At 42.1% G+C, this 72089-nt stretch overlaps 2 protein-coding genes and 1 long non-coding RNA gene across 3 annotated transcripts in view; 1 reads left to right on the top strand and 2 right to left on the bottom strand.

The window, feature by feature from the left end:
* LOC100704657 (ABC transporter G family member 23) overlaps positions 1-30363 on the top strand; it is a 106074-nt gene extending 75711 nt beyond the window's left edge. The window contains exons 18-22 of the mRNA XM_019366593.2: positions 2756-2844; positions 5042-5145; positions 16188-16347; positions 22231-22335; positions 28691-30363. Coding sequence (XP_019222138.1) covers positions 2756-2844; positions 5042-5145; positions 16188-16347; positions 22231-22335; positions 28691-28797 — 565 coding nt within the window. The 3' untranslated portion in view covers positions 28798-30363. The remainder of the gene's footprint in view (positions 1-2755; positions 2845-5041; positions 5146-16187; positions 16348-22230; positions 22336-28690) is intronic.
* Positions 30364-45699: 15336 nt separating this feature from the next.
* On the bottom strand, positions 45700-71779 carry LOC109204792 (uncharacterized). The gene is made up of 8 exons (XM_025897739.1): positions 71247-71779; positions 71068-71151; positions 67657-67726; positions 67249-67509; positions 56569-56847; positions 55380-55706; positions 46017-46954; positions 45700-45927 (listed from the first exon to the last, which is right to left on the bottom strand). Exons 3-8 carry the CDS (start codon positions 67703-67705, stop codon positions 45700-45702), a joined length of 2082 nt encoding a protein of 693 aa, XP_025753524.1. The 5' UTR covers positions 67706-67726; positions 71068-71151; positions 71247-71779.
* LOC112842032 (uncharacterized) lies at positions 52176-55368 on the bottom strand. The gene is made up of 3 exons (XR_003213607.1): positions 54107-55368; positions 52556-52573; positions 52176-52419 (listed from the first exon to the last, which is right to left on the bottom strand). It is a non-coding gene; the product is annotated as an uncharacterized LOC112842032 (long non-coding RNA).
* Positions 71780-72089: the final 310 nt, after the last annotated feature.

Raw genomic sequence — 72089 nt, 5'->3', positions numbered from 1 at the left:
ACCAGACAGGTCAGGGATAAAGTTATTGAGAAACCTACCAAGACAAGGCCGTCCACCTAAACTCACAGGCTGAACAAGGAGAGCGCTGATCAGAAATGCAGCCAAGAGGCCCATGGTGACTCTGGACGAGCTGCAGAGATCTACAGCTCAGGTGGGGGAATCTGTCCATAGGACAACTATTAGTCGTGCACGGCACAAAGTTGGCCTTTATGGAAGAGTGGCAAGAAGAAAGCCATTGTTAACAGAAAACCATAAGAAGTCCCATTTGCAGTTTGCCACAAGCCATGTGGGGGACACAGCAAACATGTGGAAGAAGGTGCTCTGGTCAGATGAGACCAAAATGGAACTTTTTGGCCAAAATGCAAAACGCTATGTGTGGCGGAAAACTAACACTGCACATCACTCTGAACACACCATCCCCACTGTCAAATATGGTGGTGGCAGCATCATGCTCTGGGGGTGCTTCTCTTCAGCAGGGACAGGGAAGCTGGTCAGAGTTGTTGGGAAGATGGATGGAGCCAAATACAGGGCAATCTTGGAAGAAAACCTCTTGGAGTCTGCAAAAGACTTGAGACTGGGGCGGAGGTTCACCTTCCAGCAGGACAATGACCCTAAACATAAAGCCAGGGCAACAATGGAATGGTTTAAAACAAAACATATCCATGTGTTAGAATGGCCCAGTCAAAGTCCAGATCTAAATCCAATCGAGAATCTGTGGCAAGATCTGAAAACTGCTGTTCACAAACGCTGTCCATCTAATCTGACTGAGCTGGAGCTGTTTTGCAAAGAAGAATGGGCAAGGATTTCAGTCTGTAGATGTGCAAAGCTGGTAGAGACATACCCTAAAAGACTGGCAGCTGTAATTGCAGCAAAAGGTGGTTCTACAAAGTATTGACTCAGGGGGCTGAATAATTACGCACACCTCACTTTTCAGTTATTTATTTGTAAAAAATGTTTGGAATCATGTATGATTTCCGTTCCATTTCTCACGTCTACGCCACTTTGTATTGGTCTTTCACCTGGAATTCCAATAAAACTGATTCATGTTTGTGGCTGTAATGTGACAAAAAGTGGGAAAGTTCAAGGGAGCCAAATACTTTTGCAAGCCACTGTATAACTGCATGTGGCATTAGGACACTCTAGGGCACAGGTTGATGATCGATTTTGTAATTTTGTAATCATATCATCAGATCTGTGGCCGTATGATCTGGAGAATAAGGTGAAGATGGCTGAGTCACAGAAGAGGCCGCTTTCCCTTCCTGTGACTCAGGAGGGGAAAGCGGTGCTCTACCTGCACCATGTATAGTGAGGGTGGAGCACTGCTGACTTCAAATGAGGACATTGTTGGACGGTGGAAGGAATACTTCCCACTGACCTGTCATTGGTAGACGTAGCAGAGTGTGTTGGAGGTGGTACCTCTGGATTGGCAGACCGAGGTGGTGGTTCCTGTCTTCAGGAAAGGGGACTGGAGGGTGTGCTCCAACTATATGGGAATCACACTCCTCAACCTCCCCAGAAAAGTCTATGCCAGGGTCCTGGAAAGGGCAGTCTGTCCATTAGTTAAAACATAGAATACAAGAGGAACAATCCAGTTTTTGTCCCAGTCGCGGAGCACTGCACCAGCTCTTTATCCTCTCAGGGATACTTGAGGGGGCATGGGAGTTTGTCCGCATAGCCGGCAATAAGTCAGACTCGTTTCCAGTGGGTGGAAGACTCCGCCAAGGCTGCCCTTTGTCACCAATTCTGTTCATACTATTTATGGACAGAATTTCTAGACGTAGCAGGGTGGCATAAGGATTCCACTTGGGTGGTCTCATAATGTTATCTCTGCTTTTTGCAAATGATGTGGTTCTGTTGGTTTCATCAAGTGGCAGCCTCCAGTTTGCACTGGAGTGGTTCGCAGCTGAGTGTGAAGCGGCAAGGCCATGGTAGTCAGTAAAGGGTGGAGTGCCCACTACAGGTCATGGACGAATTCCTGCCCCAAGTGGAGGAATTTAAGTATCACAGGGTCTTGTTCATGAGTGAGGGGAACAGTAGATTGACATACAGATTAGTGCTGCGGCTGCAGTGATGTGGACACTGCACTGGTCCATCGTGTTGAAGAGAGAGCTGAGCATAAAAGCGAAGCTCTCAATTTACTAGTCGATCTACAGCCCTACTCTCACCTGTGGTCATAGGCTTTGGGGAGTGACTGAAAGAACGAGACTGCGGCTATAGCAGAATTGAGTTTTCTCCGAATGGTGGTTGGCCTCTCCCTTAGAGACAGGGGGATGAGTTTGTCCATCCGGGAGGGGCTCAGAGTAAATATTATGATTAAAGACAAGCCTTTATTAGTTTGAAAACATTTTTTAGAGTCACTGTTCCTCATCGAAAGGAGCCAGCTAAGGTGGTTCGGGCATCTGACAAGGATGTCTCCTGGGTGAGGTGTTCTGGCCATGTCCCACCCGGAGAAGGCCCTGAGGCATACCCAGAACACGCTGGGGGGATTATATCTCTCAGCTGGTCTGGGAACACCTTGGTGTTCCCCTGGACAAGCTGGAGGAGGTGGCCGGGGAGGGGGACGACTGGGCTTCTCTGCTTAGGCTGCTGTCCCCACGACCCGGCCCCCGATAAGTGTAAGAAAATGGAATGATGGATGGGTTGTCAGACAGTAACACATAATAACTGAGATTTCTTCTTTTTTTTTTTTAACAACATACTAACCTGCCGTTTCACTCCCCCCTTCTCCTTTTCCTCTTGATCCCTGCTTTATTAGTATTATGTTCTACCAGGCCATTAGTCTGACAACACTCGCCATTGTTCTGGAGAGGAAAGAGGGGCTGATGGACAGATGCTTTGTTTCAGGTGAGGTATCAAAACTCACATTGCTTCCACAGTACCACAAAAATACAACAACTATGTTTGCAGTTTTGAGTATAGAAGTAGGTGAAAAATCTTAATATATACATTTCTATCTTATATTAAAGCACCGCTTGGACTCAATTTATCTACACTCAGGTGCTCCCAGCCCACCCACCTCCTAAAACTTAACAACTGTACACTATTGTGAAACAACTTCGGGAGATCTGATGGAAAAGGAAAGGAATCTAGCTATCTCTTTGTAGACTTATGTTCCTAAAGTCTCCTTCAAATCGGATGATCTTAGTTGCCACTGCCACTTTTTGTCATCAATGCTGTAATTTTATGTCACCTTTAGGAAGCATATTGTTCATTGTTCATTGTTCATTCATTGTTCATTTCATCTTTTCTTGCAGGAAAAGTTCACTTTTAGATGGTTTGGAGTAGAGCTGGGCGATATATCCAGTTTTTTAAAAATATCGATATATTTTTATACGAGATATAAGATGTGACAATATCCTTTATATCGATATAGTCTATGTTACGTTATAATTATAGTTGCGGAGCCGCAAGTTTGCCTCTCTTTCGTCCACTTACCTCTCCTTCACTGAACACAACTCCCCCTCCTCCCCCATCGCTTCACATGCAGGCAGCGACAAGATGGACACGGCAAATCTCCGTTAATGAGTTACTGCGCATCGCCCCGTGCGTGGGGCTGGACGGCGTCAACATGTTAACGAGCTAACCACGCTAATGAGCTAGCCACCCTAACGCCATGCACGGCCTGAAATCCTTTCATTTTCTCACAAGTTGACTGCGCGCCTTTTGTATGAATTCTGGTTGTGCTTGATGACCGCGAACCGATTTTATGTGATACACAGCGCTCAGCAATCTGTCAAAAAATGTTTTAGTTCGACTTTGGTAAGCTACAGAGCTGCACCGCTTGATGGATTGTCAGAGCATTACGGCTACCGAGGAGCCTTGCGGAGTAATACGTACTGTGCTTCAACGTAATATTACCGTATTTTGTGTGTATAAGAACCATAAATGGCACCTGTTCAGAGACATGGTTATGAAGCGGATTTCAAACTCCAGGCTGTCAGTCACGCAGTAGAAGTTGTGCAGAGCAGCTGTGAAATCTGTCTTTGTTATTATGCTCAGCGTCTTTTAGTTTACATTTTGACTGCACAATTTGCTCTTTGTTATGCACAAAACAACATAGTTTTCTTTTATTTATAGAGCATCATTATTTAATAAATGCTCATAATTTATTTTTGAGTAGTTTTTTTCATGTACATCTATGCTGCATGTTAATAAAAATGCCTGTGTGACATTTGGGACACAGCTTTTAAGAACTCTCTTTTTGTTCTTACTTTATGGCTTTAAAAAAATATCGAGATATGAATTTTGGGTCATATTGCCCAGCTCTAGTTTGGAGGATTGGTTTGGATAATTTAGTATAGGAAAACTGTAAAATAAATCTAACCTGTGTTTAGTATTAAAAGTCTAATACCAACAAGAATCTAATACATTTATTTTATGTGTAATTTATGATATGACCAATAGAGGGAGTAACAAAATCACAGCAGCATGTCACAACAACGAAGCTTTAACTTTTTTTTATACTGCTGTTTTTAGCTTTAAAACTGTTAATGCTATGTGAGTGATGTGACAGCGACTGATTGTTATTCTAAAAAATGTACTATATTAATGAGTAGTTAATACATTCATATTTATAATAGTTAATAAGTAATTGCACAAAAGTAAAATGTGTAAACAAGCAGTTTGTCTATCCTATTTCATGCTTAAGGGGATTCATACATTGACTGCAAGACGATATAATTAATTAAATTAATTTCAAATCCTGTATTTAGAGAGGACATGAGAAAAGGAAACCACTTTTTAATTAAAAGTTTAATAATCTAAGCCTTCAGCTTTTATATTTTTATCATATAAACTGCTTTACTGTTTTAAATAACTTTTTTTTTTGTTAGTTATGGATTTAAAATTAAAATCATCATTTGTAATTTACTGCATCTTCAAGTGATAAGGTCAGATTGTCAGATTCATTTTCTATTAAGTGACTAATCCTTGCAGCTCTAAAGGTTAAAGGTTGCAGCACTCTGTGTGAATGTAAAATGTGTAAATATTGTAAAATTTCTTAGTGAATAAAATTTATTTTCTCTCTGTGTGTTTCTACCAGGCATGAGGTCTTTTGAGATGATACTGGCTCATCTCTTCTCTCAGCTGTTCATCATCAGCATTCAGATCATCCTGCTGCTTCTTATGATACTGCTCGTCTTCAAGGTAGAAGCAATAAAATCACAAAACAGTACAGATACGCAAAATACAGATATGGTCAGATATAGCATTGATATGAATTGATTGAAGACTGAGCCTTTGCAGCAGTAAAAAATCAAGTCCACAGGGAAGATGTCACACAGGCGAAAATGGACTCAGGCGCAGACCAGCTGAACTAGAATAGCAGTCGTAAATTTATTTACAAAACACCACGTGAAAGTATATACAGTGTAGAGGGCAGGGATATGCAACGGTCCAGGGGAAAAAGAGGAGAAAGTCCAAAACATGCTCCGCTCATTCGCTCCTTCCCAGTTTGACTTCGGCACTCTTCTGCATCCAAACACTCTCCGCTTACTCGCTCCTCTCGTATTTGTTGTCACACACGTTTGTTTGCACACTCACTCTCACTCCACTCCACACCACGCCACCAGGGAAACAGATCAGGGGTACGGACGAGTCCGAGAACCTAAGCACAAGAGAACTGCCGTTAGAATAAACAGAGTAATCACACGAGAAACAGGGTTTATCGGGACTGTACTGACGAGAGTAATTCAACGATCCAGCGAAGAAGCCTCCTGAGTCCTCAGCTTAAATAGCCCAGGAGTCTAGGTAATCAGGTGAATTCACAGCAGGTGCGTGGGCCAAGGCGGGAGCCCAGCTGAACTCCGCCCAGGCAGACTGGTGAGAGACAGGAGAGGGAGAGAGAGAGAGATAAACTAAAAACAACATGTAGCCTGAAACCTAGGTCCACCAAGGAGACACAGAGACCATGACAGAAGAAAGTATCAGCAGGGGAAATGAATGATATAAGGTCAAAGGTCAAGGTCAAATTTATTTATATAGTACATTTCAGACAGCCGATACTGCACAAAGTGCTTAACAATATAAAAATGGCATTAAAAAGCAACAATGTAATACAATAATAACAATAAAAAAACAATAATAGGACAATAAAAGAATTAAAACAATAACTAAAACTAATTAAAATAAGACCAAAATACTTGGATCATAGTGTGTTAAAAGCCAGGGCATAAAAATGTGTCTTTTGTAATGATTTAAATTGCTCAAGTGTTTATGCAGATCTAATATTTAAGGGGAGACTATTCCAGAGTCTGGGACCTGCCACAGAGAAGGATCTATCACCACGGGATTTGAGATAAGTCCGTGGGATGGACAGCATTAATTTTGAGCTGGACCTCATGGTTTTTCCTGGAGCATAGGCAGAGAGGAGCTCAGACAGGTAAGGAGGGGCTCGGGCATTAAGTGACTTAAAAACAAAAAGTAAAACTTTAAATTGGATCCTGTAGGAGACAGGAAGCCAGTGTAAAGAAGCTAAAACTGGGGTTATATGCTCTCTCCGTTTGGTACCAGTTAGCAGGCGAGCAGCTGCATTTTGAACCATCTGAAGACGATGGATGGTGGCCTGATCTAGACCATAATACAATGAATTGCAGTAGTCTAATCTGCAAGTAAGAAAAAGGTGAATAACACGCTCAAAGACGTTAGCCGGGAGGTATGGCTTTACCTTGGCTAGCTGTCTTAGCTGAAAAAAGCAGGACTGAACTACTGCACTCACCCGCTTATTCAATTTAAAAGAACCATCAATGTAGACACCGAGGTTTTTTACATGTGTTTTACGATACGAGGAAAGGGCGCCCAGAGTGCTGCCGATATGATTAAAGTTGCCAAAAATGACAACCTCAGTTTTATTTTCATTTAGCTTTAAAAAATTTAATGACAACCACTGTTTGACATCGTCAAGACAGCGTAATAAGAGCTGGGGATGGTCTGACCCTGCTTTTAAAGGTAGATAAATCTGCAAATCATCAGCAAAACAGTGAAATGAAATGCTGTACCGCGAGAAGATGGAGCCCAATGGTAACAAATAGAGTGCGAACAGGGCAGGACCCAAAATAGAGCCTTGAGGTACACCGTATTTAAGACGGGCTATTTTGGAGTTGTGGGGGCCCATATTGACATGAAAAGACCTTTCTGACAAATAGGACCGAAACCACTGTAGGGCGGATCCTTTTAGGCCAGCATGAAATTCTAGCCGTGATAACAGGATGTCATGGTCGACCGTGTCAAAAGCTGCTGACAAGTCCAATAATAAAAGGGCAGCAGGGCTGCCAGAGTCCAGAGTTAAAAGAATATCGTTAAAAATCCTTAAAAGTGCCGTCTCAGTGCTATGTAGTGATTTAAAACCAGATTGAAATTTTTCAGAGATCATATTAAGATCAAGGTGGGCCTGCAACTGTAGGTAGACCACTTTCTCCAAGACTTTAGATAGAAAAGGAAGCTTTGAGATAGGCCTGTAGTTGGACAGAACAGTAGGGTCCAGGTTTTGTTTTTTAAGAAGAGGCTGAACTATAGCTTGTTTAAAGCATGATGGGACGCAGCCTGTAGCAAGGGACATGTTAATTAATCTCAGGATAAAAGGCCCAACAGTATTAAAAGTGCTTTTAAGCAAGCTTGGAGGGAGACAATCAGAGGGGCAGTGTGATGATCTTAGGTTACTAACTACCGCAGTCAAGTCATTAAGGGAGACGGGATCAAACTGCTCTAAGACAGCTGAGCACACAGGAGAAAGACTCGGATCTGAAGCAGCAGACGACGAGACAAGAGCCCTAATCGATAGAATCTTGTCATTAAAAAATGCTAAAAATCATCGCACATACTTGGTGAAGAAATGACTCCAGCATTATCACGTGAACTAAGAAAGCGATTAAGGACATTAAAAAGTACCTGAGGCCTGTGACTGTTTACTGACACTAAGTTTGAGACAAACTTTGTCTTTGCAGTTTTTACAGTTTCTTGGTAAGCAGAAAGACGAGTCCTTAAAATCTGTAGGGAAACGTGCAATCTGTCCTTTTTCCATCTCCTTTTGGCGCGTCTGTAGTCATGTCTGAGGGAGCGCGTATGTTCGTTCAACCATGGCTCTAATAAATGTTTAACGCGCACAGTCCTGAGCGGAGCAATAAAGTCCAAGATATCAGTGCAGGTAGAATGAAGAATGTCCGAAAGGTCCTCAACACTTTTACAGTTGGAGTTCATTATTCCAGAATCCATAAAGGCAGCAGAAAAAGCGGGCGCTGTTAGAGCATTAAGCGCTCGCTTTTTGCGCGCTGGAGCGTACGGCTTATCTACCGAGCAGCGCAGCGTTAGAGTGAACAACACAGGAAGATGATCGGAGATGCGCAACTCGGATATTTCCGTGATGCACACATCCAGCCCATGGGAGAGCACCAAGTCCAGTGTGTGACCTTTTTCATGCGTGGGACCGGTAACCCACTGGGTCAAGTTAAAAGAGTCAATAATATTTAAAAAGTCCTTGACCAAAGGTTTAGAGTCACAGCAGACATGGATGTTAAAATCACCAAGGATTAAAAAACTGTCGAAATTAAGAACAATTCCAGCCAAAAAACCTGAAAACTCTTTGATAAAATCCTTATTAAACTTGGGAGGACGGTATAGGAGGGCACACAGCAAAGGCGCAGCAGAGTTTAGGTGTAACTCAAACAGCTGGAGTTCAAAACTAGAAAATGAGTCGTGCTGTAATGTTTGATGGCAATGAAATCGAGCGTTGAACACGGTGGCTAAGCCTCCCCCCCTACCAGAGGGCCGAGGGAGACTGAAGAATGAGAAATTAGGAGGAACCAGTTCCGAAAAAGCTACAGACTCACCGGGTTGAAGCCATGTTTCTGTCAGAAACAGAAAGTCCAACTGTTGTGACTTTAGGAAGTCATTTAATACAAACGTCTTTTTTGCTAATGATCTTACATTTAGTAGAGCCATTTGGAGTGTGTAGATCCTAACATCAGATGTTCCAGCTCGGTTAAGTGTGCGAAGATTTCTGTGGTCCACACCGCATCCACGGGTCCGAGGCCGCTTAGGGAAATAGAAAGCTGAGAGTGGGGGATCAAGTATCGTGGGAGCTCCAGGGACAACAGGCAGGATCCATCTAAAGATGCACTCTGCTGGTCCAGTAGTTCCATGAGAAGCACGGAGAAGAGCTCGGACTTTGATGAGTGTACCAGCCCGCTTTCCTCGTTTCCTCGGGCGCTTCTTCCAAGAAGTGGTGTAGGAGTGTTGGCACAGATAAACTGGAATATAGGGCTCAAAAAGTGGTGGAGGAGGCCCATAATCATCTCCTGTCTCCGTTTGTTTAAGAGCCAGGTCATACGATGCTTTGATTTCTAAGATTAACTGGTGATTGTACACACGCAAAGCGAGGGCATTTTGGGATAAAATAGAAAAGGATAAGGCTAGCGAAAGCCAAAGCAAAGCTAGTAGAGTTGACTGACGTGTTGCCGTGCATACTGCTGGCGCCATCTTCTTTAAATAGAAGCCTAAAGAACGGTTTGGTTATATAAACAAAGCTCACTGTTGTTTTTACCTCATAGTATAACAGATGTTGCCTCACTGTTTGTTTCATTAATTTATTTTTTCTGTTTTTGTTTTCAATCGGTGTGGAGAACAGATGTCTGGTCTTAAATACTGCCTTGTTGATTGTCCTGGATCTCCAGCAGGTGGACTAATGAGGGCTTTGGCATGAGGCACACACACGGGAAAAACATGGAAAACCCGGGTAGCTCACGCTAACCATGAGAGTACCCCACCCCTCAAGGGTCGTCTCCTGGTGACTGATCAGAGGCTGGAATGCACCAGTTTGAGCTGCGACACATGGAACATAGGTTGTATGAGCATGGATGAGGGAAGCTTCAGTTTGACAGCAGAGGGGCTGGTGATCATTTCAGCTTCATAAGGTCCAATGTAGCGTGAAGTGAACTTGCAGAAGAGTGACCTGAGGGGAATGTCATTGGCAGCAAGTCATACCTTCTACTACTGCAGTTGATCTGCTGCTGGTCCATAGCCTTCTCGAGCTTCTCAAGTTTGAGTTCAGATATGGCGGCAGTGTTGCAGGTGATACTAAACTAAAGAAATGGTAAGCTCTTGGTAACCTACTTATGCTTATAATGGGGAAAGACCAGTTGCAGATGAGGTGAGTTAATTGTGCGCATACTCAACCTATGGAAGGTGTGTAAGTCAGGTTGCCGGATTATGTGTGGTGATGCAGCGGAGGGTGGACTCTGGAGCCTGAAAACATGATCTATCAGACGTTTTGCAGTTTCGGATGCCATAGACAGTTTATCCAGTGCAATGAAGTGGGGGACTTGGAGAACCTGTCGATAAGCGACCTGCCAGAGGAAACAGGCAGACCGGTGACAAAGGCTACGTTCACACTGTAGGTCTTAATGCTCAATTCCGATTTTTTGATCAAATCCGATTTTTTTGTCTGCTTGTTCACACTACAAATAAAATGCGACAGCAAACGCGCTCTAGTGTGAACACTCAAAGCGGCCCGCATGCGCAAAAGAAGACGTCACACACAACTCGCTCTGTTTAGACCCAGAGCAAACAATTTTGTTTGACTGATGGCCCTTAATATAAAGACTTTGGACTTTACGTTTCCCAATTTTTGCTTTAAGTTATTTTGTTATTTACATAATAATGTAAATAACCTAATAATTATCCTTATTGCTGTTTTAGAGAGGAGCGGTGCTTCAAAGGATAGTTGCAGATTTCTGTCAGAATCTGCAGATTATAGAGTACAAATAAAATGTTCACGTTGTCTTCCCAACAGTTTCACTGACATCTACACTGGATGGCCAGGAAGCGTTCGCGATGTCTTCTCGGGCGCTTCTCTGGCGCTGATAATTGGCATCTGTCTTGTGTCAGTGACGTAAAAGACAGATTTAATGCGACATGACCGTTCAAACAGCAGTCACTTTCTAAAACATCGGCTATGTATCGGATTCAGTACCACATACGAAAGTGACCCAGCAATATGCGACCGTGGTTGGTGGGGAGTAGCTAGTGGCTGAAGCAGACCCAAGAAATGCTGTTTAATTAAGGAAATGATCCTGCCTGAGCAGTGCAGGTACCTGGCTGTAGTTTCAGATGAAGTGGCAATAAAAGCGGGTGCAGCTGAGAAACCATTGGAGATGTTTGCGTGACAAGGGAGCAGGCCACTCCTTCACTGTTTGGATCTTAGCCCCCCACGCCGAGATGTAACTGAGGAAAGTGGCAGCTGAGACACTTTTCAGTCTTGTATAAACTGTTTTCCACAATGCACTGCAGCACAGAGCAAACATGGATACGATGTTCCTGAAATGACTTGGCGAATATTAGGATATCATCTTTCTTTGCAACAAACAACTTTGCAAGCCGCAAGGGACTCCCGGATATACTTCTCCATGTCCTCCATTTTGGGCTGGGACAGGCTGTATAGCCAGCTGGTAGGTAGCCAAGCTCCGGAGATGAGGTTGATTGCGCAGTCACAGGGCCCGTGGAGTGGTAGTCACAGTGCTTTATGCTTAATGAAGACTTCTTGAAGATCATGATACAACTGAGGAAGTAACGAGAGATCTGGTGGGGACAGCTCAATGGGTGGAGGTTTGGAAGGTCCTGGGGGAAGAGCTGAGGTGAGACAGTTGGCCAGACAGAAGAGGCTCCAGCTACCAATCTTGTGCCTGGATCAGCCTATGATTGGGTTATGCTTTTTTAGCCAAGCGTAGCCAAGAACTAGTAGAGTGTCTGGACATAAATTTAAATGTAAAGAATGTGAGAACCTCTCAGTGGTTGCCGGAATGAAAAGCATGTAGGGAATGAGTGTTCTGGTTTACATTTAGTGACACAGGTAATAATAAGCTGGGTTTAGAATGAGTTAGAGATTTCGAGGACTTACCGGTGGGTGGAGTCTTTTGGTTGATTTGGGCAAACAGTGAGGAAATAGTCAGAATACCTACAATAGAAACATTTGTGGGTGGGAAAATATCGTTCATGTTCCTCCGGAGAGAGCTCAGAGTGGCCAGTTTGCCTTGACGGTGAAACGACTCACTCAGGAGCAGGGAACGGAGCAGACATAGGAATGGTGGGGATCTGGCTAGGCGTGTCACTGATAGACTTGCATTGGTTTAGTAGGAACTGTATCAATTGTTTGTGATTACAGAGTATTCCCTGCTTGGAGATCACCGCCCGGATTGGATCTACTGGGTCCATCTTTCATTTGGCCAGTTTGTACTGTTACGGGGGCCTGAATGCCAGGACGTGGCCCCAAGTGCAGATTCAAATAGGCAAAGACAGCTATAAAGATTCTCACAATGTATGTTTTATTGTAGGGTATACCTTACAATATAAAGCACCTTGAGACAACTGTTGTTGTGATTTGGCTGTATAAATAAAATTGAATTGATTTGAATTGAAATGAACAAGCTTTATTGACAAACACAAGGATATGCAAGGGCATGAGGAAGAAATAACTAGTGAAGTGTCTCTGATGCGAATCTGGAACTGCGGACAGAGGGAAAGAGCGATTAGGAAGGGAGCGGAGGAAAACTGAGCCTGGAAATAGTGATACTGATTGGGTTTGCTTTTAACCTGGCAGGTGGAGTGTGTGAAGCTCAGGGTGGGGAGAGGGACTGGTTGAGTGAGCGTTCTGGAAGGTGGGACGTGAAGAGAGTTCGACCTGTTTTATCCGGAGGGCAGGAGGGCAGGCAGGTGGTGAGGAGTGAATTTGGGAATGTGAAACAGACCGAGTGTCTTAACCTCCTAGGACCTGCCCTCCACATATGTGGACATCACATTTTTGGTTATTTTGACCAAAATACTCAATTTTGCTCTACATGGGCCTGATATCCACTTACGAGGACATTATACTGCTACTGTTCTATCAAATTTTAAATGAATATCCTCATTTGTGGCTCTCATTTCTCTTAAAAATAAAAGTAAGGTAAAAAAAAAAATCTGGAAATTCTTTGTTTTTACATTCATCGGGCCCCAATCAGCCCAAATATCAAAGAAAAATTAAAAATGCATGTCGTGGAAGAGTTCGGGTCTTAGGAAGTTAATGTGCGACCAGCATCCTGAGAATGCAAGATGCAGGTTAGTGGAATTATGGTTCAGAGAGATGACTAGAGGCACAATGAAAACCAGGTAAGTAAAACACAGAATGAAAAAAACCCAAAAGCGGCTTGTTACTAATGTGAGGTTAGCTGATGAACTTGCGGAGAAGAGATGTTGACACTACTCTTAAATACTGCCTTGTTGATTGGGATTTCTGTCAGGTGAAGTGAGCAAGTGGACTGATGAAAAACACAGGTACCTTATCTGGACCATGACAGTAGAAACCAGGTCACTTTCCACTTTCTTGTAATGCTCCGAATCTGTTCACAATAAAGCTGTGGAAAGAAATAAACTTTTATGACAGAACAGTTCACATATATATTTTTTTTTCAAGTCAGTGTCCTCAGTCCAGGCCCATACTATCCAAAGCCTACCTTGGTACATGAGTGAGAGACATGTAATTGATGCTGGGATGTTGGCTGTATTAACAAGGTCTGAGTCAGGTGTTAAGGAATCAGGACATACTGATGAGAAGTAGGCTACTGGAACAAGAAGGTATAAGTGGAGAAACGGATGTGAATAGGGAACTGCTGGAATGCTACTACCCTAGTGAAAGGGGTTACATGAACTGGATATTTCTTGTTGTTTGACACCCAACATCTAGACTAACATCAAAACTAGTAGCTCAGTGTTCCAACATTTCCAAGAGGCAACTGCTATCACAGGGAGAGGGATAGCACACACACATCAGAGAGGGGCACACGCATAGAATTGCGTGTTTGTGTGTGTGTCAATTAAGGTGCTCAAGTGCAAAGAGCACACCGCTCCATGATTCACTTCCCACTCCAGCCATATCCAAGGATCACTGACCGATCACCACAACAACAGACCTTGATTGCTGTGGCAACAAGTGATCATGTGGTCTCTTGGTGCAGGTTTATTTTTGCACGTTGTCAGGGGACACGGGAAGTGTACACTCCATGGAGGCTGCTGACACACACACACACGGTTTAGCTAAGGAACTTCATCTCCTGAAATCTTTTGAGGAGAGACTGCCAGTCTCTGTTGTGTTGTTTTTATGTGATTTAAAAAAATTTAATATTTCTTTTACAGCCCCAACCAGAGTTACTTATCAGTTATATTTCTTTCCATTTCTTGTGTTATTTTTGGCTGAAGAGAAGTCCAGAACATCAGAGTGCTTTTTTAAAAATTATTATTATTAATATTGTCATGTGGTCCTGTGTGGCAGGCAGGTTTAGGGCCCAAAAGGATTCAGAACACAGGACTTGTGAGTAGAACAGAAGTGAAATAGTAAACAAACAGAAAGAGGAGACAAGACTCAAGTGACACAACTACAAAGACATGGCACAAAGGAATCAGAGAGACACAGGGACGGACTAGAAAAACAGACAGGGAACTAAGAACAATAATCAACATAAATGGAATGAGAGGCCACAGGAAATAACTAAATAGATGGCAGACTGAGTGACAATGATCTATTTTGCCATTTCACTCATCTTCTCGTCTTTTCCTCTGTTACTTAAAAGAGTTTTCCACTGATTCAGAGTCCTCATTGCCCCAGGTGATTTAGAATTGCACTCCTGTAACATTACAGACTTGTGATAGACAGTTAAACTCCTTTCTTCAGTGCCTGATTTTACAAAACACTCTTTAACGCTTAGATTAGACTTAGATTTCGACATATTAACATCACAGGATAATTTAACTGGTATAGAGTCAGGGTGGAAACAATTTTTCCTTGTTATTTATGGAAACTAACATTTAGTTTTACTTGCACCTTTAATGGTGCAGGAATATGTTGTGTTGGAAAGGTTTTCATTGGAAAACATCAATAACAATCCGAGAAAGTTGGTTGTGTTTCTGCTAAAATTCTGTTGAGTTTCGTCACTCATCCAAGTGACTTCTTCAGTCTCAGCTGACTGCAGGTTTTCTTTCTGCATTTGCCCAGGAAGTACTGCTTTATTTTAGCTTTTTGCCACTTTTAGGTCTGCTGCTGCTTTCAATGTGAAAATACCCTCAACTTACTAGGGATGGGTATCGTTTAGGTTTTATCCGATACCGGTGCCAAACCAGTACTTTTGAAATGGTGCCGGTGCTTAAACAGTGCTCGAACCGGTGCTTAAAGAATGGAGAACACAAACTTTATCCAAAAACCTCTTATGTTTTTATTTTTAGCAGTCTCTTTTTTTCTGCACTATGATAACCAAGTTAGCCTTTTCTATTGATACAACATACCTCCTTTGGTTGGAACTAGTGCTTAAACAATGGAAAACACAAACTTTGTCCGAAAACCTCTCATGTTTAGCTGTTTTTTGTAAAAAGATAACAATGTTAGCCTTTTCTGCAGCTATAGGGCATATATGGTCTCACTCTATGAAACAAGAAGACAGCCGACGGTGTTTGCTAGTTCACCTTATGTACATTAATTTAATAACGTGGTTAGCCTACTCAACGTAAATTACACACGAACAACATTAAGCTACTCACGCAGAGAAGAACGGCTGCTGCTGCCATCATCATCCGTCATCATTTCTGCTACACTGGCAGGGCTAGGGGCCAGGACTCTCCTCTTCGGGTTCTTGGGGGATGTTGCTAACTCCGGGTCCGATAACAGGCACCACACCCACAGTAGATTAGCTCGGTGTGAGGTCTTGCAGCAAGCTATCAAATACGGTGCATTTCTCGGCTTTTAACAAAACGCTATGCGTCGCCAGGTGTTTCATCAGATTCGAGGTGTTACCTCCTTTGACAGTATGACAGTATCAGCTTAAAGCACTTGTTGCAGTGCTGCTGAGTTTGCATCTTTTGCTGTGAAGTACAGCCAGACTTTTGACCGCTTCGCCTTGGGCATGTTTAATCTGTAGCTCTGCTCTAAAAGAACGTACGTACCTGGGCCAGCCTACTATCCTTGGAAAGGTAAAATGATTGGCTAGAATCCAAAGTGTATGACATCTCAAGAAAAAAAAAATAGCGCAGAAATAAAGCACCGAAATGTGCGCTGCTTTTCGGTCTGGTTACTACCGTTTATGTCAGAACCACCGGTACCCATCCCTACAACTTACTCAGCCTTGTTATCTTTTCCTCATCCTTGTTCATCACTCTTTCTCCCTCTCTCTCTGCAGATACCTAATGAAGGCTCTTTGGTGCTTATCATAATTCTGATGGTGCTGCAGGGTGTCACAGGCATCTCATTCGGCCTCGTCATTTCATCTGTCGTTGACGACGAGCAGAATGCCTTCCAGGCCGTTGTGGGACTGTTCCAGCCCAATCTTCTACTTGGTGGTAAGCAGTAAGATTGAGTGTTGTGAGTGTAAAATGCCTTCAAAAGCACAGTAAGTCTGAGCATCATTGAATCAGGGAATCTGATTAAATCTTCTTCGATGTTATGAACTGGATATAAGCGTGTTTGTTGATGGTGCAAATGGTGTTTTGTTTTTTTTTAAGTTGAAATATAACCTCAAAACCTTAGATACTATAGGAGGATGCATGTGGAAATAAAGTCTCACACTTCAGTCATCCAGGTCATTGTAATCTAAGGAGCTTGGAAAGAAAATGGACTGGACTTAAGTGTCTTGAAGACATTTCGCCTGTTGTCTGAGAAGATTATTCAGTTCTAAGAACACTTGGTGTAGAATCCCAGATTTTCAAGCCCTATTGGGAGTGTCCCTTAATAAGAGGGTCGTTGATACACTATTGATCATCTGCCTAATCATATGAGCCAAGGTGTGAAAACAGGTGTGCATCACTTTCAGCAGATGTTTCGGTTGAACCCATTGTGAGATTTTGACCCAACCAGTGTGACTCACTGAAATCAAATGAACCAAGCATTATGACCAAGATGTGAGTGGATGTTAAGGCATCCAGGAAGGGATCTCAAAACTGGATTACAGTTGCCAGACAGTTGGTTTTGTAAGCCACCCACTCTGTTCAAAGATATTCGTTCACAGTGGACATAGATGGTTTCTTTCACTCCTCTTTCAAACCGTCTGCCTTCTCTGCCCGAAAATGTGAACATTGGCATTCTCAAAAGAGTGACCTTTGTCCTATAGATGCAGATGGACAGCCAAGTCTTGTCCAGTCGAGGTGGTTCTTCTATGTTGTGCCATGCGTTTATGAAGTGGCTGTTTGGTTTCTCCAGTGTAGAGGTCTGTGCACTCCTCGCTGCACTGTGCAGAATATACTATACTGTTTAGTTTGTGTTTCGGAGTTTTGTCCTTGGGATGAACCAGTTTTGTTTTTGGAGTGTATGGCTGGGTCTGAAGTACACTGGGATGTTGTGCTTGGAGAAGACTCTCCTGAGTTACTGTGATAAACCTGCTGCATAAGGGATGACAGTGTTGTTCCATTTGTTAGTCTGTTTGTCCCTAATTTGATGTTTGACCTTCTTTTCTGTGTGTGGCAGGGTGTGGTTCATGGTGCAGCTATGGGGGAGGCTGATACACCTGAGCTCAATCAGCTCATCATGCCTCCCCAGCATAAAAGGAGTGAACTGGGTCCTGAATGGTTGTTGTTGTTATGTGCAGGATGCTGTTGAAAAGCTGCGCCCATGTGTGTATTAAGACGACAACTGGAATTAAGGAAAATGCTGAAAAGTGTTGAAACATGGTCAGGTCCGTCATGCATCTTCTTCACTGTGCATCTTTGCTGATTTGATGAAACCCCAGTTGAGATAACCACATGTTTTAAGAGCTTTCTTTACATGTGTGTGCTCATTTTCTTTCCCTCTTTCCCTTTCCCTACCTGGTGTTGTAGGATCCTGATAACTCCAAGTTTGTGTTCCAGAGGGTGGCTTCCCTGAAACTTCAGTGTTGAGCTTTTCATGCTCCTTAATGTGCACAGCACAGTAGAGAAGAAGACAGATGGTGTGAAAGAGGAGTAAAAGAAGCCATCTATGTCCACTGTGAAGAATCCTTATGGCCCACTCGCATCTTGGGTCATTTGATCTCACTAAGTCACATGATGGGGCAAGGTCTCATAATGGGTTCACCTGAAACCTTGGCTGATAGTGACCTACACCTGGTTCCACGCCTTGGCTCATGTGATTAGGCAGATGATCAATAATGGGTCAACAACCCTCTTGGGGACACTACCAATAGGGCTTAAAAATCTGGGTCTCTCCACCAATTGCTCTTAGAACTGAAGAAACTTCTCAGATAAGAGGTGAAACGTCTTGAAGAAACTTAAAGAATTCCAGACACTTTTCTTTCCAAGCTCCTTAGATTACAATGACCTGGATGACTGAAAACATTCACAGACAGTCAAGTTAGTCGTCTACCGTGTCAGCCATTTTATCGAATGTCTTTTGTTTATCATCATTGTATTTTCTGTAAATGATGATATGCAAATAACTTACTACAGAGTAAAAGCCACAAAAAGGGAATATACCTCCAACAGAACCAGGCTCAGGGAGGGGCGGACATCTGCCGCGACTGGTTGGGGTGAGAGAAGGAAGACAGGACAAAAGACACGCTGTGGAAGAGAGACAGAGATTAATAACAAGTATGATTCAATGCAGAGAGGTCTATTAACACATGGTGAGTGAGAAAGGTGACTGAAGAAGAAATACTCCATGCATCATGGGAATTGCAGCATAACCAAGGGGGAGGATTTAGGGTCACCTGGTCCAGCCCTAACTATATGCTTTAGCAAAAAGGAAAGTTTTAAGCTTAATCTTAAAATTAGAGATAGTGTCTGTCTCCCAAAACCAAACTGGAAGCTGGTTCCGTAGAAGAGGGGCCTGAAAACGGAAGGGTCTCCCTTCTTTTTACTTTTAAATACTCTAAGAACAACAAGTAAGTCTGCATTGTGAGAGTGAAGTGCTCTAATAGGGTGATATGATACTATAAGGTCATTACGATAACCTTATAATCAGACGGCCTGATTATTCATGACTTTGTATGTTAGGAAAGGAATTTTGAATTCAATTCTGGATTTAACAGGGAGCCAATGAAGGGAAGCCAAAATAGGAGAAATATCCTCTCTCTTTCTAGTCCTTGTCAGTACTCTTGCTGCAGCATTTTGGATTAACTGAAGACTTTTCAGGGAGTTTTTAGGACATCCTGATAACAATGAATTACAGTAGTCCAACTCTGTAACTTTTTTGAAGAAGTAACTATATAATTAATTGCCCAACATTGGTCATTATATACTGTATTTTGCAGACAGTTACAGGACTCTCTCCCAGACCACAGACTCATAATACAAGTCAGAGCTTTATAAAAAATAAATAAAAAAGTTGTGTTTTCAAAATTGGAGTTCAAGTTATTTTTACTTCCAATAGTGTTAACATACTACACAGGTCATGAACAAGATTTTTTAAATTTTCATTGTAAGTGGGCTAAAGCAGTTAATTAAAAGTAGTCTAACATAAATGTAAATGCTGTAATTTGATTATTTTAATAAACCATGTAACTTGGATGGATTCGATGCTGGCGTGACCACAGTGCACACGTCTGCTGTTGCTCACAGTGGTCCAAGGGACCGCTCAGGGAGTTTGTGCGTTCGCTCAGACACATGAAAAATTAGAGGGAACATTGTCCAGGAGATAAGGACAACTGCTGCTAAGCAAAAACCCTTATTGATCCCTTATGTGTCAGGAGTATTGGAACAGTTGAGACGTGTCTCTGTGGCTCAAAAAATCCCCAAAACACGCTGCACCAAAATTTGGTCCACCCCAAGGATCGGATCCCCTGATACAAACAGACTAATGTAGTGTACGCTGTTAAATGCCAGGAGGATTGGTATAAGTTATGCATCGGTAAACCAAACAACCTCTGGCAAAGTGGATGTCACAACACAGAAGAGCTAACTCATCAGGCCAAGACTCCACAGTCTATTTACACCTACACTGGACACTCTTTCAGTGATGAGGATGTACACATCCTGCACAGAGAGGAACACTGGTTTGAGCAGGGAGATACATGAAATAGGAAAGACCCTCTCTGAATTGAGGTGGGGGCCTAAGGGTACATCTTTCACCGTCTTACAATGCTGTGATTGCAGCATTGGCGAGGGGACCAGAGAAAACTACAGAGTCCAACATTGTTTTGGCAAAGTTACACACTGACTCAATATTGATTTTAGTCACCTCCAATTGACGTAACCGGGTGTCATTACTGCTGACGTGAATTATAATTTTACTGAATTTACGTTTACCTTTAGCCAGCAGTTTTAAATTGAGAAAAATGTGAAAATTTCCCTCAATACTGCCTGCTCTGGCCCCTGGAAGACAATAGACTATGGTTGCTGGTGTCTCGAGCTTCACCTGTCTCAGAACAGAATCACCAATTACCAGAGTTTGATCCCCGGCGGGTGTGTCGAGTGGGGAAAAGCAGTTAGACACATGAACAGGTTGGTGGTATACCTTGGGCTTCTGTTTAAGACTATGCTTCCTCCTCACCATCACCCAACCAATCCTGTTTCCTCGGCTGCTCGGGAGAGGCTGCCACGGGACAGCTAGCAGAGCCTGTGCTACCTTCGGCTGCACCGGCTACAGGGCCTGGCTAGCTACGGGTTTTTTAAGGGTGCGAAGCCGATTCTCCAATTCAGTGATCCTGGCCTCCAGAGCTGCAAATAGGCTACATTTATTAACAGTATCATTACTGCTAAAGGAGGCCGAGGATTAAATAAACATCTGACACAATGAGCAGGAAGGTGCAGGACGGACAGGTGAAGAGGTCATGCTGCTGGGAAGTCAGCTATGAGCTAAGCTAAGCTAGGGAACCCCTAAAGAAACACTAAGTGAATACTGTGACTATAAATTAGCGAGTGAATACACAGAGAGTAAGATTACACTATGAAATAAGAAGTTATCTATAAGTTTTTAGATAAATTGCTACACAGATAAGCTACACAAAAACCTCACTGTGTGCTGGAAGTGATACCACAGAGAGAACAAACACCAAGTGACAGTCTTACAACATAATAGCCATTTTGTTTTAACATATAAGACTTCTTTGTAATTCCATAAAGTAGTTGCCAGTCTTCCCAATGGCCATGTAAAACAACCACACGAACCAGTAAAACACATGTACTTCCAAGCAAATTCCAGAAATAGACAATTTAAAGGAAGAAAAAGTAAGTAAAACGGTTGTATATCAGTGTGAGACATGTAACATATAGAGGAAGCAAGAAGAATGAGTTGAGTAAAGTTTTACTTATCTGACTGTCTTGTTTTACTTAATGCGCCTTATAATCCGGTGTGCTTTATGGTCCAAAAAATACAGTAACTTCTACCTTCCTTTAACATGTCCAGAAGTCCAACTTTTTGTACAATGGATAGCATCTTCCTCTGCCTTTGACGTTGCAAAATGTTTTGTCGACATTGTTGTGTTTGTTGGGGAGAAAACTTACAAACATGCAGTACGGCACTTTAGAGTCACACTGCTAGCGATCGCAGATTTATGTAAATCTGACAAGCTGAATGCATTCTGTACTGTACAGGAGACACGGCACGGAGGAGATTGATTGACAGTGGTCTACATCCGATCAGGACGTAGAACACAAAGTATTACTAATTCTGCATATTTGTTAAATGCTTATCTGTGATGTCAGACCACATCGATTAATAAGAAATTCTTCAAAGACTTTCTCTTACTTTGATGCTGTAGCCTAAAAGGATGGAAACAGTGGTGAATAAAATCTCTCCACCGCAGTGTTCATCCTGTTGCTGTTCTGCTCTGGATCTTCCAGCCATATTACAATATTTCCATGAACACTGCTGAATTTCCTTCTTCACTGGTATTAGTTAAGTCTGTTGAGCATTTGACGTGTTGAGGAGTTAAGTGCTAATGGAAAAGGTTTGAGGAGGACTCTAGTGTAGCAGGTGGACGCGGTGGGCTCTCAAGTCTTTTGAGCATTTATCAAACATTAGCTTTTAGTCCCGATTTGCTTAAAAAAGGTGGAATTCTGAACATCTGCAATTCAAAGCAAAATCCGCGTGCTGATGAAGTGATTTCTGCAGGAGAGCTGTTAAATGCACCATGAAGTGAGATTAGTTTTTCAGCTGCTCAGACTGAACTTTGAACCTGATTTGGAATGTGAAAAGAAACAGGAAAAAAATATTTCACAGCCTGCTGTGAATCCAAATACAAAGCATTCCTGCTGGAGGTGTAAATGATATCTTACCTACATCTGACACATTGTCCTCTCTGTCCTGTCATGTAGGTATCATCTGGCCTGTGGAATGTATCCCGTATCCTCTTCGTTACGTTAGCCTGGCCCTTCCTCTGACCTACACCACAGAAGCCCTTCGCTGTATCATGTACAGAGGTAACACTCATGCACAGAACACATCACACACAACTTCAATTCAATTCAATTCAATTTTATTTATATAGCGCCAAATCACAACAAAAGTCGCCTCAAGGCGCTTTATATTGTACAGTAGATAGCACAATAATAAATACAGAGAAAAACCCAACAATCATATGACCCCCTATGAGCAAGCACTTTGGCGACAGTGGGAAGGAAAAACTCCCTTTTAACAGGAAGAAACCTCCGGCAGAACCAGGCTCAGGGAGGGGCGGCCATCTGCTGCGACTGGTTGGGGTGAAAGAAGAAAAACAGGATAAAGACATGCTGTGGAAGAGAGACAGAGATTAATAACAGATATGATTCGATGCAGAGAGGTCTATTAACATATAGTGAGTGAGAAAGGTGACTGGAAGGGAAAAACTCAATGCATCATGGGAATCCCCGGCAGCCTACGTCTATTGCAGCATAACTAAGGGAGGATTCAGGGTCACCTGATCCAGCCCTAACTATATGCTTTAGCAAAAAGGAAAGTTTTAAGCCTAATCTTGAAAGTAGAGATAGTGTCTGTCTCCCGAATCCAAACTGGAAGCTGGTTCCACAGAAGAGGGGCCTGAAAACTGAAGGCTCTGCCTCCCATTCTACTTTTAAATACTCTAGGAACAACAAGTAAGCCTGCAGAGCGAGAGCGAAGTGCTCTAATGGGGTGATATGGTACTACAAGGTCATTAAGATAAGATGGGGCCTGATTATTTAAGACCTTGTATGTGAGGAGCAGTATTTTGAATTCAATTCTGGATTTAACAGGAAGCCAATGAAGGGAAGCCAAAACAGGAGAAATATGCTCTCTCTTTCTAGTCCCTGTCAGTACCCTTGCTGCAGCATTTTGGATCAGCTGAAGGCTTTTCAGTGAGTTTTTAGGACATCCTGATAATAAAGAATTACAGTAGTCCAGCCTGGAAGTAATAAATGCATGAACTAGTTTTTCAGCATCACTCTGAGACAGGATATTTCTAATTTTAGAGATGTTGCTCAAATGGAAGAAAGCAGTCTTACATATTTGTTTAATATGTGCGTTGAAGGACATGTCCTGGTCAAAAATGACTCCAAGGTTCCTCACAGCATTACTGGAGGCCAAGGTAATGCCATCCAGAGTAAGAATCTGCTTAGATACCATATTTCTAAGATTTTCAGGGCCGAGTACAATAACCTCAGTTTTATCTGAATTAAGAAGCAGAAAGTTAGCGGCCATCCAGGTCTTTATGTCTTTAAGACATTCCTGCAGTTTAACTAATTGGTGTGTGTTACCTGGCTTCATGGATAGATAGAGCTGCGTGTCATCTGCATAGCAGTGAAAATTTATGCTATTTCTTCTAATGATGCTGCCTAAAGGAAGCATGTACAATGTAAATAGAATTGGTCCTAGCACTGAACCCTGTGGAACACCATAATTGACCTTAGTGTGTGAAGAGGGACTCTCCATTTACTTGAACAAATTGGAGTCTATTAGATAGATATGATACAAACCACTGCAGTGCAGTACCTGTAATACCTACAGCATGTTCTAATCGCTCTAATAGGATATTATGGTCAACAGTATCGAACGCAGCACTGAGGTCTAGCAGGACAAGCACAGAGATGAGTCCACTGTCAGAGGCCATAAGAAGATCATTTGTAACCTTCACTAAAGCTGTTTCTGTGCTGTGATGAGCTCTGAAACCTGACTGAAACGCTTCAAATAAGCCATTCCTCTGCAGATGATCTGTTAGCTGTTTGACAACTACTCTTTCAAGGATTTTTGATATGAAAGGAAGGTTGGAGATTGGCCTATAATTGGCTAAGACAGCTGGGTCTAGAGATGGCTTTTTAAGTAAAGGTTTAACTACAGCCACCTTGAAGGCCTGTGGTACATAGCCGATTATTAGAGATAGGTTGATCATATTTAAGATCGAAGAATTAATTAATGGCAGGACTTCTTTGAGCAGTTTAGTAGGAATGGGGTCTAAAAGACACGTTGATGGTTTGGAGGAAGTAATTATTGAAGTTAACTCAGAAAGATCAATTGGAGAAAAAGAGTCTAACTTAACATCGATGGTACTAAGAGTAGCTGTAGATGATATTACATCTGTGGGATGATTATTGGTAATTTTTTCTCTAATGATAAAAATTTTATTTGTGAAGAAGTTCATGAAGTCATTACTAGTTAACGTTAAAGGGATTGTTGGCTCAGTAGAGCTCTGACTTTTTGTCAGCCTGGCTACAGTGCTGAAGAGAAACCTGGGGTTGTTCTTATTTTCTTCAATCAGTGATGAATAGTAAGATGTTCTGGCTTTGCGGAGGGCTTTCTTATAAAGTAGCAAACTATTTCTCCAGGCTAAATGATGATCCTCTAAATTTGTGACACGCCATTTCCTCTCCAGCTTACGAGTTATCTGCTTTAGGCTACGTGTTTGAGAATTATACCACGGAGTCAGGTACTTCGGATTTGAGGCCTTAGTTTTCACAGGAGCTACAGTATCCAGAGTCGTACGTAGTGAGGAGGTAAAATTATTAACAAGATAATCGACCTCTGTTGGAGTAGCGTTCAGATAGCTGCTCTGCTCTATGTTGGTACAGGGCATTGAAGATGATAACAGTGGGTGGATTATATTCTTAAACTTAGTTACAGCACTTTCAGAAAGACATCTACTTTGATAAAGTCTACTCTCCGCTGCTGTGTAATCAATTATTGTAAATGTAAATGTTATCAGGAAATGATCAGACAGCAGAGGGTTTTCAGGAAACACTGTTAAATGTTCAGTTTCTATGCCATATGTTAAAACAAGATCTAGAGTGTGATTAAAGTGGTGGGTGGGTTCTTTTACATTTTGAGAGAAGCCAATTGAGTCTAATAACAGATTAAATGCGATGTTGAGGCTGTCATTTTTAGCATCTACATGGATGTTAAAATCACCCACAATAATTATTTTATCTGAGCTGAGCACTAAATCAGATAAAAAGTCTGAGAAATCAGAGAGAAACTCTGTGTAAGGCCCAGGTGGACGATAGATGATAACAAGTAAGACTGGTTTCTGAGTTTTACAGCTGGGGTGGACAAGGCTAAGCATCAGGCTTTCAAATGAATTAAAAGTCTGTCTTGGTCTTTCGTTAATTAATAGACTGGTGTGAAAAATTGCTGCCACACCGCCCCCTCGGCCTGTGCTTTGGGATTTCTGGTAGTTAGAATGACTCGGGGGTGTTGATTCATTTAAACTAACATACTCATCCTGCTGCAACCAGGTTTCTGTAAGGCAGAGTAAATCGATTTGTTGATCAATTATTAAGTCATGTACTAACAGAGACTTGGAGGAGAGAGACCTAATATTTAATAATCCACATTTCACTGTTTTACTCTTTGGTTCAGATGTGGATACTGTATTGTTCTTTCTTTGTGATTTTTTATGTTTAAGTTGTTTATTGCTGGTTTTTAGTTTGTTTTTTGTCTTTTTGGGAGCTGACACAGTCTCAATGGAGATGGGTTTTTGGGGGGGTAGCAGGAGGAGAGAAGCTGCAGAGAGGCGTGTAAGACTGCAACTCTGCTTCCTGGTCCCAACTCTGGATAGTCATATTTTGGGGGGTTTAATAAATTGGTCCATATTTCTAGAAATGAGAGCTGCTCCATCCAAAGTGGGATGGATGCCGTCTCTCCTAACAAGACCAGGTTTCCTCCAGAAGGTTTGCCAATTATCTATGAAGCCCACATCGTTTCTGGGACACCACTCAGACAGCCAGCAATTTAAGGAGAACATGCGGCTAAACATGTCACTCCTGGTCTGATTGGGGAGGGGACCAGAGAAAACTACAGAGTCCAACAACAGTTTAACGTCATGTGTTGCTGCTGCGTACCATATGGTATATTGGCAGCATGTGAAAATTAGCTGCATGTGCACGGCTCAGATGATTACATTGTGCACAACAGAGCCAGTTGTCTAAATCATTAATCAGCTGTAACTCATCTCCCAGTAGGTATAGCAAAATGGCTCTAGAGCACCACCTATGCATTCTTAAATGAAGTCCTATAGTCACATAGTTTGAGCTACATGTATGAAATCTGGCACACATGTGTATCATGCTAAGACAAACAAAAAAGTCAGTGGGCACATCGACGCAAACCAAACAGGAAGTCCGCCATTTTGAAGTGAAGGTGGCATTTTGGCCATGATTTTGCCATTTCCAGACCTTGTACTTTTGAGAACTCCTCCTGGGGATATGATTGCATCAGCTTCATATTTGGTCAGTGTCAACTACACACCTGGGCCATATTAAATTGGGGAGCTTTTGAATTTTCGTAATATGGTGTGGGCGTGGCGCCACAGCGAATGTCGATGATTCGCCATGAAAATCTTATTGCCTCTCATTGCCACATACATTGTCCAATCTGGAGCGAAGTGCACACATTTGATAAGGCCCCACCCCTGAACATATTTCAGCTGCCATATTTGACATCAGTGACAGCGCCACCAAGTGGGAACAGGAAAAGTCATGTTTTACACTTTGGGGTACAGTATACTGGTGGGTGACCCAAGCAGCCTCAAATTTCTCCAGGAAAGCCTTAAGGAGTTGGTCTTGGGTTACAGTGAAAAGTGTGAGTTTTCAGGAAAGGGTGTGACCCCAGCAGCATGGCAAACATAGATGTCTCTCCATGAAGAAAGAAATTAGTATAACTTAAAGAAATCCAGTCTGATCAGTACCAGACTTTACAGGCATGATGACAGACCCGCCCTGAACAGAGCGCCACCTATTGGGAACAGAAAATGTCATGTCTTATACTTTGATATACTGATTTCACAGGTTCATCAGATCCACCTCAAAAGCGGTGAATATTAACATCAGTCCCTCATGATGCTTTAGGGAGAAAATTGTGAATTTAAACTGAACGGCGCACCCTGGTGGCAAGGCAGTTCACCATGAAAGATGAAGTGGCTTTTGAGGGGCTTGGAAAGCTCAAAAACTCTTGAAATTTGGCCCACACCTCCAATGTGATGAAGGCTTTCTCGTTATGTGATAATTTTTATGGAATATTGCAAAATGGCGCCACAGCGCCCCCTACAAAATTTCAAGACATCAGCCCCTGCTCTGTGTTTCATCTATGAGGTTGAAACCTGGTAAGTTTATGTAAGATATCAAGTTGTACAAAAAAGTCTCCTGGAGCAATATCCCAAATCCAACAGGAAGTCAGCCATTTTACAATAAAGTGTAATTTTGGCAACATTTTCCCCTCTTTTCAGGCCTCATACTTTGACGAACTCCTCCAAGGGATTTCATCAGATCGACACGATCTCCGGTGCATGGAATCTAAAGACTTTTGTGATGTTAAATTGTGAAGCTTTTTACGTTTAGGGAAACAGGGTGGTCATGGCAGCACCTGGAGTTTCAAATGCTCGCCAAAAAGCAGTAAACTTCACAGGCATGATGAGAGTCGAGCTCGGAAATGTTTTATATGCCATTTGTCAGTAATGGTTAAAGCGCCACCTAGTGGGACGAGTAAAATCATCATTGAACGAGATGAAATTTTAGCTTGTGGTTCTACACATGAAATCTATCAATGTGACATCAGATCAGACATCACATAGGCCCTGACTTTCAAAGACTGAGAAGGCCGCAAGTGCTAGGGTTGTGAAATGGGACGGTCTAGCCTCCATCACGCAGCTCAGGTTGCCTAGCAACCATGATACTAACCGCTGGAAGTGTTTCATACAGCATTGTTTGATAGAAATGAAGGAGAAAATTTTTTTTGTTCATTTGTTTGTTTTTATATGTTGTTATATGAGCTTTGTTTGATTTGATAACTACCTGAGGCTGAGACCAACAATCGTGTACATTACTCACTTTGGTAATGTAAATATAATATGGCCAATATTAAAGTTATTATTATATTAATCATTATTAGTTATTACAGCAGTGAACTTGAACTCTGTGTCAAATACTGGGCAGTAAAGATTCAAGCTGTCACTCAAAAACACAATGTCCAATCTCTACCAAACTTCACAGGCATGATGAGAGTTGAGCTCGGAAATGTTTTATATGCCATTTGTCAGTAATGGTTAAAGCGCCACCTAGTGGGATGAGTATAATCATCATTGAACGAGATGAAATTTTAGCTTGATAGATTTCATGCGTAGAACCACAATGTGACATCAGATCGGACCTGCTGGGCATAGGTGTTGGGCGTGGCTCGACGCACCGGGGTGTGCGAGAGCCCTCTTAACGCTGCTTGCAGCTTTAATTTTTATTACAATAGAATGAATTGAATGTTGAAATTTCTGTTGCTTCCTTCTCAGTTTCTGTTTGTAATCTAAGTAGTAAATGTAGATATAACTCTACTTCTCATCAGGCTGGAGTTTGTCTCAGATGATGGTATGGCGAGGCTTTGCTGTCACCCTGGGTTGGAACACTTTCTTCGTCATCCTGGCAACAGTCATCCTGAAGCTGCGGATGTGACAGCCTCACCCCACAGAGCCTCCCTCAGAACGCGGGGGTGTATCAAGCGAAGCCCTGAAGTCAACGACTCACCTGGGCCTGTTTAAATTCAAGTGTACATTTAGGATTCTTCACACAGAAATACACAAGCTATAGTATATAGATATGCAGTATGTTATCTAAGGATCATATAGGGTCTTTTAGTTTGTTTCACTTCTATCTGCACCTTCTGTAAAAGTGCAGTCAGATATGTTTTTAAGTGTGTAATAGAAAAAAGAATATTGTACTCATAAATATTATATATTGTATAATGAATATACTAATTTCTGACAAAATGATATATTGTTCTTGATGTTTGGCCTTAGTCTTTAATACTACAGCATTGATTTTTTTTTTTGAAGTAGAGCAGTCCATGTTGGGGGTGGGGGGCTGGTGAATGTACTGAATGTAACAGTGTCTTACATGTAAATGTAAGCCACTGTGTACGCTACGTCGTAGTGTCTACATAGATTCACTGCAGAAGAATAACTTAAGTGTAAACCAGTGAGCTGTCTGCCTTTACTCTGCTTGCTTTGTGTTGGCTTACATTATGGCTTAATGATGAAAATGTGCATACACCATGCTGTGTACTGAGATTTTCTTGCACTGTAAATCTGCTCTTGTTGCTCTGCTGTACATTCATCAGTGTTCCTGTCGCACATTTTAAGGGACACTGTGTTCTTGATTGGTAGGGAGCGTTGACTTATTCGTCTTAATTAAACAGCTTTTTATGATGTTCAGAGGACTTCTCAATTGACTTTACTGTATTTTACCAAACTGTGAGGATATGCTGTAGCTCAGTTCATAATCTTACTTCTGTGCCTTGGTTGACTTTCATCACACGGTAATCTGTCTTTATATAAAATCATGTAAAAGTGGTAGTAAAATTGGTACAAGTCATGTAAAACTGTTGCTGATTCTGTAAAGATGTTTTTGTTTGTTTGGTTTGTTTTTGGAAAACTGATATACTGTTGCCAAAAACTCAGTTTGATTTGTGAAATTTCGGATTTTTGTTCAAAAGTGCTTTGTATCGATTATTAAGTGTGCATATTGGAATTTTTTATGGTTAAATGACTGCATTTGTTGTATTGTTTGTCTGTGTTGCTAAAATCGGTCAGTCGTTCAAGGTCAGATGTATAGAGAGCAGTCACCCATAGAAATACTTTCACAATCACAAAGCACGTTTTCTAAAGCTCAAATTATGTAAACCCAGAGGTTAAGCATATTGTTTCATGGTCGGATGTTTGTTTGGTGCTTTTTACAAAAAAACAAACAAACAAAAATAAAACAATTGTTGTATGTCTCCTGCTGGCAGTGGTCATCACTGGATTCTTCACCTAGAAGAGGAAACGGAATGATGAGGAACAAAATATATGCTGATTTACACATGAGTATACGTGCAAATAAAGCTTATACAAGAATCCCAGAATACTGAAATTAGTGTTTTCTACCATTAAGTTTAAGTTGTTATGTTATATATTAGTTAAGCTGCACTTACAAAGACTTAATGAGCTCAAAACTCTTCCTATTAAAAATATGTAACAATGTCAGTGTGTGTGTTTGCTGCAGGTGTCATTACTTGACAGCAATTTTTTTTCTTTGGGGAGGGGGGAGGGGGGGGATGTGGTTAATGCAGTAAATTACACACGAACAACATTAAGCTACTGACCCAGAGAAGAACGGCTGCTGCTGCCATCATCATCCGTCATCACTTCTGCTACACTGGCAGGGCTAGGGGCCAGGACTCTCCTCTTCAGGTTTTTGGGGGATGTTTCTAACTCCGGGTCCGATAACAGGCACCACACCCACAGTAGATGTGCTCGGTGTGAGGTCTTGCGGCAAGCTATCAAATACGGTGCATTTCTCGGCTTTTAAAAAAACGCTATGCGTCGCCAGGTGTTTCATCAGATTCGAGGTGTTACCTCCTTTGCACAGTATCACCTTAAAGCACTTGTTGCAGGCTGCTGAGTTTGCATCTTTTGCTGTGAAGTAAAGCCAGACTTTTGACCGCTTCGCCTTGGGCATTTTTAATCTGTAGCTCTGAATTGAATCATTACAGACAGTATCGGAGGCCCAGATCTCAGCCTCAGCACTCACTGCGACCTGAGTGGAGCTGGAGCTACATGGTTCAGACACGTCCCCTATTTTCTTCTTCTGGGGGGCACAATTCACTCTTAGAGTTCAGAATATAGACTACATTGCCATTACTGTTCACTTGACCAGGTACACAAAACTCAATTGTGCTTGTTGAGTACATGAGGGAGAACTTCACTCTGAGATTGCTCTGAATTATTCTCCTCTGGTTTACACAATACCTCAATATTACACAATTCATAACTTGTATTAGAGTCACCGGATGAATGATCTAAGGAGCAGTCAACTTTATCATCAGGTACAGGCAGGGTGTCACTACTTAATTTACAAAGCTCATGACCAGAGGTTATATCAGTGTGTGACTATGTGCGTGAATAGGTGGATGACTGGATGTGTAAAGCGCTTTGGGGTCCTTAGGGACTAGTAAAAGCGCTATATAAATACAGGCCATTTACCATTTACCATATCTCCACCCTTTACACCAAACATGAGTTCTTGATCAACATTTTCATCATTTATTAAGTGAATAGAGGTTGTTGCCTCACCACTGGTCTGGAGAAAAACAGGCTTTAGTAAGGAGCTCCAGTACATGTAGAAATTGTTTTTATCTCTGGAGCGTCTACAGACCTTTCAAGACTCTCACATTCCTGAAACTCAGGAAGAATTTGAGGCAAAAGATTGTCACTAACCTCCGGCTGCTGTGTGGCGCTATGACGCTGCAGACGCCGCTTCTTTCTGAAAGTGGTAGAAGGGGGAACTGGTGCCGCTGGAGCGGGGGGTGACGTGGTGGGCTCCTCATCACCTGCCTACATTCTTGCCAAAAACGAGTCAGGTGAAGAAAAGTCTAAGCGAAGCGGTGAGGGTGAGCAGCCGGTCCGAGGAGCTGAGGAGGATGACTCCAGGCGGGCGGGAGGGGAGCCTCAGCGAGCCAACCTAGATCTCATGGCTGCAAGACAGGGGCGGAGTGCATTGTGCCGAGGCGGCGTCAGGAGTCTCTGGACCAGCGCTCGGGCACGAAGCTCCTCCTTCAGTGGTCCCAGCGAATCGAACGCCTCTACGAGGCGGGGAATTTGCCGGAGCCGAGGCTCCCTCAGAAAAACGACGTCCACAGTCGGCAATCCAGTGGAAACCACCCTTGGATTGCCGCACCCATGCGATCCATAATGCAGCGGACCCTCTTCAGCTCCTCCCCTACCTCCTCTGAAATGCCTGCTGGGTCCAACATGGTCGCGTGAGCATGGACGCGCTTGTTTTTTTTAAAAGGTTCCTTCATGTAATGATCTGCTAGAGGGTGTGGGGGGCCACTGCCCCATCCTCCAGGGCATGAAGCAGGTATGGAGGAGATCGAAACTCCAGACATCCAGAGGCCCCCAGAACACAAGAGACCAAGGAAGACCAACAGAGGGGCAGCCGCGCCACTATCCCCGAAAGAGCTGAGGAGAGTCCCAGATGAGGCGTCACTCAGCAGCCGCGGAGCAGAAGCCAGGGGGTTGCAGTGACGTGCCCGTGGGCTCCGCCGGCAGCCAGCTGTGCCTGAGTGACCGAGCCCTAGGCCGAGAGGCCGAGGGCACTCCACCTCCGAAGTGGCCCGAGCGAGCCCCAGGCTCCAGGCCCCGATAAGCAGCCGCCAAGGAGTGAGCCGGTGTGTACCTGGGCGCCCATCCCTAGACACAAAGAACCACCAACGCACCGATGTCTGAGGGCGTCTGCCACCGCCAGGGGAAGTGGTGGGGGGAGATAGGCCTCCAAACCTTGGAGGGCCTGAGATGTTCCCAGAGAGGTGGCGTCTGATACCCAACCTGACATATAGACACAGACATACAGGCACACACAGATACAAACATCCATTCCCACCCTCATGCTCTCATAAGCAATTACTCCACACTCAACCAACATGGAGACAGACATAAAGAGACGCTGTACACACAATCACACTCCCCAAGCGTACTCTAAGAACCGGGTCTAGGTACCCTTGCCCCTGGAGGAGGAAATTGCACCCAGACCCAGGTGGTGTTACCTTTTTCCCTGAGGTGGGGAGAAGCAGACCGCCCCGACTCCGCAGCGGCAGGGAGGCCCCACATACCAGACCCCAGTCAGACGGCCAACTCCTCCTCCTCCTGCCCCCCCCCGCTCCAACAGGCCGCAGAGAACGGGGGTGTGAGAAGACTCCAAACCTTCCTCCACCCGCTCATATGTAGTGTTGGTGTATGTTTGTTCTAAGGTGCATTTAAAACCCAGGAGGGCATGGAGCTACCTGCCAGAGAGCAGCAGGTAAGCGCATAGCCCCTCCTGCTAGCCCTCAATGTTTACGTGTAGTTAAAATTGAGAGGTGGTGATTTGGATTCCATATAGCGTGCCCACCCCCAAGATCCTATATGTATATGTAATGAGAGTGTGAGTAATGTGAATGTCTAAGTTGTGGGATAAAATTGAGGTAGAGGCAGCCAGAAGGGGACAGAGTGGGGGGGGGGGATGCCTCCTCTGCACCCTGGTGACACACCCCCACCCAAGGCCCTGCATGTGTGGGTGATTGTGGTGGAGCGGGAAGAGGGAGGCAGCTGGAGATGGGGAGGGAAAGAAGGGAGGGGCAAGTGACCCCTCCCTGGGGCCAGCTCCCCCGCTGACCCCAGTAGGCACCCCCATGCTCCACAACCCGCCAGGGAAAGGGGGCCCAGGCACATCCGGACCGGGGCCCAGTGCAGCAGCGCAGCCTGGCCCCACAGAGCCCGGGACAGTCCACCTGACCCCACCACAGAGAAAACTGTACCCACCCCATCATCCACTCATCTTCCAGACTACACAAGACAAAAGACGTCCAGGCTGAGATCTTCGTCCACCTCTCCTGTATCTCCCCCTCCTGCAGAGAGTTCCTGAAGAGAGGAGAGCTCCTGCGAGGTGTAACAACCTCCCCCACCAGTTGAAGAGCCCCCAAGGTGGCTCGATGCACCAGCGGCACCCTGCGCCAGAGCCGGGCCCCATACACCCACCCGCCCACAACCCCGGCAACACACCAACCAGGACCCAAGCCCCCGAGGCCCGGCTAGGGTCCCAGCCCAGAGACAGAGCGCCCCCAGAACCTCACGCCCGTCCCAGACCCACCCAGGGGCAGCCAGGCTACCAGGTCAGTAACCCACGTCCGTCAGCACAGACCCTCCTCTAGCTCCGCTGCACGCAGCCACGAGGAAAGCGTCACCTAAGAGCCAACAGAGCCCCCAATTGGCCATGACCGCTACCCCCGGTTGAGCCCCCCCGGAAGATGCTCCTGGGGAACCCCCCGACGCCCTAAGCCCGTCCCTACCCCCACACCAATTTATATGTTGTTATATGAGATTTGTTTGATTTGATAACTACCTGAGGCTGAGACCAACAATCGTGTACATTACTCACTTTGGTAATGTAAATATAATATGGCCAATATTAAAGTTATTATTATATTAATCATTATTAGTTATTACAGCAGTGAACTTGAACTCTGTGTCAGATACTGGGCAGTAAAGATTCAAGTTGCATTTATTTATATTTCCTATCACCTTAAATCTTCACTCAAATACATACTTTAGGTTTCTGCATAATAAATATGTTGCTGCCTTTCATAGTGTGTAACTTGAAGGCCCTGAGTACTTTCTCCCACACTGAAAACACTGGAATGATAAAATTATTTGAACATTACCTAATAAGACTGATTCAGGACAGACAGTTATTTTAAACTTTCCTAGCAGTCCTTCACAAACAGGGAACAGTCTGTCTATTCTCTCCATCTGTCAGCTGCTGCTGGCTCTTCCTCCTCCTCTTCCTCACACACTGCTGAGTTTGTCCTGGTGGATCATCAGGGGTGCAAAGCCTCACAGATGATGCAGCAGTGGGTCCCTCAGTCTGTCCTCACTCTGGATACTTGCAGTTGTCACACATGGAAATCAAATGTGTGATAAGCTGCAGGATTCAAACACAAGTGTAACTTATAAATACATGTTCATACTTTTATTCCACAATCAGGGAGAAAGAAACAGAGAGAGAGTGCAGGACAGGCAGACAGGTGACAGTCTCAGGTGTATACACTGCTACAAAACAGCACAAGAGAAGGAGTATTTAGTGTTTGTGTTATTACGAGTGCTAAACAAGAAGAGTTCCCAGATGGTACAGTGGACACATGTGTGACTCCTGTGATTAAAGCATCTTTCTTTCAGCTAAACGAGTGAACCGTCAGCTCGTTCAAACAAACGTTGAAGTCCATTTGGCTCGACACCACCGAGCAGAGGCAGCAATATTACATAGCTAACATTAACAGTGCAGTGGATCCTGCTTGTGCCGTGATATTCAGGACTGCAAACCGAGCAGCATCACTGACTTTCAGCTTGTTATGTTTGTGGATATATTACTGACTTTAATTATCCATAAAATCATCCCATTCTCTGTAAGATTAAGGTCAACTATATATATATTTAGAAGTAGAGGCTTTAAAACCAAGTTGACACTGAAAGTACAAACATCACTAATGTCACATAACTTTGCTGATATGTGGCCAACAGTAATGTTCTTCGTTATCTTCATTATCTAGTGATCAACACAACAAAAAAATCAACACATTGCTTCAGTAGCATTGTGTCGAGGCTTGATTCTTTAGGCCAGAGTCACGTGATCAGTGATATCTGCAGCTTCATTTAGAACGTAACTGATTCAGTGGTTTGTAAGGAAGTGAATCATTCACAGGATTTGTGGAGTGTTTTGATGCTGAAACATAGCAAACCACTGATCATTCTACTGAGAAATATGGAGCCAGCAAGGAATAGAGGGGGTTCTGTCGAGTGGGAGTATTTTGAGTTGATTTTGGTCAATCAGGTTTGCCAGCATTCAGTACTTGTTGTTTGTTTTTGTTTTGTGTGTTTTTATTTTATCTGAAGACGTGAAAAACTTAAAATGTCAAAAATCTGCTTTACATAATAGAAATAACATTACATAACTTTAAAAACACTTCAATTTGATCTAAATTTAATATTATAAAAAAATATGTATTTTTAAATAATCTTAAAATGTTATTCTACAAGATGTGCAGCAATTTAAATTGTTTATTCTTTTTTAGGTGATAGTTTGTGGCACCCCAGAAGACCGTATAGCTGCATCTCTACAGTTTCTGTGCAATCCAGCCTCTTCTGTTCCATGTGAGAGTATTTTCCAAAGTCCACTTTGGACAAAACTTGGGGACTGAGGCCCCAAGGGTTGCCAGCAACGCAGGCGGTGCTGAGTATATGATATATGGGCTGGGATGGATGCTGAATTAGGAACAGTCTCCTGTGAGGCCACAGTCTATAAACAAGCAGGCTGGGGAGGAAAGCAGTCTTTGTGAGGGGCCCTTGGTGAAACAGCACAATAGAGAGGCCGTTTCTCAATGTGCGTACTTGTGTGTACTTGCGTTCTCGTGGACTTGTGATACCTCATCCAGGGCTCTAGACTAACATTTTGCCACGGTTGCAGCGGTGTAACTTTAAAAAGTTAGGCACAAAAGTTAGGCGTACTCAAATTTTTCAACTGCATCGCTTAACACCGCAGTTTTACATGTGCACTTTTTTGTGGGGGAAATTGCAGTCCATACAGACAATATTCATTTCTGAATGATTAACTAACAATTTTGTACTTAAAGTGTTTTGGCACTCTTTGGCAATATTGTAGAAAATGTTAAACTTAACCATCATCTCGGCCTCTGATGACCTGTTTGCTGCTGCATGCTGCTGAAAGGCAGTGGGGAGAGAGGACACTTGGGCAGTGCATTTATCGCGGCATATAATGTGTTTTCTGGATACAGCGAGGGAGGATAAGAAAGATAGACGCAACAACATTGTCATCCCCTATGTAGCCGGTGTATCAGAGAAACTCAGGAGGGTTTTCTCCAAACATGACATCCCAGTGTACTTCAGACCCAGCAACACACTCAGACAGAAACTGGTTCACCCGAAAGACAAAACTCCTAAACACAAACTTAAAAATGTGGTGTATGCTGTACAGTGCAGCGAGGAATGCCCAGACCTCTACATCGGAGAGACCAAACAGTCACTTCACAAGCGCATGGCGCAACATAGAAGAGCCACCTCCACAGGACAAGACTCAGCAGTTCATCTGCATCTAAAGGACAAAGGTCACTCTTTCGAGGATGCCAACGTTCACATTTTGGACAGAGAGGACAAATGGTTTGAAAGAGGAGAGAAAGAAGGCATTTACATCCACTGTGAGCGACCATCTTTGAACGGAGGCGGTGGTTTACGACACCAACTGTCTGCCATCTATAATCCAGTTTTGAGATCCCTTCCCAGACGCCTTAACGCCCACTCACATCCTGGGCCATCTGACCTCAGGTAATCACATGATAGGGTGGGGCCAGGTTTCACAATGAGCTCACCCGAAACCCTGGCTGATTGGGACCCACACCCACTTTCACACCTTGGCTCATGTGATTAGGTAGAGGATCATCAGGGGGTCCTTTGTCCCTCTTTGGGGGGAAACTCCCACTGGGTTTAAATCTGGGACTCTCCACCATTGACCCTTAGAACTGAAGAAGCTTCTCGGATGAGAGGTGAAACGTCTTCAAGCAACTCAATGAAGTCCAGACGCTTTTCTTTCCAAGCTCCTTAGACCAGTGTGAGAAATGTTTCGTCAAAAATCATTCCTTACCTGGCTGATTGAGCATGCGTCAAGACATATTAAAATGGAAATAAAATTCATATTTAATTTAAATTAAAAAAAACAATTTCTAACCATATTTATATGTTCTATTTTTGCAGCTAAGACATTATATAGCATGAGCACATGCTTTTATCTGAATAAGATTGAGAAAGCAGAATTGGATAAGACTTTTGTCCAAAAAATCCCCTGTGAAGTGGCCATCATCCTGAAAAGTCTGAAATAAGTTCATCCAAAATTGTGCACTCTGTTTGCGTAGGGTAGCCCACCATCCTTCTATACGTTGGTTGGCCGTACTTCTTCCGTAAAGGAAACTTTTCTCACCTGCAAAACTGTCTGTGTGGTTTCTCCGTAAAAACATCTGCATTTGTTCGACACAACCATTTTCTGTACCTCGGTCAGCACGTAACCTCTCTGGACATCCATTGACACATGAAACTGTTTTCAGAAAATAACTTGCAATCAATTTAGGGTCATTGTTTGTGGTATAAGCCTCCATCCATAAAACATAGCGGCTAAAACCATCTATGCAGCCACTGATAGCAATACCATATGGTTTCAACTTTTCATATCCATCCATGTGCCAGAGTGCATTTGGCACAAAGCCCAAGTCTTTTACAAATTCTCTTCAGAGTTTGAACACTTATAATTTTCTGATGACTATGTGCTAAAATTGAAAGTATTTCTTTGTTACTGAAAGAAAGTCTGAAATACAGTCTTATTAAGTCATCCAAATCTGACATTTCAGCCACTGTTTCTCTCACTTTGAGAGTTGAACTTTTTGCAGAAGTCCTAGTTTTCTTTTTGACAGTGGTTGCTTGCATTTGTAGAAATTGAAGAGGGCAATTCGGTCTCCCTACAAGGGAATGTAGTTTGCCAAAGTTGCGTCATCCATCAGTGCTATGATGTCACAGTCAATCTGCACACAAGAAGAAAGAAAAGACAGTCATTTTCTGCAACATTTACACTGCAAAGCAATATTACGGTTAAGCCTCTTAGGTCACCGCTAATGCCAGTAGGAGAGTACTGACTGTAGTTATCAGAAAAGCTATCTATTTTATGCAGGGCGAAACACAAGAAAGAAGCAAACTAAGGCATAGCCTTTCAGTAAATAGTAAATCCTCTTCTGTATTTAAAAAAAGGCAGGACTTGATTGGTTATGATGTAGGTAGTACGTCTTCTAAGGATGTTCTACGACACTGTGGTGGCGTCTGCTGTCTTTTATGTTGTGGTCTGCTGGAGTGGTGGAATGGCAGAGAGGGACAGGGGGAAACTTAACAAACTGGTTGGGAGGGCCAGCTTTAGCGGTCTGCTAAAGTCCACTGAGCAGACTGGGGAGGAGAGGATGTTGTCTAATTTAACATCCACAATGGACAGCACCTCCACACCCTCTGCATGAGACTGTACGAGCACTGAGCAGCTTGATCAGCAGTAGACTTTTGTGTACACGCTTGTGTACATATTAGGGCTGCCACAAACGATTATTTTGATAGTCGACTACTCACCGATTATTTTTGCGATTAGTCGACTAATCAGATCATGCATCCATTGGACGTAAAATGTACAGCTTATTGCACCAGCATGCATCGGCTCTTATATAACTATCATTAGCTTACAGCTTTAAGTGTTTAAGGTGTGTGCTAACTAAAAATAAAGAAAAGATGATAGTTTATCAAATTTTAATGACATTTGCAGGAGTTTGATAAACTCAGCCGTCTGCTCCTTGCTATCTAAAATATAACAGGACACCGGAGTATATTCTCGAGCATCTCACACTTCTGATAATCAGTTGTCTGCTTGACGTTTATTCAGCTGTGTAAAAACTATAACTTTAATCTCAGCCAAACCGATTTACTCAGGAACAAATAAAATACTAAAAAAAGCCAAACAATATCATTTTTAAGTTATCTAAGTGACTTATATATCATGTTTAACCTGAATAGCGAAAGACGGCGGTGGGTTTGAAAACGATTTGCCGGGAGTCCGGTGTTCTCACCGGCTCTAGTGAGCCTTTAACCCCGGCTAGCTATCGAGCTGGTGGGTAACAGATGTCTCCGAAAACGTCGGAGCGCTTTTGAAAATATGTGATGTCTTGATAAACTGAGCAGATATTTGAGGTTTACACAGCTACATTCTCGCCTGAAAATATGTTAAATGTTTATTTTGTGACCCAGAAAGAATAATAAGAGTGATATTAAAACTAACTAGCTGCCGCCATTGTTGAAAACTGAGCAGGGCCGCGCTATGAATTCTGGGACACACCTTCTTCTTCTTCAGGTTTAACGGCAGCTGGCATCCTTGAACATGCAGTGCTGCCATCTTCTGTTTCAGTCTGTCATTACACTCTTAAATCCTACTACTTATTCCTGCGTCTTTTGGGATCTTACAAAGCTTCAGACGACGCTTCGACTATTAAATTAGTCGTTGACGATTTTAATAGTCGACGTAATCGTGACTAGTCGACTAATCGTGGCAGCCCTAGTACATATCTCTGTACATTTTTATCTGTACATATGAATGTTGCTTATGTATGTAGGACTATAACGCAGAGTCATAAATACACAGTCCATTTAGTCATTTAAGCAAAGGTATTACACATAGAACACAAAGTCACATTGAAAATCACTCTTTGGCACAATATCGGGATTATTTCGTTATTTATTTATTTTTGTGTTTATGCGAATATGCCTGATTTGCGACTTTCTGCATTTCTATTGGTTGTGCGAACAAACGTCACGTCACTCCGAGGTCAAAGTTCAACGCGGCAGCGCTCCTCAGCTAGCACTTTTTATTCTATTGTTCTATAAAAAAAAATCAAATATTAAGTTTATTTTTTACCGGTAGTGAACTGTAGTGTAGCCTACCATTTCTACACGTAGGCGTAGTGCACTGGGCAGCTCAGAGTATAAGATATGATTTCATTCTTGAGCTGACATACATTAAACAGTGCAGGAGAACGATGATGTCATTCAACATTATAAACAGTTAACAGTTTGCTCATTTCTACCGACAGTGTACCACTAACGTATACACAGTTACATGCACAACATCAGTTTGTGTTAGCTAACATGTTGTGAGGGGATCGTCAGTCGGCCACCGTCAGAACAACATCCGGGGCTGTGTATGAACGCCACCCATTTTTCTGAGTGAAATATCCGCATAAACATTCATTACAGTTTCTCTCCTCTGTTGTACTAAGTGTAACTTACTTGTACACATCAAATATATCAGTGATATTGGCAGGCAGCTAGCATCTGTAACACAGCTCCGCTTAACTGCCTTGAAAAACTATGACATAGTACAGGGGTCTGCAACCTTTAACACCCAAAGAGCCACTTGGACCCGGTTTCCACGCAAAAGAAAACACTGGGAGCCGCAAATACTTTTTGAAATCTAAAATGAAGATAACACTGTATATATTGTTTTTTTTTTTACCTTTATGCTTTGTATGAACAACTAAAGTAAGTAAGTAAAGTTTATTTTTTAAGCACTTTTCACAGACAGGCAGTCACAAAGCGCTGTACACAAATATTAAAATAAACAATACAATCAATAGACATTATACACAATGTAAAAGATCAAATGTAAATAGTGTAAAGAATATAAAATACGTAGATCAACAAAAGGCTTGTTTGAACAGAAAAGTTTTTAACTGCTTTTTAAAAGAATCCACAGAGCAACTAAGGTGTGTTCCTTATGAAATCCATGAAGTGCTACGGAGAAAATTACATTTTATTTATGCAATTAACGCATTTTGAACTCTTAACACTAGAAGTCCCAGGCTTTTCTAACCCTCTGTCAGCCAAGTGGAAGCTAACCTGGCTAGTTTGTTAGCATCAATTCATATGTAAATTGGGTCGTTACCTGAGAATTGTGGAGGGGAGTGGGGGAGTGTGAATGATTCCTGAGCCAACTGCCTCTTTGTTTGTGTGTGGGGAGGGGGAACTGCTAAAAGCTGTGAACTTCATTTTGTATTCGTCTTGATGCATTCTCAATCATCCAGGAAAATAAATCTCCAAAAGATTTACTGATAAAAACAGTACAAAAAAAACAAAACAAAACAAAATTTCTACAAAAACAACCATTTGTACACATATTTACAACTAGCAATAAAAAGTGAGTGAGTACATTTCAATCACTCACAATCCTGGCACTGCCATGGTATCTGTAGTCTGCATTTACCACATGTGTATCTGTAGCAGTGAACGCATCGCGCAGTGGCATGATTGTTCTTGCATTTGTGTTTGACCTGACACATGGCTCTTTTTCCAGGGCTTGGTGTGGAGGGTTGTGTCTGAAGCGACTGTTCTTTTCTTGCCGTCTTCCCAGCCATATGGGAGTTAGCCAACTATTTTGCAAGCTCCACCAGGAAGTCCACCCGTCTTTCCTGTGTCCCGGAGCATGCTTGATACAGCACATGTGCATTCAGTGCTGCCATGTCAATCATGTTATAGAACATGGCAACTGCCCAGATAGCAAGACGACATTGAATCTATGTTGATTTTTCATCCGAACCGTCGTATATGGTCGGGGTTGAAATGCCAATGTTGTAACAACATTGAAATACTGTGGTAAACCGACGGTCTTACTATAGAGACGTTGTAACGATGTTGATTCACCGTTGTTTTTTTGTCATTGATATTTGATCTATTTATAGTCGACCAGGTGACAACAACAACGTCGAGAAAACATCTATTTATAGTTGACGATCATTCGGCTCCGGTCACCATCAAAAACCATCGATTTGTAGTTGAGCATTAAATTGCATTGCAACTGATCGGGTATAAAGTACCAGAGAAAGTAGATTTATTGTTCATTTGTTATCAATGACTTGGTCTAGTTCACCAGCTTTAAAAAATCGTGTCTACGTGCAATTTATGTATAGTTGACCGGGAAATTAAAGCAGCGATCACTTGGACTATTCCGCAGCACCCCTCTCACATTGGTACATCCCCCCAGGTATTCATTGTCTTCTACAGTAGAGCGGGACATTTGATTTGCTCTCAGCGGAATTGACCGGAGAAGGCATCAGTTCATGCACTGCACTGGCCTGCACCACGATTAGTATAAGGTAAGAATGAATGATTTTTTTTTTCCTACTCGTTATTTCCATGTTTGCATTTGAATAACAGTAAAAAACTCGTTAATGTTGTACGAGTTTTTTTTTTTACTGTTATTTACGTTACTCCCAAAAATGTGGGAGCCCGAAATTGTGTCTACTTCTTACAATCCGGCAACAAATAAATTGCACTGCGAACAAAGTATATCAACAAAGAAAACATTTTCGTTTCATAATTTCTTCGTTATATTCCCTTACAAAGCTAGCTTTAACGCTTCGAGTTTCCTTGTTCTTGCCGTCGCCTCGGGGCTTGACCCAGACTTTCGCTCTGTAGTTGCTTAACATTCTAAATCTGTGATATATGATTGATAAACGTAAAGTTAACTGTATAAACGTGTTCAATGACTTTGTTACTTTTGATGATTGGAGAGCACTCGCTTCAATTCGCACACGAAAACTTTAGACTCAGTTTGAATGCCCACGTGACTGTACGTTGCACGCGTACATGACTTTCCGTTTGTGCCTTGAATAATGAATAAGGCTACATCCACACGTACCAGCGTATTTTTGAAACCGCTGATTTTTCTATGCGTTTGCACCTTTTGTCCACACGTAATGTATGTCTGGCCGTACATTGTGTTTGTATTTCCAGGCACATTTCACGAAGCAGAACGCAGTCTCAGAGATATCCACGTGAACGCTGTGATACGTCTGACCTTCAGTCCGAAGAAGAAACACAGACCAGTCTTAAAAGAAAGCACAAGTAAAACCTTTTTATTCCCAAACATATCTTTGATTGTTAAGAATTTATGATCTTGTCTTTTATACATATCTGTGATGCTTGCATACTGCAATATCACCACATAATATAGTCCAAAAGGTGGAAGTTTGTAAACTTTTTAAAAATGCAAAGCCGTGTACACTTGTGCACTTCAAAAATTCATTGTATACTGTACCTTCTTGCACGTCTCTGTTTCCTCTGTGTGTTGTTAGAAATCAAACTAACTTTAGGAAACAATATGCCAAAAGCATATTTACAATTACTTAAGACCGTTTTTAATTTCTTTTCTTTAGACCAAATCCCCTGTACACATATATGGACTCAGAGGATGAGCAGCCTACAAAAAAACGGTTTCCCCAGGCCCCTCGAGTGAAAATACCAGGTAATAAAATACTGTCTAGTGTCTGTGTACATATCTGTGTCTGACACGAGGAAACTTTTTTGACAAGTTGTCTGTATTCTTAAATACTTAAAAAATTATCTTTTTCTAAACAGCCCTCATCACTCCGCAGTCTGCCCCCCAGCCCACTGATAGCAACCATCATAATGCCCCACCCAGCTTCCGGCACCTTTCGCCACTCCGGCACAAACCGACACAGCTTTGCGATCTCGCCAGCATGCAGAGTCTGATGTCTTCCCTATAGATGGTATGCTTTCAAAAAAGCTTTAAAGCTGCATCACAATGTCATTGTACTCTTATCTAAAAAAAACCCCAATTTATACTCCTGAATGTCATCTTGTTGTGATTTTTTTTTTTTTCTGTAGATTCCAGAGACTCTGTGAGGCCACTATTACAAGGCAAGTTTGAAAATCTTGGAATTTCACAGTTTACATGGTATAACAAATATATGTGACAGGCAAAAACTAGTAAACACTTTTAGCAGTTACAAGAACTAACAAATGAATATCCAACAAAAGGGAATAGAAATACATTGTACTGCCAATACTTTGGTTTATTCTTTGTATGACTTGAAAATCAGGCTTTAGGGAAAACTAAATGACATGTTTCTATCATCAATTACATGAAGTAAACACACAAGCACTTGCATACACATTTAAGACATGAGACATGCTAATTCCATCTCTTAAAATGTGTCTATAGGTGAGACGCTTTGCGTTGATTGGTGCTGCTGGACCACACTGGAGGTGCGAGTCCGCCGTGTAATGGTTTATGCCATTACAAAGGAGCTGGCCTCTGTACTCAACTGGGCAGGGAAAAAAACCAAGGACCAGACAAAGCAAAAAAGGGCATTTAAAGAGACAGCGCTGTGCAGATGCGTATTTGGTAAGTTTTAACATTTATTGTAGTTTTATGAGCCTAAAGTGAACAATAAAGGGATCAATTGATGTGCTGGGTGCGTTTCACATTTCCTATGTCTGGTTTTTGCTATATTACTTTGTCTTTCTTAATAAGACTTTCATGTCCGGTTAATCTGGAGATTGAGTCTTTGGTCTTCGGCTTGTTTTGTCCTCGGGTTGTACACTTTGTACAGCCCGAGGACCCCATGTTTTCTTTCTCTTTTTCTTTTTTTTAAAGGATACACGGCACACCATGCTAAGACATATCACATTTTCAGCTTATAGCTCTTTGGGAATCAAATGCGGCAGTTTGCTGATTTCCGCCTGGTGACTTTCATGTTTATCAGCCTAGGAGTTTACATACTTTCTCCCTGCTGAAGACAATTAACAAGAGCTTATTCATGTACTCTAATTCCCTTTTTTTGTCTTTGTTTTTTTGTGTGTGTGTCTATTTTTGTCCTAGATGGCCTGGTGCAGCAGGTAGGGGCGAACTCTATGTCTGAGTTGGTCTTTGCTCAAGCAGTCCAGAAATGGCTCAGATATGCTCCAGATCGTACGGGTGGCGCGCAGGACGCACATCATCCATCCCCATCCCGGAGTAAATAATAAAAAGTGACGTGAAACATAGAAATGTAAATAGGAAACTTTGTCTTTTAATAAAGTATTTTGCAAATGATACATGTCTATTGACCTTTTTTGTTTTTTTTTTCAATAAAAAGCAACTGCGCGAAAGAGGTGGAAAATCAATACCATAGCTCAACAGTGTTTCAATATCAGAATCTGACATTGTTTCAATGTCAACAGTGTTAGAAAATATAACGTTGAATCAATGTCAGGTTTCAACATTGATTCAACATCAAAACCTGACGTTGTTTCAACGTTAAAAATGGGTGCAAGAGTGATGTTGGGTCAACGTCACACTTCAACGTTGCTTCAATGACGTCGCCTGATATTGACTCAACATTGTTTCAATGTTTCCTTGCTATCTGGGTGGCCAGCGCCGTGTTTCTCTGTGGACAGTGTACTCCCGCACCATCTGGTCCATCACATCCATGCCACACTTTGTGGTGTTGTAAAGGGTGACAGTGTTTGGCTTCCTTTTGGTGGTGTTATCAGTCTGAACCACGCTGTGCATGCTGCTAAGAATATAGACTGTCTTCTTCCGTTTGGCCGCATACGCCGTCAGCGTGGCAGCAGAGGTTGAAAACACCTAAGAAATAAGATAAATTGTTATTTCCATAGCACTTTTACACACAATGAAACACATAAACATAGAAGCACAAAAGACCTGCAGCCTACCTGAGTGGTGAATTCATTGTGATCTGTGTATCTAGCGGATTGAGGAATTTCCCGGCGAATCTTGTTGACTGTGCCGAGGACGGTGGTTTTCCGTCTAAGAAGTTTTTGCGCAAGTGAAAGCGATGTGAAGAAATTGTCCGTGGTAACATTTCTGCCCTTGTCTAGGAATGGTTCCATCAGCCTCATCACTACATTTTCAGACAGTCTCTCCCATTTGGGACGATTGGGGTCCTTGCCAAGATATGGGAGGACATTGCAAATGTACTTGGATTTTAGGTCGCAGGCCACCCAAAACTTGATCCCAAACTTGTCAGGTTTACTTGCAATATACTGCAGGAAACAGCACCGAGTCTTTGATGGGAAGAGCTGTTCATCAACGGTGATATGTAGACCAGGGTTGTAGCACGTGATGCAGTTGGTGACAAATGATCCCCACACACTGGAAATTGCAGCGAACTTATCAGTCTTTGCTCGATCACTGCGGGTGGACCTGTCATCAAAGCGTAGGTGTTGCATGATGTCTTGGAAGCGGTTACGCGGCATAGCTCCAATGATCTGTGGGTTTCCCAGGTTTGCTGACCAGCAGTCACGTAGTGATGGAACCCTAGCAACCCCCCGCAAGATGACAAATGAAATAAATGCCATTAGTTCAGGGAGGTCCATGAACCAATGAACATCCTCCGTTTGCTGTGCATGTTGAATAGTCCATTCTTGAATGCTATGAAGCATGTCAAGAGTGATGAAACACAGGAAGCTCTGAAGGCGGCTCAAGATACTTTTCCTGGCCTTAGCTGTTGGCTCTCCATCAGCAGTGTACGCCTCTATTGGGGTAAAAGGGAGACAGGTCCCCACCTGTTCTTCACGCCACACTGTGCCATCTTTCGCTGTCTCAGTCCCCAAACAAGCTCTCTTTTTAGGTTGAGAAGCAGTCTCCTCATCTGCAGTGTGAACAAATTCAAATTGTGAGCAATGGGAAGGTCAAACGAAATTGCAAATGCATGCATAGATACTAATTATAATTCCAGTATCTCCTCCTCTGTATCGGAATAATGTCTGAAATATCTTACTTACTACATCCACTTACTTGTTTGAAATGAAATAGGAAATGATATGAAATGAAATATCTTCCTAAATAAAGAGATACAACTAGAGTTAGGGTTACTAGCTCTTCAGGTTAGGTTTCATTTCATATTATTTCCTATTTCATTTCAAACAAGTAAGTGAAAAATACTAAAAAAGCAGGGCAGGATTAGGGTTAGCTAGTAACCCTAACTCTAGTTGTTCAAGAATGGACTATTCAACATGCACAGCAAACGGAGGATGTTCATTGGTTCATGGACCTCCCTGAACTAATGGCATTTATTTCATTTGTCATCTTGCGGGGGGTTGCTAGGGTTCCATCACTACGTGACTGCTGGTCAGCAAACCTGGGAAACCCACAGATCATTGGAGCTATGCCGCGTAACCGCTTCCAAGACATCATGCAACACCTACGCTTTGATGACAGGTCCACCCGCAGTGATCGAGCAAAGACTGATAAGTTCGCTGCAATTTCCAGTGTGTGGGGATCATTTGTCACCAACTGCATCACGTGCTACAACCCTGGTCTACATATCACCGTTGATGAACAGCTTTTCCCATCAAAGACTCGGTGCTGTTTCCTGCAGTGTATTGCAAGTAAACCTGACAAGTTTGGGATCAAGTTTTGGGTGGCCTGCGACCTAAAATCCAAGTACATTTGCAATGTCCTCCCATATCTTGGCAAGGACCCCAATCGTCCCAAATGGGAGAGACTGTCTGAAAATGTAGTGATGAGGCTGATGGAACCATTCCTAAACAAGGGCAGAAATGTTACCACGGACAATTTCTTCACATTGCTTTCACTTGTGCAAAAACTTCTTAGACGGAAAACCACCATCCTCAGCACAGTCAACAAGATTCGCCGGGAAATTCCTCAATCCGCTAGATACACAGATCGAAATGAATTCACCACTCAGGTAGGCTGCAGGTCTTTTGCGGTTCTATGTTCATGTGTTTCATTGTGTGTAAAAGTGCTATGGAAATAACAATTTATCTTATTTCTTAGGTGTTTTCAACCTCTGCTGCCACGCTGACGGCGTATGCGGCCAAACGGAAGAAGACAGTCTATATTCTTAGCAGCATGCACAGCGTGGTTCAGACTGATAACACCACCAAAAGGAAGCCAAACACTGTCACCCTTTACAACACCACAAAGTGTGGCGTGGATGTGATGGACCAGATGGTGCGGGAGTACACTGTCCACAGAGAAACACGGCGCTGGCCAGTTGCCATGTTCTATAACATGATTGACATGGCAGCACTGAATGCACTAGTGCTGTATCAAGCATGCACCGGGACGCAGGAAAGATGGGTGGACTTCCTGGTGCAGCTTGCAAAAGAGTTGGCTTACTGTCGTATAGCTGGGAAGAAGGCAAGGAAAGAACAGTTGCTTCGGACACAACCCTCCACACCTAGCCCTGAAAAAAGAGCCACGTGTCTGGTCAAACACAAATGCAAGAACAATCATGCCACTGTGCGATGCGTTCACTGCTACAGATACACATGTGGTAAATGCAGACTACAGATACCATGGCAGTGCCAGGATTGTGAGTGATTGCTGAAAATGTTAAAATGTACTCACTCACTTTTTATTGTTATTTGTAAATATGTGTACAAATGGTTGTTTTTTTGTTTTGTTTTTTTGTACTGTTTTATCTATAAATCTCAGCAACAAAGGAAATACACCCATGTGTGTTGATTTCTCCCTAAGGCAAACTGAAACACAAGTTTCCTTGTGGCTCAGGAAACTAACCACTCCAAGTGGTTCAGCATGGCCCCACCTTATTTACATAACAAAAGCAGCTGTTCACAGGTGATTAAGGATATTAGCTAAAAGCCTACCAGCCATTTGGCTCGACGGCGGGTTTTAAAGGTAGAAAAGCCAAATGGCTCTTCTCTGGGACTTCTAGTGTTAAAGAAATATAACAAAAGGAAAGACACCAACCTGAACTAAAATGATCCATGTAGCAAACAAAAACTGTTGTGAGCCGCCACCCTTATATCGCCTTTGGGCTTTTGGAGCCTTGACCTGACTTTTAAAAAATAATTGGAAAAAAGCACTATGCTGCTAAAAGACGAAAAATAGATATTTGCAAAATTCTGCCTAAATATGTATTTTACCACGTTAATGTGTGTGGCGGGGCGTGGTCTGCAGTGCCGCTGCAGGGGAGGCGGACGCACCTGAGCGGCACCAGCAATCACGCCTCGCCGCCTTAAAGTCTGTGCTCTCTCTGCTGTTGTGTTGTCGGGCTGTGAGCTGAAAAGTTACAGCTGGCTGTATGCGTACAGCAACCGTGTGTGAAAAGCGGTCAATAAAGAGATGCTGAAAAGCGTGTTCATGCAAACATCGTCGGGTCTGCCGTGATATGTTTACAATAATGGTAAATGGCCTGTATTTGTATAGCGCTTTACTAGTCCCTAAGGACCCCAAAGCGCTTTACACATCCAGTCATCCACCCATTCATGCACACTGGTGATGGCAAGCTACGTTGTAGCCACAGCCACCCTGGGGCGCACTGACAGAGGCGAGGCTGCCGGACACTGGCGCCACCGGGCCCTCTGACCACCACCAGTAGGCAACGGGTGAAGTGTCTTGCCCAAGGACACAACAACCGAGACTGTCCAAGCTGGGGCTCGAACCGGCAGTCTTCCGATTGCAAGGCGAGCTCCCAACTCTTGAGCCACGATCGCCCCATATAAGACTTATGGTCCCGAACTTTTGCGCACAGCGTCTGCAAATCGGGGCATTCATCTTCATGCAGGACTCTAAGCTGTCATCTGTGAGGCGTGAGCAGTGTTTGTTTTTAACATAGTTCACGGTGGAGAACAGCTGCCGACATAATGTGGATCCGAAGATCCATAATTGGCCTACCTGGGGTTGAAAGTCTCGATAAATGCACCGCGTTTCGGCGAGTATACCGGCTTAAGCGAGTGTGACGCTTATTTTGAGTGATGAAAAAAATAATAGAATATAATTTTATTTTTATATTTCAAAATCACAATAATCTTCCAATTTAGAACTACAAGTTAAAAAAAGAACTAAACACAAATAAAATACACTTCAGCTAAATACTTCTAATTTATTTTCCCAAACCACGCGGAGCCGCAAAATAAAGACTAAAGAGCCGCATGTGGCTCCGGAGCCGCGGGTTGCCGACCCCTGACCCTAAAGCCAAGAAGACCTTTTTGTGCTGTGCGTCTGTCACAGTGTACAAAGGAAGCCTACCTTACAAATTACAGAACTGAGACTTACCTTTATAAGTCTCAGTTGCAATTAAAAAACTCATTATCAGGCAAATTAACAGTGTCGTATATAGAAAAGTGCAAAGGATTCCTCAAAAGCTTGGTTAGATATAATATTTGTGGCAAGTAAGGTTTTGTTCACCTTTAGGGAGTTACTAACACTTGCTGACCACAAGATTGAAAACAAAACGAGGAAACATATTTGGAATAAACAGACAGGTAAAATAGCCGACGACTTAGCTCAGACCTTCAACTCTACACAAACTATCAGTACTGCATCTTCAAGAAAACAAAATTTTAAAATCTAAATATACATTTTGTAAAGGTACTGTATTGTTGCAGCTGATATTTACACAAATTATTTATTCAGCACAAATTAATATAATTGCAGTACATTATATATTTTTTCTACTCAAGTTACCCCGTTTTTTTAATGGTACAAACTCTGATACATTTAAAAGCATCTATATATTCAGTTTATTTACATCACAAGAAATTAAATGATAGAAAAGGAAAAAAAACACGACAAGCCAAAAGGGTGTAGTCAGAAGACAAAGCTTATATAACATCAATACAAAAATCAACATGTAAGGAAAATTAAATCAGCTACATGGTTATCCTTGGATTTAAATACAAATACTCATAGCAAAAGAACAAAAAGAAAGAAATAGGATGAGCTCTTCGTGTCTATACCATCATTACACTAAAATTTTATCACAAGTGTGGATAATTATGTTTTCTTTTTTTGTTTTTACATTTCTGTAGTTTCATTGTCCTGTACATTTTAATTTTGTCAGGAAAATGCACCCATATTTGCACAACATATGCACAATGACATTTTACACTGGTCCTAAATTTGGGGTTTTCAAAAATATATTTGCCTCTTAATTTGTATTTATTATCCTTTACTTTAAAAAGTGGTAATTCTCTAAATGATTTGTGCATAATTTGAATTATGTTATAATCACAAAAAACAAAAATTGTTGACATTCAGTTTATTTAATTAATAATTCCTTATGTCTGGCCAAAAATATTACCTGTCAATTGTTCTTCTGTAAACCATCTACACTCATGGTTTATATTGTGATCCAAGTGATTTTCAGGATAAATATTTACAGCGGTGCTGTCTATGCTCAGTGTATGTGCAATAAAGTTACAGAAAATGTAACGCGAATATGAACTATAATGTATATGTGGTTTGAATTCCCTTACTTTTTAAGAATAGTTTTATAGATAAATAGATAGAAGTGGAAACACCTGGGTAACAGGAAACACCTGAAACTAACTAAATTAACAAGGACAAGTGGACAGGTAAAGCAACATTTGAAACAAGACACAGAAGACAGCTACCAAAATAAAAGAGGACATCACTGCCTAACACAAAGGTAACACACAAAAGTGAGTAATCAGTGTAAACACTAACCAGAATACTAACAGAAATAAACAAGAAGTAAAATCAATAACTAAAGGTAAAGATAAAAAACAAAGAACTCAAGATATTGCGGAACTAGAAAATAAAATATGAACAACAAATAATAACAACAGAACCAAACATAAAAACAAATAATAACCATTAATTCAGAGTCTAAAAAACTCAGATTCTGGGTCCAAGATTCAGGACATGGCAATATAATTAAAAATGTGGCACTTATTAGTAAGTTCAAAACAATAGACATGGAAAGTGTTAAATCACACACATAAACAACATAAAGAATAATAAACATACACACTGATTCATAAAATCATTATTACCTTGAATTAAAAATAGATTTGTCTACAATATTTTAATAACAACATTCATTATTATTATTATTATTATTATTATTATTATTATTATTATTGTAATGGAACATATTTCAAAGAGCTAGTGTGATTTTACCAGTTCTCCTTTCAACATTTTCCCTACAGTAGTAATGGGATTTTTACATTTCTTTCTTTCTTTCTTTTCTTTTTTTACAGTTTAAATTAAGTGTGAAAATCAATGCCTCTGCTCTTGCTTAGCTGGAAGTGGCACAGTGTGCAGGGTCCTGTATGGTCTCTGAATTTAGTCTCTCTGAGAGTTCACAGTCGGTTTCGGGTGCTGTAAAGTCCAAAACACATTTTTAGACCACTAATCTTGAGGTGGATTTTATGTACAAAAAATATTTACTTGATACACTTCTCACACATTATATCAGAGAAAAATAAAAGAAGAAAATAAGTTACAAGTAACTTACGAGATGTAGGAGGTTGTTCTGAAACAAAAAGAAAAGAAAAATTTCTTAGTATGTATGTATAATACCAGTCTTAGGCTACGTCCACACGTACCCGGGTATTTTTGAAAACGCAGATTTTTCTATGCGTTTGCACCTTTCGTCCACACGTAAACGGCGTTTGCAGTCACTGAAAACGGAGATTTCTAAAAACGCCTGCCAGGGTGGATATTTTCGAAAACTCCGTTTTTGCATTTACGTGTGGACGAGAAAAACGGAGAAAACGTAGCGTCAAAGGTGTGCGCCTTTTTTGACGTCATACTGTGCGCCACGTTATTGTTTCGGTGAAATGAATTTCTACAATACTGTTACTGTTAATTGTACTCTCTGCAGTGTTTAAATGCTTACATATACACACACAGTTACTGTCCCTCCACACATACAACTCGGTTCTGCTTCTATGCAGTGTTGCCAACTCCTCAGTAAGGAAAATCGCTATTGGTTGTCCTAAAAGTCGCTAGAAGTCGCTAAATGACGTCATCACCTAATTTGCACAATTGGTCATGCTAATGTAATTGTAACCTATGTTGTTGGAGAGAGAAATAACATCGTGGAAGAGACATAAAGTGAGTAAAAAACGTCCTAAATGCATTTAGTTTATTTAGAACTACAAATTAAATTTCTTTTAGCAATTATTGTTTTTTTTAATGTCACAATTCCAACCCTGCTCCTTTACCCGGGCTTGGACTGGAAAAAGTGACCCGAAATAGGCACTCTGGTGGAGTTACTTTGTGTGTGTGTGTTTATAAGTAATTTTAAACCTTGTGATCCACAAAACAGCATAAGAGTAAAAGAGTAAGAGAAGAACTGACTGTGTTACAGCACCCGCTGCTTGTTGAGAGTAAAAGCGATACGCGCTTTCACGTCTTTTTCTAGCGACTTTTTTAACAAAAAAAGTTTTAGCGAGTTTTCAGACCCCCTAGCGACTTTTTTAAGAAAAAAAAGTCGCTAAATATAGCGACAAAGTCGCTAAGTTGGCAACACTGCTTCTATGCCCCATCTTTGTTTACTATTTCTTACCGAGGCTTCTAGACTTCTGATTGGCCAACATTTCTACACGGTTAGGAATATATCGCCACCTGTTGTTTTGGCATGTTCCTAGCAGCGTTTTCCTTCATTTCTGCGTTTACGTGTGGAGGGGATTATTTTTTTAAACGAAAACGGAAAATCTCCGTTTTCAAAAATACCCGTGTACGTGTGGACGTAGCCTTATTCTCCATACTAATATCACTCTATCTAACATTAAAAGTGATAACAACCATAACAAACCATATCTTTCTTATGTGATATACAACTTGTGAAGCAAACACTCTATCATGATGACAGGTTAATAATTATTGTAAAATAAACAGTCATAGAATCAGTATCACTTTTCTACCCTATGCATGTGGAGATAGTTTTACTGGGACTTTTACTATTGCTGTTTGTTGCTTCTGGTTTTAATGCACTACTAAATTTAGCTTCAGTTTTACAGTATGGACGGGTGTTTCAGTTCAGCTCCTTTAAGTCTATTACCTTTCTTCTTTTTGTAAACAGTAAATCCAATGGCACCAATGATGATGAGAACAAGAAGAACAATAACTGCAACAACAATGATAATGGTAGTCACTGTAGAGGACTGTTCTGCTCAGTAAAAAAATAAGCAAACAAAGACAACATGGGCAGATGAAGCAGGTTACAACTGAAATAGATCTTTCCTGTTCTATAACTTCTATAAATCATACTTATCATGAAATTTTAAATATAGTATAATCTATATGGAGGTGTACTGTTGTGTGCATATATAGCAATAATAACAGTAATGTGCAAGAGTCTTAAATCACCCCTTATTTCTTTATATTATGCTAGTAAAATGGGAAATGAGTGCAGCAATGTATTGAAACGTACAAACATACATGGAAATGTAAAAACAAAATCTGTGTACTCTAACATAGTTGAAAGTCAATATTTAGTACGATGACATTTATACTTCAACACAGAAAGGCACGCTGTGGAAGAAAGCCAGAAAATAATTATAACTAATGATTAAATCCAGGGAGGTCTATTAACACATAGTGAGTGAAAAAGATGACTGAAGAAGGAACACCCAGCGCATCATGGGAATCGCCCAGCAGCCTAGACCGATTGCAGCATAATGTAGGTAGGAATCAGGGTCGCCTATTCCAGCCCTAAGTATATGCTTTTTCAAAAAGGAAAGTTTTAAGCCTAAACTATCTACAGCCTAATGATAGTTTTTTTTAAGATAGTTTTTCCTCCACTTTTCCTCTAGTTTCTTCAAATTTCTTTATGAACACAGCACACCATGCCGAAATATGCCAAGTTTTCTGTTAAAAGCCCTTTGGGAATTACCTTGTTGGTGCAAAAAAAACCTTGCCTGTCAAACTGTTCTTTGGCATTTAGAATGGATTCAGGTAAAGACATGGGAAAAAATTATGTGTGTTTGTCACAGGCTGCTAGTTATAAAGTCCATAAAGATACAATATAAAATTTGGTTCTTCACACAGTTGTATGTCATTTGTGGATTACACAAAACTTTGCAACAACAGTGTTTAATCCCTTGAGTCATGTGCCTTTTTTACACTTGAATGATCCATATGGCAGAGCTGTCAATGTGTCAGTGGATTAATAAACAAAGGAAATGTCTCTCTGAAAATGGTCTGGTACAAGGACTGGAAAAAGCAGCCATTATCTCGCTCTCATGACTTAGATTTCACTCGCAAGTGCAACTTTACCAAATGTATTACAATCAGTATTAAGCACAACATTGCCACCATGCTGTGTTTCTCACCTTCATAACTTTTTTTACATGTTCCACAGTTGGTTCTGATCAGTGATGTCTCCAGTCCGATAACCACATCCTCCTTGATACCAGAGAGCTGAAACACACAGTCATACCTCCTCCAGTCTTCAGGTGTGACTGATGAAATGTTTAAGTCAATTTGTATTTGGAAGGTTCCATCTTGGTTAGGAAGCATCTCTCTGTGGACCACACGTTCATGGATCTCCTCTCTATCTTTCCTCCAGAACATCATGGCTCTATTGGGATAGAAACCTGTAGCATGGCAGCTGACTGGAGAGGAAGGAGTTTTCTGGAGCAGAGACACTGAGGGAAGAACTGGAGAGACAATTACTCTAATTTTACTTCAATTTTCAGGGAAATATATATGTATTTTTCAAATCCTTTTTTCAAATTTTAAATAACTATTAATACACCTTTAAACTGTACGCAAATTCTTACATGGGTGAAGAAATGAATTGTGCAAAGCCGTTTTCATTATGATAAAGAATGTGACTGTATTATTAGTGACGTAATGGGAGGTTTAAGCTGCTAGCCACTCATGGGCCTGTGATAATGAGCAGCAGCTAGATTATGTTTTGTTGTAAGAGGTAAAAAAAAAAATGACATGTACCAGAAATGTATTTTGACATTAGCTTTGATATGCAATTACCTAAAAATTATGATTTTTACAGTCTTTTTTTGACAATTATTAAAGCTATCTAGCTTCTTAAAAAATGATTCTGACAGTAATTTGCTATCACCTCCTTTCCAATAATCATATTTATTATATGATTATAATTATATTATATAAATACACATTTGAATCAGGGATGATTTTCAGTTGTTGAATGTGCTAAGTATTTTTTTTTGTGCTAAGTATTTACATTTACTCATGTACTGTATTTAAAACAGATTTGAAGTACTTTGCTTAAGTTTTTCAGTGCTGTGCAACTTAATATCAATACAGCGTGAAATTTAAACTTTGAACTTTTCTACAACTGATTCAGGGATTTATTCAATTCATTCTTACCTTTTACAATTTTCACACTTTTCCTACCAAGAGGAAAGTTAGAATTTGAGGATTCTGACATTTTCCTACTTCTCAAGATATGCAAATTAAAAGTCACCTTAGATTATTTTGCGAACATTGTTATTGAAAAGTTAATAATACAGCAAAAAAATAAGAATGTAAACCTACCTGTTCTATGCAGAACGCTTTTTGCATAGTTGAAAGATTTCTTCAACAAAATTGGGCAGTCATTTTTGTGATATGTCTTAAATTCCTCAGTTCTTGCTTTTTTTCCATTAAAATTTTCTTTGGCGATTTCAGCCTCTGGGGTTGAGGCAATCCATGTTTTTGTGTCTTTGTCAAATATAATGAAGTCTTCTCCATTGTAGCCAAATATAGTGAAACTGTGAATTCCTCCTGTCTCATCATCCCATTCACAGCCTGTAATCTGCTGGATAACATGAAAACCTGGGAGCAAGAGAAAAAGAGACCATGTGAGCTGTGAACTTATTTCTCAGTGCAGAAAAGCACTTAATTTATGTGAACATTTAAAATGATTGCTGCAAAATTTTAGCTTCATATATCAAATACTTTTCAACATATACTACTACTACTACTACTTCCGGCGCCCCCCGTGTGCGGCAGCCTGTTACAGCAGCTCTGCTCATTCTGAGTTTCTTTCTTTCTTATCTTTTTCTTCTCGTAATTTTTTATAACTAACGTATCAGTAATTAGTCTCTGCAACCATGTTCTACCGTTTTGTGCTAGTTCTGGTCATTTTTCTTAGTTTTTTTCTACTTTTTTCACCAGTGTCTGGGGACCCAGAGCAGGGATCCTTTGTTTACAGTAAGGATCAGCTGTTAGCGCTGCGTCCCACAGCGGTACTGCCGGCGGACAGACCCAACATTCCCAGCGAGCTGAGGAGGAAAAGACGGGGGTGTCGTGCTGGGAAGGAGCGCCGTCGCCCGAGAAGGAGACGTTATCGACCATCTCTTCCTTCTGTAATTATTGGAAATGTAAGATCTTTGCCCAATAAGATGGATGAACTCACGTCGCTAACCTGGTCACAGAGGGAGTACCGGCAATGTAGCATCATGATGCTAACGGAGTCGTGGCTAACACCGCTAACTCCGGACACGAGCGTGACACTACCGGGATTCCAGCTGCTGCGAGCGGACAGGACGAGAGACAGCGGTAAGAGGAAAGGAGGGGGACTGGCAGTGTTTGTGAATGACAGATGGTGTAACCCTGGGCACATCACTGTGAAAGAACAACTCTGCAGCAGAGACATTGAGCTGTTAGCCGTTAGCATGCGTCCGTACTACCTGCCCCGGGAATTCTCGCATGTTATCGCGATAACAGCTTATGTTCCCCCCTCGGCCAACGCGGATGCAGCCTGTGACACTCTCCACTCAGTGGTCAGCAGACTGCAAACACAATCTCCGAGAGCCCTTCTCATAATATCAGGGGACTTCAATCATGCCTCACTGGACTCCACACTGCCCACCTTCACGCAGTATGTGACCTGCCCAACCAGAGACAATAAAACACTGGACTTACTGTATGCCAATGCAGAAGAGGCATACAGTTCATCACCTCTCCCTCCCCTGGGCAGATCTGATCATAACCTGGTGCACCTTGTCCCTGTGTATGAGCCCTTAGTGCGCAGGGAGCCACCAGCCACCCGCACAGTGCAGAGATGGTCGGAGGAGAGCTAGGAGGCTCTTAAGGATTGTTTTGAGTCCACTGTGTGGGAGGTGATCTGTGACGACCACGGAGAGGACATCAACAGCCTTACTACATGCATTACTGACTATATTAATTTCTGTGTGGATAACACCGTACCTACCAGGACTGTACGGTGTTTCTCCAACAACAAACCTTGGATTACTCCAGAAATTAAAGCTGTCCTCAAGCAGAAGAGGAGGGCCTTCAAATCCAAAGACAAAGAGGAGTTGAAAAGGGTGCAGAGAGAGTTGAGGGGACTGATAAGGAATGGGAAGGATAGCTACAGGCAAAAGATGGAGAACCAGCTTCAGCAAAATAACGTTGGTGAAGTCTGGAGAGGCCTCAGAACCATCTCAGGCCACAAACATCAGAACTCTCTGCCTGGGAGGGATGTGAGGTGGGCAAATGAACTGAATCATTTCTTCAACAGATTTGATTCAGCCATGAGGCAGTCTCCAACATCGGCTGCAGACTCACTCACCCCCACTGCTGCTGTTCAACCTCAGACACTTCACACCTCCTCTATTCACCCTGCTCACTCCTCCCAACCCCCAACAACAGCATCCAATACACACTCAATACAAGGCTCCAGCCTGTCTCTCTCAACCACCCAGGTTAGGAGGGAACTGAGGAGGATTAAAGCCAAGAAGGCAGCGGGTCCAGATGGCATCAGCTCGAGGGTCGTCAGGTCCTGCGCGGACCAACTGTGCGGGGTGATGGAGCACCTCTTCAACCTGAGCCTGAGGCTGGGAAGAGTCCCACAGCTCTGGAAAACCTCCTGTGTTGTACCAGTGCCAAAGACTTCACGCCCCAAGGACCTCAACAGCTACAGGCCAGTGGCTCTGACATCCCACCTGATGAAGACCCTGGAGCGGTTGGTCTTGGCTCAGCTTCGGCGCCTTATGAGCTCATCACTGGACCCACTTCAGTTTGCCTACCAGCCTGGCATTGGAGCGGATGATGCCGTCATTCACCTCCTACATCGTTCCCTCGCTCACCTGGAGACCGCTGGGAGCACTGTGAGAATCATGTTCTTTGATTTCTCCAGTGCCTTCAACACTATTCTTCCCTCGGTTCTGAAGGACAAGCTGGAGAACTCAGGAGTGGACCATCACCTCACTACCTGGATTTTGGACTACCTCACCGACCGACCACAGTATGTGAGGACTCAGGGCTGTGTGTCGGACAGGGTCGTCTGCAGTACGGGGGCCCCACAGGGAACGGTTCTGGCTCCGTTCCTCTTCACCATCTACACTGCAGACTTCTCCCACAACTCCACCCAGTGCTTCCTGCAGAAGTTCTCTGATGACTCTGCAATAGTCGGCCTCATCACTGATGGGGACGACAAGGAGTACAGAGGACTGACTCAGAACTTTGTGGACTGGTGCCAGCTGAACTACCTCCAGATCAATGCCAGTAAAACCAAGGAGCTGGTGGTAGACTTCCGCAGGCACAAACATCCTCCACTGCAACCACTGAACATCCAAGGTATGGACATTGAGGCTGTGGACAGCTACAGGTACCTTGGTGTTCATCTGAACAACAAACTGGACTGGACTCATAACTGAGACGCCCTCTACAGGAAAGGGCAGAGCAGGCTGTACCTGCTGCGGAGACTCAGGTCGTTTGGAGTGGAGGGCCCACTCCTGAAGACCTTCTATGACTCTGTGGTGGCCTCAGCCATCTTCTATGGTGTGGTCTGCTGGGGTGGCAGCATCTCTGCTGGGGACAGGAAGAGACTGAACAGGCTGATCCGAAGGGCCAGCTCTGTTCTAGGATGCCCTCTGGACCCAGTGGAGGTGGTGAGTGACAGGAGAATGGTGGCTAAGCTGTCATCCCTGTTGGACAACATCTCCCACCCCATGCATGAGACTGTGACAGCACTGAGCAGCTCCTTCAGTGGGAGACTGCGGCACCCACGGTGTGGGACGGAGAGATTTCGCAGGTCTTTCCTCCCCACTGCTGTCAGACTCCACAACAAAGACTTTAACTGATCAAACACACACATCCACACATGTGCAATAACACTAATGTGCAATAATCTTTTCTGGCATCGTTGTATTTTTTACTCAGTTGTATATAGCATTTGTATTCTATTTTTATCTTATTGTATATTTTATTCTATTTATTCTACTGTATATAGTATTTATTTTATTCTATTCTGTACAGTTGTGTACTGTATTTATTCTCATTTTATTTTATTCTAATTTTTGCTTCATAACTTTTGCACTGTCCACTTCCTGCTGTGACAAAACAAATTTCCCACATGTGGGACTAATAAAGGTTATCTTATCTTATCTTATCTTATTTTTCTTGAGAAATGGTCCATCAGCCAACTTTCAGTTTGAACATAATTATCTCCAATACTATTACAGATAGTAATAGACAAAAATGCCTTAGTATTGGCTAGTTAAAATATGAGATGTCCAGCACTCCTGCAAAGACCCATATTTGAGCATCAAATCTTCGTCTTTATGTCTTAAAGACATAAAGACCTGGATGACCGCTAATTTTCTGCTTCTTAATTCAGATAAAACTGAGGTTATTGTACTCGGCCCTGAAAATCTTAGAAATATGGTATCTAACCAGATTCTTGGATGGCATTACCTTGGCCTCCAGTAACACTGTGAGGAACCTTGGAGTCATTTTTGACCAAGACATGTCCTTCAATGCACATATTAAACAAATATGTAAGACTGCTTTTTTTCCATTTGTGCAACATCTCTGAAACTAGAAAGATTTGCATTTCCTGCGAAAATGCTGTGTGGATGCCTTAACGCTGAAGCTGTCTGCTGAAAATAGCTGAAGAAGATGAAAAGTTGCAAAAAGTTGTATGGTGGTGAAGAAACTGAAAATTCTGCTGAAAACAAGTGAAAAAGGAGAGATTTTTGCTTAAAAGTGGTGAAAAGCAAAAAATTCTACTGAAAAGGGGTAAAGACGGAGAAATTTTTCTGAAAAGTGATGAAAAAAAATTGTTGCCCTGAGCAGGATTCGAACCTGACACTCCTGGTCTCAAGGCGGCTACTTATCTCACTGAGCCAAACTCATTCACACAAAGAAGAGGTATGTGAAAGTAGTAAGAGTTTAAAAATTAGTAAGTTGAATGAGGATTTGAAGGGTCTCCCCATTGAAATACATGGGAAATTTTTGTTGAAAAAAGTTGAATAATTTTAAAAATATAAATGTTATAAATGAGAAAAAATACAAGCAGTCATGTCCAAAAGAAGAGGAATCTAACGGTGTTTGAATGGTTTTTCTAAGTTGAACGGTGTTGAAGGAGATAGATGCCAAAAAACGTACGGAATAGATAAAACGGAATAATAAAGATTAGAAGAACAATACTGTGAATGCTTTTCAAGCATTCACACTAATTAATCTCTCGCTCTCTTCAACAACTCTTTTGTCCCGTCTCTCTCCAGTCTCCCCCAACCAGTTATGGCAGATATAGGGTCCTCACTGAGCCTGGTTCTGCTGGAGGTATCTTCCTGTTATAAGGGAGTATATCCTTCCCACAGCCACTAAAGTGCTTGCTCATAGAAGGTCATATGATGTTGGGGTTTTCTCTGTATTATTGTAGGGTTTAACTTACAATATAAATCGCCTTGAGGCAACTTTAGTTGTGATTTGGCACTGTATAAATAAAATTGAAATGAATTGAATTGAAAGCTGAAAAATTGAAAGCTGAAGGTATTGTCTCTCATTCTACTTTCAAATATCCTAGGAACCACAAGTGTACAAAAGGCCATCCAGTCGGCCGCAGTTATTACAGATCCACATCTACAGAGGAAAAATATTAGCATACAGCTGTGAGTCCACCAGTCAGCAGCAAGTCAACACATTCTCTACACCAATCAGAAGACACAGTTCCATCTCCCCCTCAGGTAGATTCCTTGACACAAAGAGTTCAACGGAGCTGCTTCCGGGGACAGTCAGCAAAGATTTACTTCAGGTGACTGTTGTTGTGATTTGGCGCTGTATAAATAAATTTGAATTCAATTTAATTAAATTCAAATTTGGAGGTGGCGGGGGCATGTGGTAATAAGCCCATTTTGAAAATGTAAGAAGTATAAAGTACAGATATATGTATTTTTTTAAATGTAGGGGGTTAAAGTAAAACGTTTTCAGAAAAATAAGAATTCAACTTACCTACAGTGAAAAAGTATTTGTACTTTGTATTGTCAGAGATGGGAAGTAGCAAAGAAAGAAGAGAAAACCCAGCAATCAAGAGCAAGCACTTTGGCGACACTGAGAAGGAAAACTTAACAGAAAGAAACCTCCAGCCGAACCAGGTTCAGAGAGGGCAGCCATCTGCCACAACGACTTGGGGGTGAGGAAGACAAAGGAGATTAAGAATAATTATTCTGTGCTCCATTCACACTGAATGAAAAGAATGTTGGAAAACAAGCTTTAAATACTTTATTTTGGACTTTAATGTTAAAATAACAACGGCCCAGGACGACGCCGATGAAAGTTACAAATGATGAAGTTGCTGATGATTGAGGAATAAAAGTTGAAACAGGACAGCAGCCATGTATAGCCAGCCCAGTCCACTAAATACTGAAACATGATGCATTGCATGAGCTGCAAAACATGAAAGACAGGGTGGACCTTCAATGAGGGTAGAAGGCGTAAATGATAAGTGACCCCATTGATTCTGGTGACAACTTTGTACGGCCAGTAAATCTAGGAGTGAGCTTCTTGGACTCTATATGGAGCTCCTGGTGTTTCGTGGCGAGCCAGACCCAGTGCCCTAGAAGAAATGAACGTCCCAGGAGTGGTTGGTGGTGATGTTGTTTGAAATATTGGGCATTCGATCAGGAAAATGGCAGCGCCTTGATCCAGGCCAACCAACATCTGTGTACAAACAGTTGTGCTGCAGATTCTTCTACCTCTTTCTCCTGGTGGTCAAAAATAGGGGTATAAATTAAGGGAAGGGAGGCCCTGTAGAGCAACTAGGTGTACTGCCTTGGAGAATTGGTCAGTGGTAAGGATGGTGTCAAGACCATCAACTGATGGAAGACCAGTGACAAAATTAAGTCAGACATGGGAACATCTGGGAACAGGTAGGGGCTGAAGATCCCCTGCAGATGGTTGTGTGGAGAACTTGGCCTAGCCCATTAGAGCCCAGACCCATTTTTATTGTCAGGAAAACTTTGGGAGAGTCAAAGTTGGAACTTTAACAGGAACTTTCCTCAATGTGTAAAGAGGCGGTGACACATGTGTGACCCTGGGTTCTTATGGGTTAAGTGCAGATGTCACAAGCAGAAACAAACTCACGGAGGTCTCATGGAGGGCCACCAGGGGGAATGTCAGAGCAGATGGAGGGTATGTTTGGCCCAGGATGACCCGAAAGCAAGGAGGAGTGTGCCCAGACCAAAGCCTCTTGACAGCACAGGGAGGGATTGTAAAGGCAACCAGCAGGAATTTGAAGAAGTGCTGGTTTTAGCACTTGTTCAAACTGGCTGGAAGGGCAGTTCAATGGGGTCTAACAAGGGCCAGCCACAAGGGGTGCCACAAACCAATGGGCAGGCAAGGACTCTGGGTCCAAAGAGGAGGTGTAGTGAAAAAACTAGTGTTCTTGGAACCAGCACTGAGATGAAAGTTGTAGCACCAAAGAAAAATAAATACATAACCTACTAGTGGTTCACATGCGTAAATCCAATGCATTGATAGCGGTCTTGAGACTTCTTGGAAAAAAACAAAATAAACCAAAACAAACACAATAAAAATCTGTCCCGATACATTTGCATGTAAATAAATAAACCATAAACCATCAGAGGTGTGAAAATGACTGTATGGTGTGTGGAGAAGATGACGCTCAGGGGTAAACTGAAAAAAGAGAGTTGAAATTAACAGCAAAACCTTTGTTAATGAAAAAAAGTAATTTGGAACGCAACGAAAAACTAAATTAAAAAAGCTATGAGAATTAGGACAAACTATTACTTGTACAAATGACATTCGTGGATACATTTAAAAGGTTTGCATTTTTTTATCTGAAAAAAACCCCACAAGATACAGAAAGGTTTTGTTGGCTTTATTGCCTGTTGATGAAGCGCAGAAGCATGACAAATCGTACCAAGCTAAAATGAGTGTTCATGATTTTGTTGCTGCTACTCATAAATAGCTAACTGACGATCAGGGCTGCTCAGCCATTGTGCTTGATGATATTGAACAAAAGATGTCATGTCCATTTGCAGCAGAGGGTTTATGCTGGCCCAATGGATCAGCAACAGCCGAAAAGTGCTGCAAAGTATCCCAGGAGAACTTAGATCTCAGACCTTGTGTGAGCTGAACTTGGACAAAGATAAGCTACGTGTGGACAGTGCGCTAGGCTTGCAGTGGTGTACTGACACAGACAATTTCAAGTCAAGTCAAAAACCTTTTATGATCCATTTATGATCCGCTGGGATTCCTAGCACCTCTCATACTCCCTGCCAAGCTGCTAATACAAGATGTATGCAGCATGAAATGTGGCTGGGATGATCCTATACTTCCAGCTTTCCAAGAACAGTGGAACAATTGGCTGAGAGACCTAGAAAAATTGGCAGATTTCCAAGTCAACAGGTGCATCAAGCCTGAAGGGTTTGGAAAAGTGGTTGGCATGCAATTGCTCCATTTACCTGATGTTAGTGGGAATGGTTATGGTACAGCTACATACATCAGATGCAAAACAAAAATAAAATGGTTCACATTTCATTCCTATTTGGCAAAGCCAGAGTGGCTCCACTTAAACCTGTTACTATTCTCCGCTTAGAACTCAAAGCTTCTGTTGTTGGTGTCAGATTGGATACGAGGCTTCAATCAGAGCTTCGGTTGTCATTGGAGAAAGCCTGCTTTTGGACAGACAGCACATCAGTTCTGAAGTACATAAGAAATGAAGACAAAACATTTCAAAGCTTTGTTGCTAATAGGATAGCTACAATCAGAGATAGCGGTGTTTGGGAGCGCCTGATACGAATGGTCAGAAAGGTTCTTCACTCAGTGCTCTGTCAGCAAATTTTGGATAATTAAGGATTTAACACTGGTCTCTGTGAACAGCCCGTTCTCACTCCCGAGGCGTAACATCCCGACGTTTTGTCACGTCCCGCGGCGTTCCTGAGGAACGCGAAAGGTGACCTTCCACGTTGTTATGGTACGCGGCGGGTTCCAGCCCTGTATTGCAGCCCTAAACCTAACCTTATCCCTAAACCTAACCATAACCGTATCCCTAAACCTAAACCTAACCTTATCCCTAAACCTAACCATAACCTTATTCCTAACCTTAACCAGCACTTTAATGACGTGAAATAGTGTTTTCCCAAGCGATTTTAAGGGAAAAAGCGAAGATGTGTAGATTGAGTCCAAACGGTTCTCATGTGTCCGCAGTTTTCCGATGTCGTCACGTAGGAACGCGTTGGGTGCCCGAAAACGTAATATGTTGACGATTTGTCACCTAGCGTAAAATGTTACGCTTTGGGAGTGAGAACGTGTTGCTGTGAAGCTGAGGCAATGATCATCCCATCACAAAGCTATCAGAAGACCCAAATGACCTAGAAGCATTAAGACCCAATCAACATGCTCCTCATGAAAGGAAAACAAGCTCTCCCACCAGGACTTTTTGACAAAAAAGATCTGTATGCCAGAAGAAGGTGGAAACAAATCCAATACATTTCTCTGGAAACACTGGATTCAAGAATATGTATCATTGCTACAGGAATAAAAGAAATGCATCAAAAGGAAAAAGTGTTTTGTGCCTAGAGATGTTGCCCTGATCACGGACTCCACAAAACCTCGGGGTTCTTGGGTACATGGAAAAATTATAAAACCGTTTTCAGATAAGAAAGGGCTGGTACATGTAGTTCGCCTTTAAACAAAAACAAATGTTATTGAAAGACTCATAACAAACGTTATTGGATAGCCTCAGCCTGCAGGTGCATGGGATCCTTGGTTAAAAACTACTGGAATCAGCAGCAGAGCTGCAGATCTCTGGGGCTAGAAGTGTTTAAAGACATCAGAAGCAAGACAAGGTTGACACATGACTCGCCGATCAATCTTGAGGGCAAGGGGGAATGAAGTTCTTTTTTAACTCCTCCACAAATTGGGCATAATCAGTACAGGCTGGAGGCTTAACATTAGAGAAAGCTGCTGCCCACTCTTGGGCACGGCCAGATAAAAGAGAGGTTAACATTATAACCTTAGCACGGGACATGGACTACTTAGAAGGCTAAAATTCAGACATCATATCCAGAGTGGCAAGTAACCTACTGGTCCGACCGGTGTCCTAACCACAGATTTGGAAAGGATTCGGTGTTATGAATGCACTGAAAGTGCAACCAGGATGGGAGAGTGAAAAGTGAGACAGCACTTAAGATCCTGAGGTGGCAGAAGGCATGAGTGGATCTTCCTTTGAAAGCCAATCCCCGTGGTCACCTGACCATTACCTGACAACTGCAAACTCTCAGCCAGACTCAACACTCATGCACACTCTGAGATGAATGGATAGATGGATGGAATATCAATCATAACAAATGTTACAACACTCCAAATAGTCAACTAAAGTAGGAGTCTATGGCTATGATAGCAGCTATATGGGCACCGTGGAGTTTTAAGCCTTGTTGATAATGTTACAGTTGCAGTACATGTTACAATTCAATTACAGTGGGAAACCTAATGTAATATATGTAATATATTTAATTAAAAAGCAACCAGCAGGTTGTGTTTAATTGCTTTGTAACCATTTTTAATGAATGGCACAACTGGTGAGTGAATTTGTATATGTGTAGAACATATATTTACCAAATGTTGAGATATTGGTTAATTAAATATTTTTTAATATTGTTAAAAGGTCAGCTGAATATAGAGCATAAATATAAGGTTGATCATTAATATAACAGTAAAAGATTGCAGCAATTTATTGCTAAACACTTGAAGAACGCTGACAAAGAAGTGGGAACTTTTCTTTTTTTCTTTTTTTTTTTTATACAGATCTTACAAATGATAACAATCTTTGCTGGTACTAAGAAATTTGTCTACTCTGATTCCATTTACCCAGAAGTAATGTTCATTATTTAGTGTGTCTTTTGTTAAACTGTTGTACAAAATAAGTTTCTTACTTCAATTTATCGTCAAACTCAGCAGGAAAACATCGTATCAATCACATACCTCCAGTTTGCTGCTGAAAGAAACTCTTAGTATCTTCTGCGAGTCTGTACTGATAAAGTGGAGCATTTTGCATGTAGTTTTCCCATGTGTCTAGATCCTCCTTCTTCATTTCCTTTAACCAGTGTTGTCTGGGTTCCACCGTTTTCATGTTGGTGTCATAGTAAGCCATCAGGACATTGTCAAGATTTAAAATTACCAAATATTCAGGGGCATTTGGGAGTCCAGAAGATATCATGAAATTACATATCAAGGAGTGTATAACTGTAGGCCAAACAGAAGACACGAACACACACACACAAAGAAAGCGAGACAGAGACTGGTACTTCCTACTTTATGTCAAAATATTTAAATTACATTTAATATTATACCTATTTCCTAATTAATATGCTTATTATATGATAATCTTACCTGCAGATGCAGTGTGACAGAAGAAGAGTATCATTAGTTCTTTCAACATGTTCAGACAGATGGAGTTGAACTGAAGAAGTGAGAGAGAGTTGGGTGGTTTTACGTGTTTGTTCAGTTTAAAAATAATTCTACCCCTACAGTAAGGAAACATGCAAAACAGTGTCCAAACCTTTGTATTTTAGCTTTATTTATGTCTTACACAGCATCCCAACTCTTTAGCTAACTTAATAACTTTAGCTAAAGTGAATAGTTTGTCTAATTCATTAGTGCAGCATTACTGGATCACCTCCGTTTGAAGTGATATGATATGTGACTATCACTGTGTTTAACTATCGTAATAATTCTTAGGGTACTGAGTGCATGCTTAATTAGTTGGGGTTTTTTAAACATACTGCTCCATTGCTATGTTTGACAGGCTGAAGTTGTCGGGTCACCTCCTAAATCGACCATCTTTTACAGGTGTTTTGTGCCAGAAATGGAGTGTTACTCTGGATGGCATTACCTTGGCCTCCAGTAACACTGTGAGAAACCTTGGAGTCATTTTTGACCAGGACATGTCCTTCAACGCACATATTAAACAAATATGTAAGACTGCTTTCTTCCATTTGCGCAACATCTCTAAAATTAGAAATATCCTGTCTCAGAGTGATGCTGAAAAACTAGTTCATGCATTTATTACTTCCAGGCTGGACTACTGTAATTCACTATTATCAGGATGTCCTAAAAACTCGCTGAAAAGCCTTCAGCTAATCCAAAATGCTGCAGCAAGAGTACTGACAGGGACTAGAAAGAGAGAGCATATTTCTCCTGTTTTGGCTTCCCTTCATTGGCTTCCTGTTAAATCCAGAATTGAATTCAAAATCCTGCTCCTCACATACAAGGTCTTAAATAATCAGGCCCCATCTTATCTTAATGACCTTGTAGTACCATATCACCCTATTAGAGCACTTCGCTCTTGCACTGCAGGCCTACTTGTTGTTCCTAGAGTATTTAAAAGTAGAATGGGAGGCAGAGCCTTCAGTTTTCAGGCCCCTCTTCTGTGGAACCAACTTCCAGTTTGGATTCGGGAGACAGACACTATCTCTACTTTCAAGATTAGGCTTAAAACTTTCCTTTTTGCTAAAGCATATAGTTAGGGCTGGACCAGGTGACCCTGAATCCTCCCTTAGTTATGCTGCAATAGACGTAGGCTGCCGGGGATTCCCATGATGCATTGAGTTTTTCCCTTCCAGTCACCTTTCTCACTCACTATGTGCTAATAGACCTCTCTGCATCGAATCATATCTGTTATTAATCTCTGTCTCTCTTCCACAGCATGTCTTTCATCCTGTTTTCCTTCTTTCACCCCAACCGGTCGCAGCAGATGGCCGCCCCTCCCTGAGCCTGGTTCTGCCGGAGGTTTCTTCCTGTTAAAAGGGAGTTTTTCCTTCCCACTGTCGCCAAAGTGCTTGCTCATAGGGGGTCATATGATTGTTGGGTTTTTCTCTGTATTTATTATTGTGCTATCTACTGTACAATATAAAGCGCCTTGAGGCGACTTTTGTTGTGATTTGGCGCTATATAAATAAAATTGAATTGAATTGAATTGAATTGAATTGAAGATACTGAATCTCTACGCCTTGCCATTGATCCCTCTTGTGCCTTCATCTAGACAAGAGACATCAACTTAACCACTCTCACATGCTCTGTACCTACATCACGTTCCCTGAGTAGGTAGTGACGCAGGTGGTGGCTGGACGGACTCTCCAGAGCCACTAGCAGACATGAGGGAGTGCTGGAACGGATCTCCAGAGCCCACAGCGGACACGAGGGAGTGCTTGAGTGGGCCCCCAGTGGGAACAGGTGGCATGTGGGAGCCGTGACTGGCAGTGCAGATGGCAGTGTGGAAACCACAGGTGCCCTAGCAGGGGGCTGAACAGGTGGTTGAGCAGGTGGCTGAACAGAGCTCACAGCAGGCTCCAGCTGTGAATGACTCTCACCTGCTCTCCTCCTGGGAACAGGAATGGATGCTGGGCCTGACCAGCCATCCCCACTCGTGAAACAGGGACTAGTTGGGTCCTGCTGCCCTTACTCTGGGAACCAGTGTTAAGCCCCAAAGCACCGTACCAGGGTGGACTGCAGTTTAACTCTCCGTAGTGTCAAGCCTTTTATGAAAATATCAACATGTGTAGCATCCACAGAAGCCTCAGAATCTCAGCGAAATGCTCACATAAACCTTTTCTACAACCACCAAACACAGCAAAAACAAGCCACAAGTAAAAGAGCAGTTACATATTTGCGCAACAGTCCACTTAACACAAACAACGAAGCCCCGAACTCAGCCCACTTCATGTCACCCGGTAAACAATGGAAAATTTAGGTCCTTTTGCTACATTTGCCAGATCTTCTACTAAGAATCTTGGGGTAACTTGACTCAGCTCTGACTTTGGACGCTCATGTTAAATCTTTGGTCCTCTCCTGTTTTTATCATTTAAGAAACATTGCTAAGCTGAGTCCCATTGTGTCATTACATTACATAAACAAGTAAACAAAGAATTACAATAGTCCAAACGAGATGAAACAAATGCATGTATGATCATTGCCAGTAATGCCTCCTTGGAACGTCTACAGGGTGTTCAGAATGCTGCTGCAAGGCTTTTGACTAAGTCCTCCAAGTGCTCTCATGTTACACCCATGCTAATCCAGGTGCATTGGCTCCCCATTAAATTCAGAATCCACTTTAAGATTATGGCTCTGCATGGACAAGCACCAACATACATCAGAGATCTCTTACATCCATACATCCCCAGCAGGTCCCTGAGGTCCTGTGATCAGGGCTTTCTGGTTGTCCAGCACACGAGGCTGAAAACAATAGGTGATAGAGCTTTTGTAACTGTGGCTCCCAGAAAAAAAAAAGTAATCTTTATGGTCCAAAAAATATGGTAACTTATCTTTCTTGTAGAACTGTGCTCCAAATAAGAACTTTGTGTTGACAAGATTGTTAGTTGTTCATTTACAAATCAATACTGTCTTCATGGACAGAATTTTTTTTTTTTAAAGTGAACATGTAAAGCTGCGGTGTTAAGCGATGCGGTTGAAAAATTTGGGTGCACCTAACTTTGGTGCTGGTGCACCTGAGAAAAAGCCTTTTTTCTTAGTCGCACTAGTGCAACTGTGGCAAAAAGTTAGTCTAGAGCCCTGAAATGGTGTCAAATATGTGCCAAATTTGGATGCAATGCACAACACCTGAATATTTATTTGTTAAAAGTGCAGTCATTTTTCACTATTTTACTTCAGAAGCATAAATCTTTTCACAGATGATGTTATGTGTTGATTAGTAATTTTCTGGATTAAAATATGAACTAAAGAATATTTTTAAAGGGGTTATATGCTGAAAAAAAAATAAATCAGGCGAGGAGTAAATCTACTTACTGAGGCTGGAACACAGAAAAAAGTCACTTTTACATAGTAACTGTCATGGAAACGAAGGTGAAAAGAGGATCCAGGCGTGGTTCTCTTCAAAGGCAAAACAGTGTGTTTATTTACAGTGAGAAAAACAGGTCCAACAGGTCCAAGTCCAACAATTCAATAAATGAGTGCAGTTTACAAACAGTGCTTGTCCTTTGCTCCCCGTGGGCTCCGTGCTGAGACTCCGTGCGTGCGTGTGCTCCCCAACTCTCCTCTCCACCCGACTCTCCAGGAGAAAGAAGTAATTCCACAAAAGGTCCACAATTAGCGAGCTCACTAGCCGAATATCAGAATGCACACTTCTCACGCAGACTCTACCAGTTTGGAGTAATAATCCCACGTCGACTGTCACCGTGAGCCCAGGTTAAATACCTCCGACCAGCAGAGAAGGTTGATTGACAACAGCTGGTCAAGTGATCAGACGCAGGTGGGTAGGCGACAGCGAGGAGCGACCTCCGTTGACCTCCGTTGACGAAGGCAGTCAGGTTCCGCCTTCCCCACGGCGCGCACTTCCATAAACATGGCTTCGTGGGCAGGGGAGAGAGAGAGAAACAAACAAACATACACACACAGAATCAAGCAAGGTCGTCCAGGGAGGACCCTCCAACCGTGACAGTAACATCTGCTGTAATATTTACACCTCTGATGGAATCTCACAAGTGTTAATCTGGGTGTCAAAATAAAGCTGTTTACACAGAGTTTGTAATTGCAGAGAAGTACTCTATTCATTTGGCGCATTTCATTTTCAAGCAGGAACGTCAGTATGGGCAGAAATCTGTGCCATCAGAAACTGAATTTGAATAAGTCAAATTTGAATTTGAATTGCTCAGATTGAATTTGAATAAGTTGAATTTGAATTGCTCAGATTGAATCTGAATTGTAACTTGATTAAATGCTTTTGAAAACTGAATTTGAATTAGCCTAATTTGAAATTGAATTTATGGTTTGAAAATGATCATCACTAAATTGAAATTGAATTTTATATA

The sequence above is a fragment of the Oreochromis niloticus genome, linkage group LG13, assembly GCF_001858045.2.
Source record: "Oreochromis niloticus isolate F11D_XX linkage group LG13, O_niloticus_UMD_NMBU, whole genome shotgun sequence".
NCBI lineage: Eukaryota > Metazoa > Chordata > Actinopteri > Cichliformes > Cichlidae > Oreochromis > Oreochromis niloticus.
Note: the sequence above shows the minus strand (reverse complement) of the source record. Positions and strands in the feature narration are given on the sequence as shown.

Coding starts and splice junctions, on each gene's coding strand:
- LOC109204792 (XM_025897739.1), bottom strand. CDS start 67,705: ATGTTGAAAGAACTAATGATACTCTTCTTCTGTCACACTGCATCTGCA. Junction 56,848..67,248: donor CTTTCAGCAGCAAACTGGAG/GTATGTGATTGA, acceptor TCTTGCTCCCAG/GTTTTCATGTTATCCAGCAG. Junction 55,707..56,568: donor AAGCGTTCTGCATAGAACAG/GTAGGTTTACAT, acceptor TTGTCTCTCCAG/TTCTTCCCTCAGTGTCTCTG.